The sequence below is a fragment of the Aedes aegypti genome, chromosome 1 (assembly GCF_002204515.2).
Source record: "Aedes aegypti strain LVP_AGWG chromosome 1, AaegL5.0 Primary Assembly, whole genome shotgun sequence".
NCBI classification, from domain to species: domain Eukaryota; kingdom Metazoa; phylum Arthropoda; class Insecta; order Diptera; family Culicidae; genus Aedes; species Aedes aegypti.
Genome location: NC_035107.1, coordinates 245,336,910 through 245,408,998, shown reverse-complemented (window position 1 = coordinate 245,408,998; position 72,089 = coordinate 245,336,910).

Below are 72,089 nucleotides of genomic sequence, written 5' to 3'. Positions count from 1 at the left end.
TATTTACATAAAACAAACTCTTGACTCTAATAAACACGCTATTGTTTACACTATTGTAAAGATTTTAATTTAATTTACCACACACCTGGTCAATACGAGGCCTAAATGTGTTAAAATCTTTAAACGCGTTTTTCTCGATTGCATATTTTGGAACATGGGACAATTATGCGTATAACGGCAGTACATTAATGACCCGATTTTGTCAGCCCCCAATTTTGTCTACCCCCGATTTTGTCTACCCCCGATTTTAGCATCCTTTGTTCCCGATTTTGTCAGCCTAAATTTTTTTTAGACTAAACACTTCTATACTTACAATATTGGGTGCATTAAGTCAAATATGACCTTGGCTACGTCTATACAATCATCTAAAGATCAATTTTTTTTTTAATTTGAAATTTTTAATAATTATACGAGAAACTTATCAGTATTTCCTTGGATTACGGTACATAGAAAATGGAAGTAAAAAAACAATGTTTATATTAACAAAATCATAAAACTAGGTCCTTAAGTTAAAATAAAACTTGAAACCAGTCGAAAAATGTTATCCCGATTTTAGCTCTTTCCCGATTCTGTCAAACCTAAATGCAACATGTGGCTGACAAAATCGGGACATTACTGTATATGTAGGCATAATCGCATAACTGTCCCAAGCACCAATTTCATTATTTTCCCAGAAAAACCTTGCAATTTGTACTTTTATTGCTCATTATATCATAAGAAGTTAATTGCAAACATGTCTCTTCTCACTCGTAGCTGCAAAATTGACTTATAGGTCCCTAATTAAAAAAAATATTTTTTTTCGATATTTCAGCTTTTTATATAAAATTTGAACAAAATCTTGGAAACCACATTTAAGATATATTATTTTAAGAATAAACTTGACGGACTGAGCAGGTTCCGTGGAGCAGTGGAATATGCGTTCGTGGGAAATATTCGGTAACGCGGAAGTCACACGCGAAACAAGAGTTAAATGCGGAAATACAAAAGGAACTTTATCAATACGATTTCGCTTTACAAAGTAGCGAACACGTCTTCACGCGGTAACTTTCAGTTCAGAATGGTTTTTGTTCTACACACCCAACGGATGGGCGCCAGTCTAGAAGTGGAGAGTTTACGTGAGGTTGCGCGATGCGAAGCTAAGTGCATTGCCTCTCCACACTCCTCCTCAAGGCACAGTAGCTTCGGATTTAATCCTGTAGACCAAGCGCTTCACAGAACTGCATGTGCTTGGTCGGACCTAACGGTTTGGTCATCACGTCTGCTGTCATACTTTCTGTCGGACAGTACACGATTTGAACGATCTTCTCGCTGCACAGTTGCTGAACAAACTTCTGCCTAGTATCGATGTGTTTCAATTTACGGCTCGCCTTTTCACACTTGACGAACAACAAGCAGCCCTGATTGTCCTCTTGAATCACCGTCGGCTGCGTTTGCGGTTGGCCAAGATCGCTGAGCAATTTTCTTAACCAGACGGCCTCCTGACAGGCCTCGCTCAAGGCCACGTACTCGGCCTCCATGGACGAGAGAGTGACACATCCCTGTTTGCGGCTTGCCCACGAAATTGCCGAACCACCGAAGAAAAACACCATTCCAGAAGTCGATTGCCGGTCATTTGGGTCACCGGCCCAATCTGCGTCGGTGTCCCCGTTCAACCGCTGATCTGCTTCAGATAATGGAGCGTACGTTTTGCGGCGGTCCAGTCGCGCTGAGTTGGTTTGCAAAACTGCCTGCCAAGAATGGCAGCGGTGTTAGCGATGTCTGGACGAGCTACAAAAGCTAGGTACAGCATGCCTCCTACTAGACTCCGATACTGGGTTGCGTCTTCCAAAGCTTTACTGGTTTCCACGGATTTCAGGTTGCCTAAGTCCATTGGGGATCTCGCACCTTTAGCATCCTTCATTCCGTGACTGTCGATTAACTTTTCAATGTACTGTTGCAAACGAATCGTGAATACTCCTTGCTTACGTTTTACCTCCAATCCTAGGAAGTGGCACACAGGTCCCAGCGACGTTAACTCAAACTCCGCTTTCAAGCTGTCAAATATCTTTGAGATTTCTTTTTCCGACGCTGACGCTAGCAGTAAATCATCGACGTAAACCAATAGGTACGCCTCGCAGTCGCGTCCACGGACATAAAGACAGGGATCAGCCGTAGACGCCTTAAACCCCTTAAACGTGGGAAGTTATCAAGCCTGCTTCCTTGACGGCAGATCGAAAACGGACCAGATCTTTACTGTAGGCAAATCCTCCAAAAATGTTGTGAATACCAGGTCCCAACGCATCACATTTTTATCGATTTCAAGGCGGTATCGACCGCGTAGAGCTCTGGAAAATTATGGACGAAAACAGCTTTCCCAGGAAGCTCATGGGACTAATAAGAGTGTCGATGGACGGTGTGCAAAATTGCGTGAAGATTTCAGGCGAACATTCCAGTTTGTTTGAATCCCGCCGGGGATCACGACAAGGTAGTGGACTTTCGTGCCTGTTGTTTAAAATTGCGCCAGAAGATGTTATGCGGAGAGCCAGGCTTAACAGCCGGGTCCAACTTTTACGAGATCCAGTCAATTTGTTTGCTTCGCGGATGATATGGACATCGTCGGCCGAACATTTGAAAAGGTGGCAGACTTGTACACCCGCCTGAAACGCGAGGCAGCGAAAGTAAGTAGAACTGGTGATGAATGCGACCTTGACAAAGTACATGCTGGTTGGTGGGGCCGGGTGAGCAGTATTACGATAGACGGGGATACTTTCGAGGTGGTCGACGAGTTCGTCTACCTTGGATCCTTGCTGACGGTTAACAATAACGTTAGCCGTGAAATACGGAGGCGCATCATTAGTGCATTAAACTGATCATATACTGAATCCTGAGTTTTTAAACAAATCTGTATTAGATTATGTTTTTATCATATATTACTTGATATTCATCGTAGTACAGACCATGATTCCTAGTGGATCCTACCTAGGATTGAGAATTAAGTATTGAGTAAAACCTGATCTTGGTATAATTGACTATGAGTTAAGAATGTCAGATCATAAAATTATATAAATTCAAATATCCTCAACTACAAGCATTTTCAAGGACGCTTGAGGCTCGCACTAGATGTAAGAATATCTGACTGTTCCTAATAGTAACTAGAATTGATTCGTGAATTTGTCAAAAGATGATAGTAGTAGATTTCATCATAAAAATAGTTCTGTCGTTGAACATTTCAAATATTCTACTTGTAAGTTTACACAAAGTGAAATCAAAGCTGGTTATAACTCTCAAATGGTTGGGAGCACCGAGCTTCCACCTGAATCAATTTCGCTCCAGAGGATAGTAACTCGTTGACGCAAAGACCCACCAATTTCGAATGGAACGCACTGGCGAATGCTTGAGAAGGCTAGATTCCATCTGACAGCCACTTGTTCCAGCGCCGAGCATTCTGACTGCCGCTATCAGCAACAACGACATGACTTTTGCACCCGCACCCCTCCCCGCTTTCAAGTGGCATCTTTTACCGCATCTGACTAGTTGTTGGCTGTCAACGTTTGTGTGGGTTTCTAAGAATCCGCTCGACATAAGAGCACTAAATTTAATGCGACTTGCTGTTCACTATCCTACCTACCATAAAGTGAAACCGAAGAAACACACTCTGAGTGCCTGACAAGTGCATCCTTTTCGGTTCGGATTTCATTCGAGAATTGCAATTTAACACAAGTCATATTTCGTTATGGTTTTGGAACGCAAGAATGCTAGGTAAACCTCTCGAAACGAAACGATTGCGATCATTTAATTACGCATCAATATTATACGGGGCAGCTAGGAAAACGGGAGAGTCGGACCATTAGGGTGTCTCAAAACAACACTTCGTCAGAAATCTTCTGGGCTCAACCTGCAAATAGTAGCTAAGGATGGTATAATCAAATTTTTGCGTATGGGGAAACTTGAAACAAGATTTTTTGGAAAAAGTTCGATATTAGTGACTGATATAAAAAAAATCTAGTTTGGCAAATTTTCGTGACAGCTCAGTTTTCTTATCTTTGGGGATCTGGAGTTCAAACTATCTGGAAAAAATCATTCAATTTCGTATTTAGTTTCATAAGGCAAAGCTATGAATTTCAACCCGATTTCTTGTTGCGAATTTTCATAAGCGGTTCCTATGTATTTCGATAGTCCATTTGCCTGAGTGTAGCATCCTTGCCTACACTGAAACAAGCGTTGCAGTAATGAGAACCAGTAGATGCATTAACCTAAGAATGCTAATGTCGCTGCTGTTCGTGTTACCAACATCTAGTTTGCCACGAACTGACAGCGTGAGTACCGGGCTTCAAAGTGTCAGATAAATTTTCAAAATCAAAACAACAACATGGTATTGAACAAACAATAAAAACCCATAATTTAAGGCAATAATTATTAAAATCAATTTTGTGACAACAACGCCACTAGCGTTCTACTACTAATATTTCTATTTGAGAACCATGAACGTGTTTTTAACCTTTCGGTCGTCGCGCGAATTTTTGTAACGTGAGTAGTCGCGCGTTGTACTTTGTACAACACCCTTGGTTTTGCGAATATCTCAGGAGTCTGACCACTTAGAAAGATGACGTCTTCGGCAAAGTTATTTAGTAGCTCAAGGGCTATCATTATTTTAGCCAAGAAATTCGAAATTTTGCCACTAGGCGGCGCTAGTGAGCATGAAACTTTTGAATCGTAGATCTCAGGATCCTGATCACTTAGAAAGATGGCGTCTTCGGCAAAGTTGTTCGGTAACTTATGGACTATCATTGTTAGAGCTAGTTGATTCAAAATATTGCCACCAGGCAGCGCTAGTGAGTATAAAACATTTGTTTTCTCAAATATCTCAGGGGCCTGAACACTTAGAGTTGTTCAGTAGTTCAAATTATTTCTTTATTTAATCCTTAAAGTTCGAGATTTTGTAAAATGATGATAGTTCCTGAGCTTCTGAACAACTTTGCTGAAGGTGCCTGTCTAAAAAGTCAAGATCCTGCAGTATCCGAAAAACAAAAATTTTATGCTCACTAGCGCCGCCTGGTGGCAAAATATGTTACTTCTTCCATCAAATAATGATAGTCCTTGAGCTACTGAACTACTTTGCCGAAGACACTATCTCTCTAAATGGTCAGGCTCCTGAGATATTTGCAAACAAAAGTTTCATGCACACTAGCGCCGCCTAGTGGCAAAATTTTGAATCAACTAGTTCGAACAATGATAGTCCTTAACTTACTAAATAACTTTGCCGAAGACGCCATCCTTCTAAATGATCAGGATCCTGATATATTTGCAAAACAAAAGTAAAACTTCCATGCTCACTAGTGCCACCTAGCGGTCAAATTCCGAATTAAATGCAGTACCATCAGATAGCGCTTCACATCCAGAACAACTTTTCTAAAGACCTCAAGTTTCTATATTATCTGGATTTTGAGATATACCGATTTCAAACTGTGGTTTACTCGAACCGTATATAGTGCGTTCATTATTTTGCGACTTTCATGTACATTTGTTGATTTTACCGCATTATAAAGGGTCATACTGTAAATAAAAACCGTCCAGTATTATTCTTAAGAAGATTCTTGAGGAATACATTTTGCTTTGGTGTCGATAGATATCTTCGTTGCAAAATGATAGCATATAAATCACAACTGTTGTACAAAGTACAACAGCGTGACAGCCCGAAGGTTAAATTTACTATTCTAACCACGATTGAGATATCATGAACGCTTTTTATTTGCGTTTTGTTCCCTCTCAATCCAACCGCGTCGATAGCCGAGCGGCTAGCGTTCGCGCTTGGCAATCGCCAGATCCTCGGTTCGATTCTGGTCTGCTGCAAGTTTTTAACCATGATATAGTAATTTTTACTATACAAATGGTGCTATGGTAAAATTGAATGCACAAAATATTCTAAATAAATGCGAATTTAGTCTGCACAAATCAAGTGGCGTTGTGTATTTAATTTAACCCTCTGATATAGTATTTTCAACCGCAACGCTGTTCTCAGTGTACCATTTGGAGACAGAATCCCCAAATTTTCGGTTTAAGTGTAAATTTGGGCCACCCTTCTGACGACCATTACCGAACCGGTACCACATGTAGCTAGCAGGAAAAGACAATCGATTGGATTCCAATTGTTATTAAGATCGTCCTGACTGATTGTGTCACATGTTTCCTAATGCTGCTGCTGCTGCTGGGCTATCTTGCTGCTTTGGTTGTCAGCCTGTTCCAGCGAACGAGACGACGAACAAATGAGCTGTTCTACGAAATAGGCTTTACGTCAGGAGCTCCGCAATAATCCTTGCCTGGCTGCCTGGTTGCTATTTAGTCGGGGAAAAGGGCTATCGTTGCGAAGGTTCGTTTTTCAAGTGACTCGTTTGATGCTTAGAACAATATGTGCTTTAGGGTGATCCATTTGTCCAACCCAATACAAAACAGCTTTTTCTGAAAAATCGCTGATAATTTTGAATTATATAAGCGATCTTTTAGGGAAAATATTGAGACTTATATACTTATAGAAGTCCACAAGAGAAATTTATAATCCACCCTAACCTCTATTTCAGGACAGCAAAGTAGATAGGTAGCCTTAACGTGCCCATCCTGGCGTCTATTGAATTGGATCGGAAAGAGCGGCAACTGTAACTGGACAATAATTACCATCCGACAAACTCCAGCCAAAGCCCTTCGATGACCGAGAGGAACTTCATCGTTACGGCAGGTGTTAGTGTGTTCGGCCTGTACCGGATCTGTTCGGTCGGTGTGACCATAAACGAACAATCAGAAAACATTGCTGATGGTAGTTGAAGCGTATGTTGATAAGACATGAAGCATATTAAAAAAATGTGCATAAAATAGGACAGTTACTAATGCCGAGGGAGTATGTTATACATAGAAACACGTTTGACGAAGTCTTAAAACAAGGTTGAATATACGTCTTTTGATCCACAAGCCTAATCTGGCATTACACCAAATATTTTGAAAATATGTTATTGTCCAAAATGCTTATGAAGTAAAATTTGAAAAACAAGTTTTAAGATCTTTCTCGTGATTTCGGAAAATTATTAATGCACTATATGATCTTACCCACGTAACAATTTTAATTTTATGAATTACTTCCAGAGTATTATAAATAAACTACCATAAAGTCATGGTCTGAAGGCTGTTGCCTAGAACGTGCATTGGCGTAGGAACAGGGGGGGCAGGGGGGCCTGGCCCCCTCCAGAGTCATACAAGCCCCCTCCAGAATTTTTGATGTTAATAAAAAAAATAAAAAAAAAACAATTTAACATGAATCAAATTCTTCTGAATCAATGTACATGACTCATGTTATGGACAAAAATCTCTTCAGAAGTAAAGTTATTTTAGAGAAAACCTCGCTTGTCTTACACAGCAACAGCGTGGCGGTTCTGATTTCGGCGAATCACACAACAACCGAAAGCTTAACCGTCCGGCTATCGGTCGATTGGTTATTGTTTGAACTAGCTTCTTGTTGTATGTGATAAGCGCAATTTTTCGCCATCTCCGTTGGACATTTTGGACATTTGATTCACATTTTTTTTCTGAATAGTTCAAATGTTGCTGTTAAGCATGAAACAGCGTATTTGCTGTAAGCTTTTATTAAACCCTGCTCGAAGAGTCTGGTGATGATGATTTTCCTTATGAAAATTCACTAAAGAAATCCTTACATTAACTTTGACTCAAATAATGTCCGAAAAAAATAATTTAAGAACAACTTTACAAAAGTAATTTCTCAGACAATACATAGCGGGAATTCTTGTCAAAAAATAGACTTAACCTGCAAAGAATTTCGGCATGACCAAGTTTTCTTCAAATGAATGGCAGATACTAAACCTGTAGGCGAATTCCGACAAACAATTTCTTTGAAGAGAAGACATTTTCGTCCATTACTCACCAGCAAGGAAATTTTCTTTTCTTCGAAGAAAATACGTGCCGGAATTCGCCTACTGATGTGGAAAAATGTAACAAAATCGACCACCAGCAATAAATTATCTCTTTGATTTTGATTAAACTTTTCAAGTATTTCACATGAATAAATTTATTGCTTAAAATAAAAAATTTTCAAAAAAAACTTATTATTTCATAAATTATTTGATTAATTTTCTAAAGATTTCTAGCAACATTTTTCAAAAAACTTTTGGATATTTATTCATAGAATCTTAGTATAATTAAATTTTTCAAGGAATATTCAAGGGTGACTTCAGAACCTTTACAAATCTCTTGAAAATTAATCAAACAATATTGTCATTCCTTCTATGTCTACTTCTTATAAGCAAATTAATTTCGGAATATGTTCCCGGATTTACCTAAAATATGTTAATTAATCCTACAAAAGTTTCAGTTTTCCCTCGCAAATTCTCCAAAAAATCATTGATTCTGTCAAATCTAATACTAAGATATTTCGCTGGAAGTTCTACTAGAAATCCTACTGTAAATTTCTTCAAATAGTTTTCCCACAAATTGTATTACAAATTCTTCCGCAAAGTTCATCCAAAGTGTTTCTTAAAAAACACAGTTTGCGTAAAAAATGCTCCAGTTTTTTTTCCTTTTTTTGGATTATTCAATAAATAGAATGAAAATTGTTTTCGAGAAATCTCTTACATTCGAACCTTCAGAGGAAATGGGTTGAAAACCCCCAGGAAATCTTTTGCTTCCTAAATTAGCATATCGGTAAAGCTATCTGTATTTTGTGCCATACGAGGGTTAAATTTCTACAGGCTTTTTGACAAAATTCTAGAAAAACCAGAAATCAAGAAAGGATAGATTTTAAGGATAATTTCTAAAGTAGATTCTGATGGAACCTCTTGAGAAATTTGTTTTATTTGTAATTTTGTAAATAAATTGATTAGATTGATCTATTTCCATCTACTTCAGCATTCTGTTGTTTTTCCTTCCTGCACTTTCTATACCCCAAAAAGCGACATTTAAAAAGATCTAAAACAAGGTATATTAGGGGAAAAGCACTAATTTTCGACCTACAAGAATTTTGTGCCAATTTTCGGATTTTCATACAGAGTAGGCCGAAATCGTATGAATGGGTCGAAAAATAGTGCTGAGTCGAAAATTGGTACGCTTCCCCTATAGGAGTTGAAAAAAATACAGAATTCTTATTTGTATGGTTTCTGATTTCTGAAAGTCCATCAACAAATTTTCAAAGAAATGAAAAAGTTTCCACTGAGATTTCAAATAATTAAAATCTCACATTACGAATTTTACCACAATACATCTTCGAAAATGTTCTTAAAAAATATCGGCAATATTTTCGCGTTAAACTTCTACAGTAATAGACCCTTCAAAAAAGCATGTTTCCAATTTCTGAAGGTAGGAAAAATGTTTTTTTTTCTGCATCAATATATTCGCAATAGTATCATGAAACTTCAGAGCTCATATGAAATATTATTTAAGATTTTATTTTCAAATACTTTCAGTAAAAATTCCATCCGTTTTAACACCAGTTATTTTCTATTATAAAAGACGAAGAAAAAAGAACAAGAATTTTTGTAGTAAATCCTGCATGGACCACTTTAGTTTTTCTGTGAGGTACATTGTTAAAAAGTTTCCAAAATTCTACGGTTTAATTCTTGAATTTTACGACAGGAATTTAGTATTTTTCCCGAATTAAATTCAAGCTGCAATTAATTAAAAAAATATTGAGATATTCCTGGAGTAGTTTTTCGAACCAAAAATGAAGAGTGGATAAATGTTAATATATTAAGAATCCTGAGATTACCATTCGGAAAAATGGAGTTATTTCTAGAACCTGAAAGAATACTTGATGGAGCTCCTGGAGATTTTTTTAAAGAAGTTCAAGAATAAAATGCAAAATGCAAATTTTCTTTAAAAAATTCTAAAAAGAATCGATAGTGCGGTAAAAAATCTCTAGCAAATACTTAGACGAATATTTTTTTCCGGAAATTCTAATAATATAATTCTTATATAAATCCCTGAACAAATCACTCGAGAAATCTTTAAGAATTTTTGCGGAAGAGTTTTTGAAAGAACAGTTAAACTATTTCGATAGGAACTTTGTAGGAAAAATAGAATTCTTTGAACATTCCTTAGTTACTACACTTTTTCCTTTAATTTAGGGAAGGGATTATTAGAGTATGTTTAAGAGAAAAAACTACTCATTGAACTTAAACACTTCACTTTTTGCAAAAAATAAAATACTAAAATCACTAGTAAGGCGAGCAAATACCTTGCTCGACACTGAAGAAGTCTGAAAGTCGCACACGAAATAGGCCTATCTGTCAAGATAAGCAACATATTAGAGTTTTAAGGTATTTGCTCGCCTCTCACTAGTAATTTAAATATTTTATTTTTTGCAAGAAGTCAAATGTTAAAGTAGTTTTGATCAGTTGGGGCCCAGATAGCCGAAGCGGTAAACGCGCAGCTATTCAGCATGACCAAGCCGAGGGTCGTGGGTTCGAATCCCACCGGTCGAGGATCTTTTCGGGTTGAAAATTTTCTCGGCTTCCCAGGGCATAGAGTATCTTCGTACCTGCCACACAATATACACATGCAAAAATGGTCATTGACATAGTTAAGCTCTTAGTTAATAACTGTGGAAGTGCTCATAAGAACACTAAGCTGAGGAGTAGGCTCTGTCCCAGTGTGGACGCCAGAAAGAAGAAGAAAATGTTAATGTTCAATCAGTAATTTTTTTCTCTCATTTCTTAGTTGGGCATTTTTGAAAAAAAATATTACAAAACATTTTCTAGACAGTTTTGAAGAATGCGGCATGTTGCTTCTTGATTTTAGAGAAATCCAAAAAAATAATTATGTATTAAAAATGCAGATAGATCTGCGGAGAACTTTTTTGAGAAATTATGAATAACATTTTCCCAATTGATTTTTTTTTTTGATTGGTCATGTAATTATTGTGGATTATTACGAGGATTTCTTGGAGTAACACCAATTATTTTTTTGATGGAAGTCTGGATAATTTTTGCTATTTTTTTTTAATCAATCCTGTAGAGAAACTTTAGGAAAAATTTCATAACAAAAGCTGTAAAAACTGTTGGCGAACTCTCTGAAGAATTTGTTGAATAAATTCTCGCTAGGTGATCTTGAAGACGTTTTAGGTAAGACTCCTAGAGTTTTTTGTACTATTTTTTGGGGAAATCCTCAGTTATTCCTGAAAATCGTATACAAATTTATAATGAACAACACTGGAGGACACTTTAAACTAACATTTGAAATTTATATGTAATAAGTACGTAGAGAACCTTCCAAGAGAAATGATTTGAAGAATTTCTAAAGCATTTTCTGGCGGAAATCTTCATGAGATTTTTAAGAAACTCTAAAGACATTTTTCGAGAAATTTTCTGGTGAGATCAGCAAGTCTGGGAATGCTGTTCCAAATGAATCCCAAGAAGAACACAGTGAGTTCTTGAAGAAATCACTGAAAAGTACGAAAACAATCATGAAGAAATTCCCGTAGGTATTCTCAGAGGAATCTCTTTAAAGCACATGGTTGAACCTAAAAAAAAATCGTGTAAAATGACAAAGAACATTCCTTGTGAGTATTTTTTTTTTTGTTAGAAGCATTTAAGTTTTTTTTGGATGGATTACAAAAAGAATGAGTCTTTTCCGTAGCGAAAATTGAAATTTACAAATATGACTGATGTTCTGAGGAATGAGATGAATTACAAACAAATAAAATTAATACAAATCTGTTAAAACAACGACATTTGTGAGAATCTTAATTATTGCGACCGACATTACTTCTATAAAACAAGTATTTACCAGGCCCCCCTAGTCCCCCTCCAGAAAAAAATCCTAGCTACGCCAATGAGAACGTGTCTAGTTGGCCCAGTCTAAATGAGGCTGTGAAGTGTATTGTTATGTAACACAAATAAAGCAAAATAGTTGGGAGCTTTTCTTTTCAATTATTCTAGATAAGTGATTCCCAAAGTGGGCGAATTCGCCCCCCTGGGGGCGATTTTCAGGCTCAAGGGGGCGAAAATTTGTAAAACAGGATTTGGGGGGCGAAAAATCCATAAAGGGGGCGAAAAAGCTAATACGGGAACATTCGAAAAAATACATACATATGGGTTAACCAATTCCAACTTTAGTAAAGTCCAGGGCTATTTTACCTTAGATTGTTATATTTCTAATCATGGTCATTTTGAAATTATGATAGACACTTGATAATTGTCAAACACAAAATGTTAGTGTTCAGCATTTAGGTATTTTAATATCATGTGAGTTTTAAGAATTTTCACAAGGTCGGAATGATTAGTCACAGATAACATTTAAATCTCACACCATATTTTGGATGTACAAAATATGTGTCTGAGATTTTTTTGCAAATGCCCGATATTTTATATAAGGAATTTGCAATATTTTATATAAGGAAATATTTTGCAAACAAAATCAATGCAGTTCACTTAAATATGACATATTCATGTGAAAAGAAGTGCGTTTGCTTAGAAAACATTGCATTTGGGGGACGGATCTGGAGTAACACACGCCTCTCACGCCGAGGATCTGGGATCAAATCCCATCCCCGAGATACTCACTAAAAATTTTCAGTGATGACTTCCTTCGGAAGGGAAGTAAAGCCGTTGGTCCCGAGATGAACTAGCCCAGGGCTAAAAATCTTGTGAATAAAGATAGAAAAAAAAAAACATTGCATTTGGTTCAATTTTGGAGAGTTTCGACCCCAACTATGCCTATGTATACATTACATTTAAATAACTAAAACTGGGCAGAACTTGTATCGAAGACTGATTCAATAGCCTGTAATGCACGCAAGATATTGTTAAAATTGCTATGCAATGTCCTGTAAATCATTTCTAATAAATGTGGGTTATCGATATTAAAAACATTTTTTTAAATGTGCGTAAAAGTTATTGTATTACGATTCTGAGGATATGCGAGTCGAGGATAAATTATGGTGCACAGCGCTGAATTAAATAATTGAATCACAAATCAGGGGGGCGATTTCAGATAAATACAGGTCTCAGGGGGGCGAAAGTTGAAAAGTTTGGGAAGCACTGTTCTAGATGAATGTCGCTTCATATTGAAAACAGGTCTATGAAAATAAAACGTTTTTGCAAAATATCTTTCACCATAAACAAAACAAAATAAGATTGCAAACACGTTTGTGTTTCACAGTGCTTATTGATTGATACTTACTTGATACTTGATAGGCAACAATTCCTTGCTGTTGAGTTGATTCTACGCCAAATGAAGAAGCCTTCTCCACTGGACTCAGTCTTGGGCCAATCGTTTCCAGTGGCCCTGATCATTAAGCAACCTTAAATCCTTCTCAACTGCAATAAGCCATCTAGTGTGTGGTCTGCCACGAAGGTGACGTCTTCTCCCGGGTTCTCTGTTGAATATAGGTTTAACTCGACGTACCTCCGACATGCAAGCTATATTCCCAGCCCAACGCAGCAAGCTGTATTTTATACGCTTAACAATATCCATTTCTATAGACTTGGTATAATTTGTGCTTCATGCGACGCTGCTGCGGGATTTTAGCCGATTACAAAGTCTATAAAAAGCCCTTTTCGCAGATGCACTATGCCTTTCTACTTCGTGGGAAAAATCATTATCGCTAGTCACTAGAGTTTCAAGTTACATAAATTCTTTGACTACTTCATAAGTACCACCACCTAACATCACCTATGGATCTACGATATCTAGCAACGACCATAAACTTTGTCTTTGTGGTATTAATAATAAGCCAAATTCGCGATGCCTCCCTTTGAAAAAAAAAAAACTTATGACTCTTCCACGGCTTGGCGATCATCTCGATTATGTCAATATCCGTCTATACCAAGGAGCATATACAAACATGTAATGACAGTACCGTTCCTATGCACTCAAGCTCCCTTTACTGCGCCTTCTAACGCTTTGTTGAACAATAGGTTTGGAAGTGCAATGTCCTGCTTCAATCCATCTAAGGTTACGAAGAATGTTGAAACTTCATCCGCAACTCATATACTTGATTTCGATCATTTCAACGACGCATGAATCAGTATAAAGTTTTTTACGCTAGCTTTAAAACCACGAGGGGTGAATTAGATACACAGCTAAAAATACGTTGAAAATTTAGGTTTATTTTCATGCACATATTTGGAGCATCAAAATAAACCTAAATTTCAACGACCAATTCATCATTTTTTAATAGAATTCATTTCAAATTTACACGATCCTGTAATATTCAACCATTTTTAGTTGAAAATTTAATGTATATTCATTTAAATTTAAAGGATACAGTAACATCACACGAATACGATTTATTTTTAGAGTAGACTCCAGTTTACATTAAATTGAAAATTAAAGATTGTTTTCTGTGCATGACATTTCTTGCCTACAAGTCTTTGGCTTGGTCCTAGTAGGCTGTAATTTAAAATTGTTGATTGGGCTCTCAACAATTTTCACTGTTTACATTTGATTGTACATATTATGGTACAGTCGCCCCACAGTTATGGATAGCACACAGAGATGGATTAGAGTTCGATTAAAAGAAGAATATCTTATCTAATAGAGTAGCAATTGCACAGAACACATTTTACCTACGTGAACCATACATCTATACAGAATTGCAATCAATTATAGCATGCTTAAACAAAGTTTTTGCGCCCGTAGGAAATAAAGTGTCAACCACATGCCTAGAAGCATTGATTCATAACTGTGGGGTCTTGAAAACCATACCACAGTAATGGATCAATGATAAGACGATTCTGATTGTTGGGGTTTGTAGGTTCGGGGTCGAGTTAATTACTTTCAACAAATTTCCTACGTTGTGTGATGGTGAATTGTTTAATCCGTAATTCCACTTTCTTTCCTGTTCCGAATTCCAAATTCTTCCAAGCTCCTTAATCTTTTCCGATGTCCTCATAATCTCCATCCACTTGATACCTTTTCTTATATTTCACAAATCAACTCCACTTTAGATACTTCTCAATAAGAACTAGCCACTTTATTCACGTAAGTAGTTTAGAACTTTTTTTTAAAGGGCGAACACGAAATTATTGCGATGCATTCAACAGGGCATAACTTTACTACCATTGGGTTAAAATCAACCAAATTTTGCACACTTTCTCATTGATGTGTATTGTTTACATGCTGTCAAACTCGAAGTCGTGTTTTTCGATTCAACGAAAATGGAGGTGGACCAACGCGAGTCGAGAGAACAAATTCTTTAAAAACACCTGGAATTTCCTGACCTGTCGCACCGGCAGTTGGGAAAAATGTTGAACATTCACCATTCAACCGTTTTCAGAGTGTTGAAGCGGTTCCAGGAGCGGTTGACGTTGGACCACGGCAAAGGAGCTGGAAGAAAACCGGGACCGGAGAACAAAAAGACGGAGGGAAATGTGAAGCGGATGATTAAAGCAAATACCAACGTCTCAAGCCGTGATTTGGCTAAAAAGATCGGCATGTCGCAGAGCCACGTCCAGAATGCAAAGAAGAGAGCTGGACTACATACATACAAGGTACAGAACTTCCCAAACCGCGATGAGCGGCAACAATCAACGGCTACAACTTAGGCACGGAAGCTCTACGAGAAGATGGTGACAAAATATGGCTGCTGTGTGATGGACGACGAACCGTAGGTATGTAAAAGCCAATTTTAACCCACCGTCGGTCGCCCTAGTGTACTGAGTACACGCACTTTGCGAAAACTCGAAAAACACGTTGAAAACCCCTTCAAATTGATCCGGGTGTTGGTCCTATTCCAAGATCTACTCTTCTTCTTGCTTGTAGGAAAGAAATTTTTCGAAAAAATCAACGAAAAGTATTCGAAAACTTCGTGTTTCTAACCTATGTTTTTACGCGTGTACTCAGTACACCAGTGCGACCGCTCGTGTAACTTTTTTTACCGGGCCCGTCACACGAGCGGTCGCATCGTGTACTGAGTACACGCGGAGCATTTTGATTATAAATCTAAAACTAGGCAAGATAGAATATTGATGTCTTCGGCAAATTTCTTCAGTTCAGCGGTACCAAACGGACAGTGGACAAATGAAACTTTGAAAACATCCTCACCCTTCAGTGGCCATCGGAATGTGTCCCGGGGGAACCGGTGAAGTGGACATTTCGCAATTCAACATCTTGAACACAAATATCTCAGGATCTAGATTTCTTAGCAAGATGGTGTCTTCGGCAAAGTTGTTCAGTAGATCAAGGACTAACGTGTGATAGGCTGCTTGTTTCGGAATTCTGCCACCAGTTGGCGCTAGTGAGCATGCAATATTTCAATCACGAATATCTCAGGATCCCGATTTTTTAGAAATATGGTGTTTTCGGCAAAGTTGTTCGATAGTTCAAGGAAAATATAACCCAAATACTGAACTCAAGCGGAAAAAAAAAATCCGAGGTACATTCGATTTGCATAAGGTACCGTGGGGTAAGTGGATACAGAAAAATCATTAGTCAACTTCATTATTACGTACAGCTTACGTTAATAATGTAATTCAAACTTTTTTCTGTGGATAACAAATGAAGGACTAATATACTTCAAATCGTCATTTATTTAGATTTTTCTGATTTTTATGTATTGAGTATGGGGGACTTGAAAATTTGCGCCAAATGATCCACTTGCCTCACCATGGTGGGGTAAGTGGATCACCACTAAAAAAATCTTTTCTCAAAACATATATAGTGTAAACATGTATACTAAGAAAGATATTGCTCTAGCTCTTGTTGTAAGTGCTAGTTATGTTATGTTTTGATACAATAAAAATTGAAAAGTGTCTTCATTTTATCAAAATATTATTAAAAATATTTATACATTTGTTCACACTAATTCAAACAAAAATATAACATTGTAGCTAGAATTATTTGGAGAAAATTCTTTAATATAATCACATAAGTTATAAAGAAGTATTGTAGGATTATTCCTAACGATGTTTTCGATAAACACTTGTAGTTTAAAAATATTAGATACATTTATTTTTGTTTAACAAACTGAAATCTTCTTATTCTATTTTTGAATGTATTTTTATCATCTGTCTAGAACAATTTAAATGGTCAAATATGGTACGATAATATGTTTTCAATTGGAAAATTGGTATATTTTGCTCTTTTGCAAATCAGCTCTAATAAATCACGAAAAGTTTTGTTAGAATTTTTAAATATTCATTCTTTTATATTTTCTTATACCAGAAAGATTAAAATAATTTTTAGGTGGATTAATTCATATTTTCTATAGTCAATTAGACAAATTTAAGCTAGTAATGAGAAACAGTAATAACAAAACAATATTTGCGAGTATTCAAACTTATTCAAATTATCGTAAGCAGTCTGCTAATAAATGGTAATTATACATGATCCACTTTCCCCACCCCATCAAAAAGTGGGGGTAAGTGTACCATGTCAAATATATCTGTATTTATTTATAAAATTCACATGTTTTTCACTGTGATTTATACAATTAGAACTGAAATGATCACCATGCTTTGAAAAAACTAGTAGAATTTGATTTAAGGCAGAGATACAATGAATTTTTGATTGACGGAAAACAATTTTGAAATTAATTGATTTTTGCAGCCAACAAGTTTGCTTGTGTTATTGTTGGTGTAGTATCAGTGTAGTGCATTAGTATTAGTGTGGACGTAAGAACATAACCTAAAACGAAGCAATGCTGCGAAAACATTCAACATATTCAAGTAATTATGCTCAATATAGACAAATGATCCACTTACCCCACTGATACACTTCCCCCACTGTACCTTAATCTGCTGGTTTAGACATAGCGTGTACGATTATACTATATGCCCAGGGATTCAAGGAAATTTCCATTACGAAAAGATCCTGGACCGACCGGGATTCGAACCCAGACACCTTCAGCATGGCTTTGCTTTGTAGCCACGGACTCGAACCACATATTTCTTTTACATTTCATAATATGAAGCAAGCAACGCAAGACAGCTGTTCCTTCCTATGCCTCAAACAGCATGTCATTCGATTCAACTCAGGGGTCATGCACAAATTACGTCACGCTTCAAGGGGGGGAGGGGGTCGAGCCAAGCGTGACAAGCCTTACAAAATTTTCGGAGAACTCATACAAAAAATGTGACAAAGGGGGGGAGGGGGTCGAAAAAGTGGAAATTTAGCGTGACATAATTTGTGTACCATCCCTCATTTGCACAGTCTTGTGATCAAATGCTACACGAGAGAAAGGGTATACATAGATATCATTGCTCCCTCCAGTTGATTTCCCGGTTGTTTTCAGCCTTGTCAAGAACCACGCACAGCACATTTGTTTGCTCCCAATCAGTAGCCACGCCAACAAATGGTCGATTGCATCACACTACAAACTCGCTTTCCCACGTCGAACAATGCGAGAAATCCACATCATGAGACTCCCTGGGGGAAGAACCCGTCAATTTAACTTGCCATCAACACCCATCAGCCGTGTGTCCACCCGCTATCCCTACGAAGGTACCCCATCATCAAAGGAGCAGCAATGTTTCATCCCATGTGGCCAAAAAAAAGGAATCCATCTCGAGAGGAACGACAAAAAATAGCCTGAACCTGTTCGCTTGCGACAACCAGAACGGAACCCGTTGACAGCGACAGATATCTATCTTCGAGATCGTGTGTCGCACAGCAGCACCAGTAGCGTGCCAACGCAATCCGTAGATACCGCCCGCAGCAGGAGTTTTCTTCAGCAGTGATGTCAGATTTTCATATTATTCCGTAGATTCGACTTATATGATTTCGTGATACAAATGTCTAAAAAAAAAGTTTGACCAGGTGCTCTAGGACCTGGAACGCATGGGTCGCTCCCGAGAATGGAGAGAGGCGACCATGCACCGGAATTGTCGAAGTATTGTTGGCGAGGTTTACAAATAAATAAATTGAATAAAAAATCTCATTGATATCCATAGCAAAACATTATTAGATATCTACGGAAATTTCCGTTTATCTGGCACCACTGTTTATCAGAGGCTAACTGGTCGTGCATTACGTCGGTGGTGTGTTGCGTATGCTCAAACTAGCCCGTCAACAGTTGTCATCTTTGGAGGCGTGCACGTGTGTTATGTCCCAGCAGCAGCAGCGTGTCCGTTGTTTTTTCGAAGGAAGAGTTGTCAGGCCAGTAAAAAGCTTACGAGTTGTTGTTTCCGCTCTCTCCGCTCCTTTCCTCTTAGAACAACCTGAACTGACAGGGCCTGATGGAAGGGCCACGGACAGAAGATTTATGCCTCACATGAGGTGAAGAAGAGTTGCGCCTTTTCTCTTCGGAACCATTGTAGGTACCATATTTGCACAAAGCTTCGTCGAAGAGCAATCATCCGGCAGCGAAGAGCTCCACAGTGGGCTCCGGTCCAGTGTTTAGCTCTCATCAATAGTGACCGAGCAAGATAAGCGGAGGTGAAATTCTTTTCCCATTCAGGGCCTCTGGAAATAGAACTGAGTCGCATCGAAAAACGGTCGGTGGCTTGATAAACGTATTGCACTGGAAGAGGCCGCATTTGTTAACATCGAGCACCTATTGAGTGAACAGGACACTTCGAGTGATGAATGTGACTCTTTATTCAGAACGGTTCAAACCGGTAACTCAAGCGTCGGGGTGTTTTAGGAGCTTGTCTGGAGACTTGCAGGGATAATTTATATGGGTGTAAATAATTGCAGCTGAGAGATTATTTATTGCTTCATTCATCAATTTCCGGTGCTGGGAAACATTGGATGAAATACAACTGCTACCGATAACAATCTGCAATGAGCGATCTCTGACAGAAAGTAGGTGTTCCGTCAGCATTAGATTCAGCCGATTTAGCATTTACCGGCTGAGGTGTTCGGTACTGAAGGTTTTCCTCTCCATATAAAAATAAATAAAAAAGTTGCTCTAACGTTACTAAGCTTATAAAATTGTAAAAATAGACTAATTAATATAAAAAACAACACAAGAAATATGTTACACAAAAGCGAAAATCAATTAATACTTATTCCAGCAATGATAAGTAGTGAAAAATCTCAAAAAATAATAAAACAAACAAACTAACAATACATTTGATTTAAAAACTATATACACTGGTGAACTGGCCCAGATTGCCGACAGACGTAACGCCAGAAAGAAGAAGACACCGGTGAACTAGAGGTTGGTTATTTATTTCATTCACTTATTCAATGAAGAAGGTGTAACCAGTGTTGATAGAATCACACTCAAATCTCAATCAATATGCTCTCCCGTGAGAGCAAACTTTGCTTCGCAAATCTCACGCTTGAGATTTCTATGCAAAATCACTCAATCAACTCAAACCGTAAAAAAGATTCAGTCGCAAAACCCGTCAAAAACTCGTGAAACCCGAATGTTGTTGTTTACGTTAGAAAGGATTACTATAATTTAACCAGACTAACAAGAAATTATTACCGTTTGTGAGTTATCTGTGGAAAAACGAGACAATGAGTAAAACAAGTGAGCCAACTCATCCATGATATTTTGACTGCTGAGTTGCGTGATTGACAACTCACGCGTGAAAAATCCCAAGCGTGAGTTATGAGAAATTGAGTTTTTCACAACACTGGGTGTAACAATATGATATACTGTATGAATTCGTGAATTTTGCAACATGCACAAGTTTTCTATCTTTTTTTTTTCAAGAAAGGAATTTTAAAAATTTGGGAAATTTCAAATTGTCATTATTAGACAGAATTTGATTGTTATTCGTGGAATTGTTTCACAAATCCATTCGAATAGAAAAATTGTACCAATTTGAGGAAATATCCCAAAAAAATAAATTTTGGAATGAGCGATTCTCACTGAAACCAGGCCACCATCGGCACCAGCAGCGCAGCTGTGGTATAATGAATTGAGAAATATATCAATAAACTAGCGTGATGCTATTTATCCGCTCTTCTTCTGTGTTGTTCTTTATATGTTTGTCCTTTGTTTTTTTTCTATATGCTTGAGTTTTTCAACAATGAGAATGACTTCGAGAATTATCTTTAAGCGCACCAATTTGCAATAAAATCATTGACAATATTGTTTCAGTAGGTCGAAAATAGATAAACATTATAAAACTCATCTACCGTTAGAAAACTTATTGTCACAGAATTGGCAATCTAAAAGTTCTAAACATATTAAATTTTTCAAAACGACAATCAAACTTTAATTTTGGAAGACTGTAATTCGATTGATTTAATATTGTAGTAGGACGTTATTGCAGCCATATTTCTTATGGACAAGTGCAAGTCACATTTTTCCAAAAGTTTTTAATAAATTTCAATTTTTTGATTTACAAAAAAAAATTCATTATCCACACTTACAAAATCTAAAAATTGTAAAAATTCTCAAAAGGGCAGATTTTTTTCTCCGTAATCTTTAAAAAAAAACAATGAATTTGTATGCTCTGATGGTCGCCAAATTTAGCAAAATGCTGAGGCAACTATACAAAATTTTATATTTGGGGTACGGGACCAATTCAAAGGTTCCAGTATATGTGAAGGTTTGACAAACTATAGACACAATGCCTTCAGTTTGTTTTTAAAAAAGTCTAGTTAGTTTTGTTATTTATCAGCTTATTTTAGTAATAATTCGCAGAAAGTTTTGTTTTTATCAAACTCCCAGAAGATTTTAAGAATTAAAATAGACACAACTTAGAAGAATATAACTGTGAAAACCACTTATATAATAATTTTTCGGCTCTGGGGGGGGGGTTTGACCCCCCTTGGTTCGCCACTGATCGGCACCCATCGTTAGAATTCCAATTTTGTGTTACTGATCGTTAGTATATGCTAACACTAAAGGGTGGTCATTTCGGTTTTCTCAAATTGATAGACCCCTCATACGCCAGATAGCTAAACAGTTTGCAAAAAGCTCATTTTTTATAAGTCTTAGGTGTTTCTTCACGTGATATATCTCATATTTCCCTTGGACAACATAACAAACTTAATGACATCGTACAAAGGAAGGATATAGCTTTCATGAATTTTATTAGAGAAATCGAACGAGAATTGCTCAATAAGATTTGAGAGATATTTTTTAATATGTTCATCGTTTGTTTCTATTTTTGATAAATGGTTACGTGCTTAATTTGAAATAGTATAGTGCTAACAGTATATATACAATATTTCTACATATAAATAATAATTTTGAATGTAAGGGCCAATTCAACACTAGATTTAAAAAAAACTACTCAGAGACAACGGAGAGAGGTGAACCATAAAACTCTCATGGTGTTATCTAATTTCTAAGGACAAATTTTCAACTGGAGAATCTCCTGTTTGCTCTCAAGCCTGAGCACAACATAGCTTTATGAAACCTAGTTGAGTTGAGTTTTGCTGGATATAAATAACAAACAAACTTAATTGCACTAAAATTCGCCGTTTTCGGTACTTTTGTGTGATCTGGACACTTTTTCACCTGAGATGTAAATTGAAGTTTCGGATGTGCCTGAAATTTTTGTATTAAACTCTCGAAAATATTAAGCATTTATGTAACATTTTCAGAGCTGATTGGATTTAGTTATATTTATTAAAGGTCATATTATTAAAAATCGGTATAACAGGTCGCTGGTCGATTTTCATTTCAACAACGTGTGTGCTCGTCAGCAATTCTTTTTGTGGTTTCATTTGCATAGCGAAAAGTGCCATTTTCTGTTAGTTTTCACAGAAAAAAAATGTTAACATTGCACTACTCTTAGTTTTACTCAGCATTTTTTAAGCAACAAGAATGAATAGAGCTTCTTGTTTGTTGTTTTCATACAAAAACTTATAAACTGTTTTCGTATGAAAACAACAAATATAAAATACATTAATCTAGGAAGACAAGAACCCTATGCAGGTAATTGGATTAGTCTACGAGATTTATGAAATGTCAGTCATGGGCATGGATGCAAACTGGTCAATGTGCATTTTTTTTTTTTTCTGTTCGGAACATAAACCACTGCGACCAATATTTGATCTATTGTAGTATATCCCGTGTCCTTTGTGTAGTGCATGTCGTTTTACTTTGTCACTATCGAGAAGTGATAAAGCATTCGGTTTTCTTACAGTTGTAATTCCTAACTTGATCACAGGAAAGGATTCTAACTGAAAGGTTCCTACCCTTCGAAGAGTGTGGAGCATGCACTCTCCACAGGCGCGCCCCTTTATCAGGCAAAATCGGATCCCTTGATAAAGCCAAGAAATTACACCGATATTGTCCATGCATCAGAATCCTAGTCCTTACTTCTTCAAACTAGAGAACAAAATAAATAAAAGATTAGAAAACAAATTGTTGAATTCGACTCATTTTTTTTCCTTGTCTCAAGATCATTCTCGGCAACTGGGAAAACCGAGACTTATCACTTTCAACAAGGTTTAAAATGTAACAAGGACTAAAAGTGTTCCTTTGATTACTATAACATCCTGTTCTCTTCGTTTGAAGCAGTCAGGACTAGGGTTCACTGGTAGATCTTTACCCCATAACGTACCACGAAAAGGTGATCTACCCGCGTTATGGGTCAATGTGCATAGAAAGCTCACTGTTTGAAAGAATACAAACCTGAAAAGCAGGTTATATACCAGAAATGACGAAAAGTCAGATAGATGAAGATCTGGGCCCAGATAGCCGTAGCGGTAAACGCGCAGCTATTCAGCAAGACCAAGCTGAGAGTCGTGGGTTCGAATCCCACCGGTCGAGGATCTTTTCGGGTTGGTTATTTTCTCGACTTCCCAGGGCATAGAATATCTTCGTACCTGCCACACGATATACGCATGCAAAAATGGTCATTGGCATAGTAAGCTCTCAGTTAATAAATGTGGAAGTGCACATAAGAACACTAAGCTGATTAGCAGGCTCTGTCCCAGAGGGGACGTAACGCCAGAAAGAAGAAGAAGAAGATGAAGATGGTTTATGAGTTATAGAACAGAATTTGAATATGTTGTTTGAAGTACACAGTCATGCAACCAATTCAAATGCCAACACTGAACTAAAATAGACTGAGACCCATACCTGTAAACTTTTAGGTCTAGTTCATAATTTACAAGCTTTTAACATTAACTTCTTGCATAACTTTAGTCTAAATCAGCTTCAACAGTTAACCTCACCTTACTTTTCTGATTTATGGGGCATTTAAAATAATGTTACTGTGGCGACGGACCCCTCGTTGCGGCGGCGCGTGTAGAATGCTTCGCTGCAGAACGTTGATGATGGCACCTGTCAATGACGATCACGCCTGCATTTCTGAGACAACAACACCTAATGGAAGTTAATCGTCTAAAAATAAAATCAAATTGTTATAAAAATTCTTCACGTTTGCACTTAAAAAATAGTTTCAGTTGGATTGATAAATTATTTCTTGGATTGGCTTAGCTACTATAGTAAAAGTAAGATGTTTGCTCAAATACTAGCTTAAAAGAATGAATTAATCATATCTTAACCTAAATTTAGCCTAAACATACAACGTACATTAAAAAACCTGTCGACTCATCAGCCGTAACACTAGCGGTTTACCAAAATTGTAAGTGTAGTTACCTTATATTGAAGCTTATAATAATCTAATTGAATTATTATAGCTTAAAGCTAACAGCACCACACAACAGCGTTTGCTCATTGAGTTGAAAATCCAATCGCATACACCCGAACATTTCCTTAAGAATTTTGTCGGAATGATGTACCGGAGTGACGACATGGCGAAGGATCGACTGGAAGCTACGCTGCACAGTTGCCAATCGTGTAATCGTCCGGATGTAGCGGAGTCGGACATGGTAGAATGCAGTATGTGCAAGCTATGAAAGCACTTTGGCTGCGCAGGAGTCGATGAGAGGGTTAAACAACCGGATCAACGATATCATTGCAAGGTATGTCGCAACAAGTTGGGAGTGATCAGCAAGCAGCTGCCGCTTTCCGCAGCAAATCCGCCTGCTAGAAGCACACGGGCGAGCTAAAAAAAGAGCCATGCGAGTGCGACGTCGAGTGTACGTGCGGCAATGCTGCAGGCCCAATGGATCATTAAAATAATCAAAACGGCCGCTATGGAAAGCATAGATTGCGCCACAGTAGTCTTGTGTGTTTGACAGAACAGCAATGCTGTCACAATGTTAAATCTCATATACAGTGGCGCCTTTGTTTTGATGCGGTGAGCACTTGCAAAAACTACCTTCAATGATCCATTGAAGATAGCGGAAGATGAGCTACAGCGCCGTCAACAAGAGTTGCTAGAGCAAGCAGAGATAAAGAAGAAAGAACTGGAGGAATCAGAGCGTCAGTTGGATGAAAAGAAAAGGATCGCAGAAGAAGAAAGAAGCTTGCGTGAACGAAAACTGAAAGAAGAAAAGGAGTTGAAAGCGTTGCAGTCCCAATTGCGAAGAGAATCGATAGAAAGGCAACACGAAATCATTCGTCAGGCAGCGTTGAATAGCAGTAGAGGTTGATCAGTTGCGGATTCCATTCAAAAGGTATCGGAATGGCTGGTGGAGCATACTGGTGCTGGAGGACAAGGAGGAAATCAGTTGGGAGAACATGACAAACACAGTATCGTCGAACCCCACTCTAAAAAGGTTCCTACTAACCTAGCGCTAAATGTGAACCAATTCTATGGTGAAACTCCGCTTCAACAACCACAAGTTCTACCACCTCTGCCCGTACACCATTCAACTCCAATCCACTCTGTTGAAGCACCATTACGTGAAATCCAGGATCACCTGAACCGTTGCTCGATCGACCCCAATCATCAGCCAGCAAGACGGGTAATTTCGGAATCCACAGTACTCACCCAACAACAAATCGCGGCACGACAAGTACTGGGAAAAGAACTACCGGTATTCAGCGGAGATCCCGAAGACTGGCCCATCTTCATTAGTAGTTTCCAGCAATCAACGATCGCTTGCGGTTATACGGACGCAGAGAACCTCATCCGTCTCCAGCGGTGTCTACGGGGCCGAGCTTTAGATACGGTAAAGAGCCGTTTGCTGCTACCATCCGGGGTGCAATCCGTTATACAGAGTCTGCGTACGATTTATGGCCGACCCGAACTGTTAATCCACTCACTCATCGAAAAAATACACCAAGCTGCAGCGCCTAAACACGACCGATTAGACACGTTGATTGATTTTGGCATTTCGGTTCAGAACCTCGTAGATCACCTCGTTGCGGCCGACCAGAGGGACCACCTATCAAATCCGGTTCTACTTCGGGAATTGGTGGAAAAGCTTCAGGGTTCGCTGCGACTTGATTGGGCCGTTCACAAAAGCCGATTTCAGACATCCAATCTAGAGACGTTCGGCAACTTCATGACCGGTTTGTTGACAGCAGCTAGCGAGGTTACATACGACCTACCAGGTTCCAGCAGCTCATACAGGGTGGACAAGCGGAAGCAAAAAGATTCAGTATCGTTCCATACGCACGCCCTCAGTTCGTCCAACCCTCAACCTTCAGTTTCGGCCAAACCAGGTAAGCCTTGTACATCTTGTGGTCGAGACGGTCATCGCGTAGCGTATTGTCCACAGTTCAAGTTAGCCAACGTAGACGAGCGGTGGAAGCTCGTTGAACTGAAGGGGTTGTGCAGAACGTGCCTTAACAACCATGGCAAATGGCCCTGCAGATCGTGGCGAGGTTGTGGAATTGAAGGGTGCCGCCAAAAGCATCACACGCTCCTTCACACGTCTGGAAGCTTTGAAAACATAAGCATTGTAGCAAATCATTTATCGCTTGACGAGTTTCCCGCACCACTCTTCCGAATTTTGCCCGTGGTTCCTTTTGGAAATCAAAGTTCACAGTTGGTGTTCGCATTCGTTGATGAAGGCTCATCATACACGCTTCTGGAGGACTCCATTGCCGACAAAATTGGTGTTTCGGGACCTACGGAACCGCTCACACTTCAGTGGACGAGTAACGTAACGCGAACCGAACAAAAATCGAGAATAGTTCAAGCTGAAATTAGTGCGAAAACCGATTCCACCAAATACAAACTGGTTCACGCCCGGACCGTTAGTAGCTTGGTGCTTCCTTTGCAAACACTGAGGTACCGAGAACTTACCCGAAAGTTCCCCCATCTGCGCGGCCTGTAGAAGAATATGAACTTGTTCAGCCGAAGTTGTTGATTGGGCTGGATAATCTCAGACTAACCGTTCCACTGAAGCTTCGGGAAGGGGGTCAAAACGACCCGATTGGCGCAAAATGCCGCTTAGGGTGGACTATTTACGGATGTGTTCCAGATTGTACAGTTATCAAATCTGTAGTAAATTTTCACGTTGCGGCGGCATCGAACCATGACACCGAGATGAACGAGCAAATGCGCGACTATTTATCGTTGGAGAATGCTGGTGTCAATTCTCTAATCGTGATCCTCGAGTCTGAAGAGGAGAAGCGTGCGAATCGAATTCTGCTAGAAACGACACGGCGAACTGAAGACGAATCCCGGTTCGAAACTGGGCTGCTGTGGAAGATGGATAACCCGAACTTTCCTGACAGCTACCCCGTGGCGGTACGACGGCTCGAATCACTAGAGCGAAGATTCCAGATGAATCCAGTGTTGGCTGAAAATGTCAAAAATCAGATTGTGGACTACGAGCGTGAAGGCTACGCTCACAAAGCCACCCCTATCGAGTTAAGGACTGTTCATTTTACAAAGTGGACACTTTGGACATGCAATATCTTTTTAATTTATCAATGAAATCGAAATCGGTTTTCTGTACATCGTTCGACTAATATTGTACAATGCTGTGGTAATAAAAAAGTTACCAAAATAATATGATCTCACACTAATAAGGCACAACGTTTAGAACGGTCGATTTTTGTAGGTTATTAAAATCAAGGATTATTAAAAATCGGCAGGGAAATTCGACAATTTATATTTTTTATTTTCAAAAAATGGTTGTACTTAGAAAGCATCATCAATTAGAAGCTTGCTAAAAAATATCAAGTTATTTTTGGAGAAGCAATTTTGCAGATATCATAAAATCATTTTTTATCAATTTTTTTAAAAGAAAAATATCTTAAATTTAAATGGAACTGATATGAGTAGAATTTTAAGGTTTAAAGTACGTCCAGACGGAAGTAATAATATAGTATTTATAATAAAAATAACTCACGCCTACATAGAGTTGCTGATTTAGTCCCCACGTCATATTTTAAGCACAATAGGAAAACAATTAATTTATTTTCAGAAGACCACTCAAAGCACAATGACAATCATCAAGATTGGGAACACTGCTTGAATTAAATAAAATTTATTTTGCATGTATTATTTTCAGAATGTGTTATTCTGAGACTACCTATCAAAATATTTTGAAAAAAACGCTTACAGTTTGCTCTAGATCGATAAACATGCGTAGGGGGAGATCCCCCAGTACCGGACACTTAAACCACTAAATTCATAATTCGAAAAATATTGCTTTTATGTGCTCGTGTTACTCATTTATGACAAATATTATCATTTTTGTAGTGTACAAAAATAAATTCGAAAATTTAAATATGAATTTTGACATTGGATTTTGATGATGTATTTTAGTACCAAAATGATCGATCTTGAAAGGTGGCACCCAATACCGGACACGATCTGGAAATGCCTCGAATTCTGTAAATTTGAGCATCATTGAATGTTTTTACTATAGGAATATTAAATAATTGCCAATTCAATGCATTTGCAACATTTACAAGAACAATTTGAGTTTTTCTTAATTTGCAAGACGTCCATCAAAGACTTCTTTCATATATGATGAAAAATAGCACATTTTACGATGTTGTTCTGATTGTTCATTCTTCTTAATTTTATTTTATTATTATGTTTGATGCCATGATCGACAAAAACCATGAAAAATGAATGTATTTAGAAACACTGGTGCAATAATTACAAAGATATCATAAAGCAAATCAAGCTGTCCGAAACTGGGGGACAGAAGGTGCTTAACAAAAATTGTAATTTGTCCATATTTTGTTCATTTATGGTACAAAATATACTGCTAATATCAAATTAGGATTATGTTCGATCATGCTTGCGTGATCCATAGTATTTTTTCATATTCAAGATAATTACTAAATAGGCTCAAAATTAAGGCGATACCTCAATTTTTTTTAAGATTTTCAAACTTTTCAACTTTTTAAAAAAGGCATACATATTTCTAGGATATGTTATTCTACGCAAACATTAGCCTCCATTATAGCTTTCTTTTCTTCTAATACACCATCTTGATTGCACCATGATTTCTCAATTTTTCGACTTTGTCCGGTATTGGGTGCTGTCCGGTACTGGGGGATCTCCCCCTATATAATTTTAAAAGTATGGGATTTTTCAATAAAACGACCATAAAGAGTAAATTTGGTACCCAAGAATGCGGTTAAAACTCAAGATTTTGCTTTTTTTTTATACATATATAGTTTCTTTAGTAATCTAAACCAGTTTTGAACACGCTTATTACTTTACTTTTTTGCTGGTATTAAAAAGATGGTGTATCAGCAAATTTGACCATAAGGAATAGATCACTAAGTCAGGAACTGATGGAATATTATTGATGTTTTTAAAAGCTCTACCTTAAGTTGAATAGTAAAGGATACCAACATAACATTTGTTCATTAAATTTAGGATTTTTTTCATGCGAAAAATAATGCTTAAACTTGACGAACAGTTTTTCTTAGGAGTTTTTGCAAAAATTATTTAGTTCTTCAACCGAAAGCATTTTGTAAGTTTCTGTATTTTCATAACATTGTAGAATAATAGTTGAACGATACACAGAAAACCGTTTACGATTTCATCAATAAATAAAAAAGATATAGCATAAACAAGGTGTCCACTTTATAAAATGAACAGTCCTTAACTTCAGTGGAAGCAAGTCGCGTTTGGTATCTGCTCTTGGAGCCGTAACCAGCCCAAAGAAACCGAATAAAGTCAGGCTTATTTGGGATGCGGCTGCCAAAGTGGGCGAGACTTCGTTCAACTCGAAACTACTGAAGGGATCAGATCTTCTTATTCCACTGCCGAAAGTCCTATGTCAGTTCCGTCAGTTCCCCATCGCTGTCAGTGGTGATCTGATGGAAATGTTCCACCAGATAAAAATCCGGTTCCCTGACTGCCAATCGCAACGGTTCGTGTTTCGAGAAAAACCCACAGACTGCCCTCAAGTCTACGTCATGGACGTGGCCACGTTTGGGTCGACATGTTCTTGAAAATGAAAAATCGAAACGCCCACGAATTCTCAGCCGACTATCCCCGTGCTGCCGAAGCTATCGTCAAAAGGCTGGATAGCTTCAGAACCATCGACGAGGCGGTAGAAACCGTGAATGAAGTTAGAATGGTACATGCTGAAGGTGGATTTACGTTGCGGCAGTTCCTGTCCAACTCACGTGAGTTCCTGAACGCTATCGGAGAAATAGCAGAAGAGGAAAGTAAAAACCTATCACTTGAAAGGGGAGAGAAGCTTGAATCGGTCTTGGGGATGAAATGGCTGCCTAGGGAAGACGTTTTCACTTATTCCTTAGTGCTGAGAGAGGATGTTGTTGTTATTCCTGACGATTTGTACGCCCGATGGTTGCAGTGGACGAGTCTATTCCCGGAGCTAAATCAACTTCACATCCCAAGATGTTACTTCCGATCCGCTATCCCCCTAAACCCCGACTACCTACAAATCCACGTCTTCTGCGACTCTAGTGAAGCAGCATATTCCTGTGTAGCCTACTTGCGTCTGGAGATAAATGGAGTAGTAGGAGCTGCACTAATTGGTTCAAAAACGAAAGTAGCCCCGTTGAAGAGAATATCCATCCCTAGACTCGAACTAAAAGCCACCGTTCTTGGGTCTCGTCTGCTGGAAACACTTCAATCTTATCATAATCTACCACATTCTCGAAGAGTCCTTTGGAGCGATTCGAGTACCGTTATCTCCTGGATTCGTTCGGACCATCGCCGATACAATAAGATTGTCGCCTTTCGCATTGGTGAAATTCTGACGATAACCTATCCCGCGGAATGGAGATGGGTGCCCACTAAATCAAACGTCGCTGATCAAGCCACAAAGTGGAATAATGGGCCACAACTATCGGTGGATAACCCTTGGTTTCGTGGACCGAGTTTTTTGCGTGCACCAGAAGTTTCCTGACCAGTACAGTGTCCAATTACAACCACGAAGGAGGAACTTCGTTCAAATGTCATCCTGTGCCATCTCAAGCCGCGGTTGGATATCCCAATCGTTCTTTCTCGATTCAACTCGTGGTTGAAACTCCAGAGGGATTCCACGGAGGCATGCACAGTTTTTCAGTTCCATCTAAATCGTCATTTTCCGATATCAAATCTTCAAGTTGAGTCACGACTAACTTTTCAAAAGGGTGTATGTGAAAATGGTTCAAAAATATTCAAAAAGCTGCACAGCATAAACGGTTCGTTCGATTGTTAGACAACTAAAGAAACAAAGTTAGACAACTAAATAAAGATTCAAAAAAAAAAATAGACACAGTAAAAAAAAATTTTTTTTGCTTTAAAAAACATCATTTTTGTCACAAAAACTCAAATATCTCAAAACCCTATCGGAATACCAACGTAATTTTTTGAGGGAAAACGGTCCATTATATTAGCTATCTACCATAAAAATTGATGGTAAGCCAATAAACAAAAAAGTTATGACATTTCAAATATTTCACAAATTTGACACTTAGTGAAATTTTTTTTTTTAATTGTTATTTTTTTTTAGGACCGCAGTTTGTTGCTGAATTTTTTGTTAAGGGTACCACATGAGGTTAACAAGTTGTTTTCATGATATTTTATTTAATTATTCATAACTATTATAGCATCTATCAGAAAGTTAGACGCGATCCAGTGTTGTGATCTAAAGTCTTGATAGTGTCATATTTTTTATTGTACGTAACTGAAGAAAAATTCTCTCAATAGTGTTGAAACCTTTTGATAAAAGAAACCTATAAGAAATCTAATATTGAAGACAAAAGCTACAAAAAAAGTTTTCTATACAGGTATACGACTAGTTTACCTGCAAAAAGTTTACCTCGTAGAGAACAAGGCGGGTCTATACCCAGGTGATCTAGTATACGTAAAGCAGGTCGGTTTTCTCCACAAAGTTAAAATCTGATTACACCTGGGTATAGACCCGCATGGTAGAAAATAGACTTTGTTTATCATATTTGGGAGAAAGCGAGTAACTTCAACAACATCAAAAACATGATAGGTACATACCATGAACATACTCACGAAAAAGCTAAAAATATACTACCATTATGGTTATAAAAGATTTAATTGTAAAAATTTTCTTCAGTCAAGCAAACGACACCAAACTAGTCAGTAAAAACTTAAAAGTGATTTTGTTTATTAAAATCTAACGAGCAACATGAGTAGTCGCTTTCTCAACTGTTGCAGGTCGTTTGCAGAAAAAAAGTGTTCGAAAGAGCTACGAAATCTCACCGAAAGCACCATCGATAAACTGAAAGCGGCTGGTTATGCTCCAATGTCTACATTGAATACAAATTTACGCATTTGTACGTCCTGCCGTTTAAACGTTGACAAACGGGCAATCTGTACATCATCGGTGGATCAGGTTGCAGGAAGTTCGAAAACAACAACAACTGAGGAATTACTAGATGCACCGACAACAACTGAGGAGTTACCAGAAGTACCAAGTGCAGATATTCTTGCCACGGTACCATCAGCGACATCTGTTTCAACAAATCAATCAGAAGATGAGTGCATCCAGAAGGTCAACATCGAACGCTTCAACGAAGGGATAGCTGGAATAAAATTGACTTCGATTAAATGGACGAAGATGGGTTACGTCAATTATCCCGAGAAAAAATACCGTGAAATCAACGAAGCTGTACGAAGAAACCGCTTCAAATTAGGACCTGAGGATGTGGAAAATACAGACTACGATGAGGTAATTATGAATATGAAGGAAAGGTTCTCGAATCTAGCCACGACAAGGAAAGAAAAATTATTGATTTTGTCGATGCTGCCAAGCTCGTGGTCTATTCAAGACGCCATTGATGAGTTCAAAACCAATAGAAATACAGCAAAAGAGGCAAAACAATTCAAAAATAACTGTCTTGCAACCAAAAATGCTAGGTCGAGTACTTCATTAACAGATGAGACAAAAGAAAAAATAATTCAATATTTTGAAGACGATGAAGTAAGTAGAGCTATGCCTGGCCAAAAAGATTATGTATCTGTAAAAAAAGATGGAAAGCGTCAAGCAATCCAAAAACGATTAATGATGACTACTTTGGAAGAAGCGTATACACGCTTCAAGGAAATTAACGAAAATATTAAGGTAGGTTTTTCCTCATTTGCAAGCCTTCGTCCAAGGCAATGCAAGCTTCTATCCAATTCAGGAACACATAATGTTTGTGTGTGCACAACACACGAAAATATTAACCTAATCTTACATAGTTTGAAAAGAATCAATTTATCAAAGGATATTAAAATGATAACTGGTAGTCTTTTGTGTGAAAATACAACATCAAATTGCTATCTACGATCTTGTTCGGATTGTCCAGATTCTTCATCATTGGAAAATACTTTATTCGCTGAGTTTGCAGAAAATTATATGGATCAGTTATCATTTGAGCAATGGGTGACCACGGATAGGTGTGACCTAGAAACTATTGTAAAACCTGTAGATGAGTTTGTGTCATTTTTTTGCTTGAAATTAGAAAGTTTAATTCCTCACGACTTTATTAAAACAGAGCAATCCCGCTTTTTAAAAAATACGAAAAATACATTACAAGATGGTGAATTTTTAGTCATTTGTGATATTTTTGAAAACTATAGCTTTGTATTGCAAGATGAAGTGCAGTCCCATCACTGGAACGTACAACAAGCTACAATTCATCCATTCGTTATTTATTTCAATGGAAGTACGCAAATTGAACATTTTAGTTTTATTGTAATTTCCGAAGATTTAAGATACGACTCAGTATCTGTAAATGTGTTCATTGCCAAAATGATTAACTTTTTACGCGTTGACAAAGATAAAGAAATCAGAAAGATATATTTCATGTCTGATGGAGCAGCATCGCAGTACAAAAACCGTAAGAATTTTTCGAGCCTATGTCAATTTAAATCAAAGTACGGAATTGATGCAGAATGGCATTTCTTTGCTACGTCACATGGCAAAGGTCCTTGTGATGCTATTGGAGGAACCATAAAGCGCATGGCCACAAGAGCAAGTTTAGCCAAAGAACGAGAGCATCCAATTAAAACTGCAAAAGAACTATTTGATTGGGAGAATCGCAGAAAAGAAGAAGATTTAACAAAATTATCATTTTGTTTTACTACTACTGAAGAGTACGAATTAACGGCATCAGAGCTCAGCGAGCAATATAATAACGCGAAAACGATCCAAGGAACCCAAAAATTTCACTGTTTCATTCCATTGTCAGAAAATAAAATTAAAGCAAAACTATACTCGAACTGTACTGATAATGATGCAAAAGTGTTCGATATTGTAAAAAAATTGAATAACAATAAATAAATAAATAAGTATTAATAAAATGTTTTCATGATCTCATAACGCATACCCAAATCCAAAACTTTTAAAGTTTATATATAACATTTAGAAACTCATCGATCATACTCTAAAAAAAAATATCCTGGTAAAAAAAATGTTTTTTTCGTGAAATCTGTTAATTCATTTAAATTTATACATATATACATAGAGTAAGGTGGGGCAAAAGTTCGACCTTAGTGGTGTAATCAAAGTTTCCAGGAAAACAATAGCAGTTAAAACAAAACAAATACCGTACAGTGAACCATCAAGATATTGGCTATAATTTTGCTGAACAAACTTGTGTCAAAATATTTACCCATTTTTAGTTATAACAGTTTCAAAATTGATTGTCTTATTCGAACTTTTGCCCCACCGGTGGGGCAAGAGTTCGAATCTAGTGTGGGGCAAAAGTTCGCTGGCTAAAACACAAAATATCGATCCTTCTATGACATACATACTTTACACCAGCCGTAAACTTAAGTTTGACGAAATATACACACTAAATTTTCATCGAAAAATTGCCCAAAACCGGGTTAATTGTGATATACTCAAAAATAGCAGTTTTTCGCAAAACTAAGTGGAAATGTAAAATTTTGGTGACAATTTTCACACGATCAGACAAATTTAACTAAATTTGAAGATAACATGTGGATTTTAGGCAATTTGCAAATTTTTCCGTGAGTTTATACATGGGTCGAACTTTTGCCCCGCTGATTCGAACTTTTGCCCCACTATGGGCCAAAAATTGTTTTCAAGCATTTATGCAAAAACTAATACACTTCAAAGCAACCTTATGATAGGCCTAGAAACGCCCTTACATAAAATATTGAAAAAGATTTTATCTTCAATTGGTTCAATGCAACGAAAGTTTGACCAAAAATTACAATATTCACGTCGAAAAACAACAAATAGCCATAACTTTTCCAAATCTCAATAGATTTTTATGATATTTGGATTGAAAGTCTCTTACTTGAATAGCTTTCGAACCACCATGACATTTATAAGATTTGTTTTAAATTGAGCTAGAAATCTTAAAAAGAAACTCTTACCCCACTCGAACTTTTGCCCCACTTTACTCTATACATATAATATTTATACATATAATATACATAATACTAATGAATACATGAAAACGACTTGTTTAATTCACACAAGGCCCTTAACAATAAAATCAGCAACAAACTGCGGTTCCCGTAATAATTTACACCGAAAAAAAAAAAATTTTTTTCTACTAAATGTGAAAATTGTGACATGTTTGAAATGTCATAACTTTTTTGTTTATTGGTTTACCATCACCAAATTTTTATGGTAGATAGCTAATATAATGGACCGTTTTCCCTCAAAAAATTACGTTGGTACTCCAATAGGGTTTTGAGATATTTGAGTTTTTGTTTCAAAAATTATGCTTTTAATGCAAAAAAATTTTTTTTTTTTACTGTGTGTATTTTTTTGGAATCTTTATTTAGTTGTTTAACTTTGTTTCTTTAGTTGTCTAACAATCGAACGAACCGTTTATGCTGTGCAGCTTTTTGAATATTTTTGAACCATTTTCACATACACCCTTTTGAAAAGTTAGTCGTGACTCAACTTGAAGATTTGATATCGGAAAATGACGATTTAGATGGAACTGTAAAACTGTGCAAAGTTTAAGCTCAATAGAAAAAAATGAATTAAAAAATTTACCAAATTTTGGTGCTGTTGCTTGGAATCACTCTCCAGCGAACGTTGGCATTCGTGTTCCGCTATCTGGGCAACTGCCACCAAAAAATGAAAAAGGAAAGTCTACAACAGGGAGTCCTCACCCAAGAGGAACTGAAGCAAGCAGAAGAACTGTTATGGAAAATCGCTCAGAAGGAAGCCTTTACCGAAGAAATATCCATTCTGGTACAGACATAGGGATCGCCGGACAATCGCCACCGTATCGTTCACAAATCAAGCCCCAAATTATGGCCGTTTATGGATGATAGAGGGATTCTGAGAATGCGCGGTGAAATTGGTGCAGCTATTTACGCACCAAATGAGGCAAGATTTCCAGTGATTTTGCCAAGGAATCATTCAATAACGTTTCTAGTTGTAGATTGGTTTCATCGTCGATACAATCACGCTAATAGAGAGACTATCGTCAATGAAATCAGGCAAAAATTTGAAATCCCGAAGCTGAGATCGTTGGTTGAGAAGGTCACTAAGCAATGCATCTGGTGTCGCATCGTTAAAACCACTCCGCGACCACCAGCCATGGCCTCGCTACCAGAAATACGCCTCACACCCTTCGTTCGTGCATTCACTTTCGTCGGTCTTGATTACTTCGGACCAGTCTTTGTAAGTATTGGTAGAAGCCTCGCCAAGAGGTGGGTCGCCGTTTTCACTTGCCTTACGATTAGGGCAGTGCATTTGGAAGTATGTAGTACACTCTCTAAACACAGAATCTTGCATCATGGCTGTGCGTCGTTTCGTAGCCCGTCGTGGCCCTCCAAAGGAATTCTACACGGACAACGGTACCTGTTTCCAAAGTGCAAGTCGGGAGTTGAAAGAAGAAATCAATTTCTGGCGGAAGGAGGAATTCTGGCGTCGATGGATTAAAGAATACCTGCCGGTGATCAGACGTAGATGCAAATGGTTCGATGAAACCAAGGATCTCGCTGTAGGTGATCTTGTGATGGTGGTCAGCGGATCGGCAAGGAACCAATGGTTACGGGGCCGAATAGAGCAAGTATTCCCCGGCAAGGACGGGAGAGTCTTCTTCTTTCTGGCGTTACGTCCCAACTGGGACAAAGCCTGCTTCTCAGATTAGTGTTCTTATGAGCACTTCCACAGTTATTAACTGAGAGCTTTCTTTGCCGATTGACTTTGCACGATTGAGGACGGGAGAGTACGCCAAGCATTAGTCCGTACAGCAACGGGAGTTCTTCGAAGTACCAACGACGGTATGTAAAAAAGTCACCGTGGGACAAAGTTGTGAAAGAGATTAAATGCTGTCTTATGACAGTTTTTTTTTAATTCAGATTTTTTGCACTAGGTTATAGGGATTCTAGTGTAGATTCTGAGAATTCAGAATCGATCCTGGGATTCCAGTATGAAGCCTATTCAGTGCGGATCATGAAAATCCAGTGTGGATCCTAGAATCCTAGTAAGGACCCTGGAACTCCAATGTGTTAGGGGGCCAGATAGCCGTAGCGCTAAACGCGCAGCTATTCAGCATGACCATGCTGAGGGTCGTGGGTTCGAATCCCGCTGGTCGAGGATCTTTTCGTAAAGGAAATTTTCTCGATTCCCAGGGCAATGAGTATCTTCGTACCTGCCACACGATATACACATGCAAAAATGGGCTCTACCCCATTTGGCATAAAGCCATTTGGCATAATGCCGTTTGGCATAATGCCATTTGGCATAATGGCCATTTGACATAACTGCCATTTGGAATAACGGCCATTTGGCATAATTTAAAAAACATTCTATTTTTCTTTAACATTTCACAACGTTCAATACTTGCAACGTTTGTCTAAGTAAGTAAAGTAAAGGGGAGAATATTGAACATGATTTTTAGTCCAAAGAAGTTATTGTGAAGTACAAGGAAACACTTTAAGAGCGACTCGTTGTTTATTTTATAAGTTGATTACGGGGACACTCAAAATAGAGCTATTCTGCCCATAAAGGCATAACTGTCCCATATGGAAATAGTAGGCATTGAGAAAATTGCGCTCGAAGTTTGAGTTTTGTATTCTCATACAAATGTTCATAATTTTCTAGTACATTTCTGCATGCCATATTTATTTAGCACCACCGTACAGATAACTCATTCTGCTTCTAGGCATCAGCAAAAAATATAATCTTGAACACAACTCACGTTTTGCAATTGTTTTTCGGGTTGAAAGTTCATATAGAGACTGTTATGCTTTTATTTTTCAATATGGGACTGCACCAGCTTCATATTTTTCCGCAACTTTTCCTAACAAAGTGTGTTAATTTTTATATGCATAGTAAAGTACGTATAAAAACATGAATGTTGCGACGAAAAAAGGTGATGGTTCGGAAATCCATATGGGACAGTTATGCTTTTATGGGCATTGAATAAAGTCAAAAAGTGTGCATTTGTGTCTGATAATAAAAACATCAGCAACGTAAAGTCACATCTAGGGTTGAGCTTATCGCTGAAGAAGTATGATGTTGATGGAAATCCAACCATATAGGATAATTGAAATTAGTATATTATCATAAGTAATTGAGTGTAGTAAAACACCAAACCGGATCGTTGCGTACAATTTGACCAAATGGGAGAGTGAGCTTAAACTATGCATATCCACGTGCGCCTGTGTACTTGATTGGAATACTTTGAATATAACGTATACGTTAAACACCTATAGGAGAAGTTGGAGTGGTAGAATTAAGTATCCTGTCTTCGCATTTTCAAAATGAAAAATTACGCTTTGGTGCACAGTTATTAATTTTGATTAGTACCTAAATTTCATCTTCTTTCAACATGAGCTGTTCTTTTCAGTTTGTAGTTGAGCGAATCTTATTTTTTATACCGTGTTGCATCGAATTGCTAGAAGCTTCGAAAGTCGGGCAGATGCCTCTTTCACTGTGTTTTTAGACTTAATTCCGACTTTATTCGTAGCGTCGAAGGTGGAGTAGTGGTATGTGCGATTGAGTGAAAGGCAGTCAGTCGGGTATCAATTCCCGTCGGGTATCAATTCCCGTCGGGGATTTTCTGAGACATGAAATCGCTGATCACGTCTCACTTGGAAGGGAAGTAGAGCCGTTGGTTCCGGCGCATGTTTTGATGGGTCCCAGGTGTGTGTGGCTGTCTCTCTGGGCGTCCGGATTTTATGACTTCGATCCTAGACTCATCCGACGTTAAACAAACAACTGACGCCAAACGGTGATTGTTCATCAGAAAAAAGGAAGAGGAGTTTTTTCGTCTAGAGTTCATAATTGCGACGTCTACTACATTCTCCATGCATAAAACTAACCAAAAATTTTTTTTGGGTGAATTAAGGCCGGTGGTCGGGATTCGAAGCGTTCGAAGCAGTACGAATCAACACGTTATCAAGGCAATCCGATGTAAATAAATATCAATCTTGGCGTGGTGTGATTCGTTCCACTGCAAACTAAAAAGAACAGCTTATGTTTGAAAGAAGGTAGAATTTCTAATAAAGTAATTTGCCGTTTGTTGAATTCTTAAAATGCTTGCTAATTGTAGAACACGTCACAATGAACAACAACAATAGGCAAAAAATTTATCCGTTCAACAATAGTCGAATCACCCTACTGAATTATTACCTATGTATCAATGATTTTTGATGAAACTTGAGGCAAAGCAACTCTCTAGAGATTTTCCTTCTTTGAAACATTGGCTGTTCTTCATATTTAATTTTTGCACCATCATAAATAAAAATCAATATAATTTTGAGGCCAGACGGTTTCATATAACGGTGTTTCCAGCTACGAAAAAACGTGGTACCCTAATCAAAGTCAAAAATCGAGCGACAGCATTATTACAAATAACTGAAGGCAGACGTTCAGAGGGCATTACAAGATTGATTAAAGTGAGCTCACTTTATGATACCAAATTTTATACTTCTCATATTACTTCTTCATGAGCAATAATTCACTGCTACAAGGGTGACTTGGGAGGTGCCAGTTAGAAGAGATTCAATCCTGTTGTGTAAAGTCGAAGATGACATACGATGGATTTATCAAGTTCAAAGTTGAGAAAAATAATTTGTGAGAATGTTTTCTTCTAATTATGCCAAATGACCATTATGCCAAATGGCGTTATGCCAAATGGCATTATGCCAAATGGCATTATGCCAAATGGCATTATGCCAAATGGGGTAGAGCCGCAAAAATGGTCAATCGGCAAAGAAAGCTCTCAGTTAATAACTGTGGAAGTGCTCATAAGAACACTAATCTGAGAAGCAGGCTTTGTCCCAGTTGGGATGTAACGCCAGAAAGAAGAAGAAGAACTCCAATGTGGATCCTGGTATTTTAGTATGGATAATAGGATTTCAGCGTGGATCATAGGATTGTAATGGGGACCTCAAAATTTCAGTTTGAAACTTGGGATGACAATGTGGATCCTAGCAATCAAGTGTGGAGGTTGTAGGACATTTCCCAGAATGACATTCCCCAGAACGCCATTCCCCAGAATGACGTTCCCCAGAATCCCATTCCCCAGAATGAGACATTCCCCAGAAATCCATTCCCCAGAATGGGACATTCCCCAGAAAACCATTCCCCAGAATAGGACATTCCCCAGAATTGTTTTAATACATTTTAAATAGCGGAAAGAAATTAATTTGTTTTTTTTTAGTCTTTTGTCGTTAAAAAAATGGACTTATCGAACTGATTTGAATTCCTAGACGCTATGAATTCCGGACATCGACATCAATTCACCCAAAATGTAATTATGCATCATTATGCATCTCAAGCGAATACAAGTTGAGTCCATAAAAAAACCTTTTAAGTGTTTGCTTGTCTCAGGCAAACCGTCTAAGAAGCCGCCCACAAATTATTTGGTCATATATGGGGTGAGATGGTTTTGGCCAAAGATTACGGCCCAAATGATCAGCGAGAATGAAGTGGTCTTGAAAATATTAAATAAATGACTACGTGATTCATGGTCCCGACCAAAATCTTAGAGAGAAAATACTGTTTAAAAGCTGTTTAACATGATTGTGTTACTTTTCCCCGAATGCCAGGTCTCAGAATGACCCGTTTCACCGAAAGCCATTTCCCCGAATGACCTGTTGCCTCGAAAAGCGATGCAGTGTAAACAGGTACAAGAATATACTAGGGACTGGGTTCTGAACTAGCAAGATTTATAAGCAATCAAAAGGAGGAGATTATAAGATCATTACCAAAAATGCCAACATCGGTTAAACTCGGAGGAATCACCATTCCAGTAAAGAAGGATGCATCAGATGACCGGTTCGTTCATCACCTTGAAGCACAAAAAGTTATGGCTATTATGAGAGCTAAAAACTTTTCGGGGAATTGGGCTATTAGGGAAACGGAGTATTTGGTGAACTGGCGTTAGGGGAACCGACATTCTTGGAAAAGTAGCAAAACTGTTTAAGATAAACTGCTCTTAAACATGTATGTTATACTATGTTTTATGATCAAACTTTACCCAAGCTATTCGAAAAATTATTTGTTTTGTATTCATAGTTATTCTGCCTTCTTTTGAAATTGGCTGTTCTTTCTAATTGTATTTTAGGTGACTTGTATTACTGTAATGTTCTTTATATTAACGAAATAAATTGATGGAATTTGTTTTTTTGCTTTCATAACACATTCTCCCTTCTTTTGAACATTGGTTGTTCTTCCTAGGTTTATTGTGCTCGTAATTATGAAGAATAATGAAATATAAATACACTAGAGAATTTCCTTTGTCTTTGATAACTCCTTTTTACAGCAAACTACTTTAACGAATTAGAGTATGGATGCGGAGCAGCATCTTTCAACTCTAAGGTGGGGTATTTCGAGCTTGAAGATTCTCATTTACTTAATAAAAAACTGCAACGAACAAGAAGTTTTGTCGTTAAAAAAAAAACAAAAATTTGAGCTACGGATTTTAACAGCCCAAAAATTTCCTATGATTTTTTTCTGGGGAATGTCCCATTCTGGGGAATGGTTTTCTGGGGAATGTCCTATTCTGGGGAATGGAATTCTGGGGAATGTCCCATTCTGGGGAATGGCGTTCTGGGGAACGTCATTCTGGGGAATGGGTTTCTGGGAAATGTCGTACAATCGAGCCAAGAACTCTAGTCTAGTGTGTATCCTGATATTTCAGTATCGATCATTTAAATACATTGTAGATCCTTGGATTGTAGTATGGATCGTAGAGTTTCAGCAAAGATCCTGGGATTGTGATGAGGATCGTAGTGTGACAATGTGGATCTTGGTATTCTAGTGTAGATTTTTGGAATCCAGTGCAGAAATTGGGCAAACAGTGGGGCTATTAGGATTACAGTGTGGATCCTGAGCTTCCAGCCTGGATTCTGGTATTTCAGTGTGGATCCGTTGGTAACAAGGTGAATCTTAGGATTCAAAAATTGATCTTGGAATTTCAGTGTGGATCTTGAGATTACAGTACGGATCTTGCGATTCTAGCCGGGACTTTGGTATTTCAATGTGGATCATTTAATGTAAATCTTGGGATAAAAGTCTGGATCTTGGGACTTCGTTGTGGATTCTGGGATTCCCGTATAGATCTTGGGAATTCAATGTGGGGCTTGGATTTCCAGTGTCGTTCCTGGAATTCTTGTTGAGATCCAGGGATTTTAGGATTTCAGTGTGGATCTTGGGATTGTAATGTGAATAGCAGGGTTTTAGTGGATTATAGCAAAGATACTAGGTTTCCAGTCTGGTTTCTTAGATTATTGTGTAGATTCTGGGATTCCAGCGAGGATCCTGGGCTTTCAGTGTGGATCCTGGTATTCCAGTGTGGACTCTAAGTTTGTAACGTGGATCGCGCAATTTCAGTGTGAATCCTCGGTTTTCAGTTGGGTCCTAGGATTCAAGTATGGATCCACATATTCAAGTGTGGATTTTGGGATTCCAGTGAGGATCCTCGTATCCCAGTGTAAATCCTGGAATTTCAGTATTGATTCTGGGATTTAAATGTGAATGTTGAGATTCCAGTGTGATCGTTGGGATTCCAGTGTGGATTCTGGTATTTCAGTGTGGATACTGGAACTCCAATGTTGATCCTAGATTTCAGTATGGATCCTATAGGAAGCCAATGTGGAATATAGGATTCCAGTGCGAATGCTGGTTTTCTAGTGTGGATTTTTGAGTTCCAGTGTGGATCGTGGTGTGACATTTTATGATCCAGTTTAGATTTTAAGATTGTAACGAAGATCTTGGGATTACAGTGTGAATCCTGGGATCCCAGTATGCATCCTTGGATTTCATTATGGATCCTGAGTTTTCAGTGTGTGTTCTTGGATTGCAGTGCGAATACTGGGATTCCAATTTGGATCCCGAGAAATCATGGCAGATCCTGGGACTCCAGTGTGGATCCTGGGATTTTAATATTGATGCTTTGATTCCAATGTAAATCCTTGGATTTCAGAGTTCAACCTGGGATTCCAGTGTAAATTTGGGGTTCCAGAATGGATTCTGGGAATTCTATATAGATCCCAGGATTACAATGTGGATCCTGGTGTTTCAGTCTGGATCTTAAAGATTCAATGTGGATCCTGGAACTGTAGTGTGGATTATAGTGTGTCAGTGTGGATCTTGGGATTCCAATGTGGATAATGAGATTTCAGTGTGAATCCTAATATTCCAGTATTTTAGTATGGAACCTTAGATTTAGGCGAGGATCTTGAGATTGCACTGTGAATCTTGGATTTTCAATGAGGATCTTGCAAATTCAGTGTGGATCCTGGGTGGGTCCTAGTTTTTCGGAGTTTCAGTATTGATATTGGGATACCAGTAGAGATTTTGTGTTTCCTGAGTGGATTTTGGGATTACAGTGTGGATGCTGTTATTCCAGTGGGGATTCTGGAATTCCAGTGAGAATGATTAAATGAGATGGGCTTTCAATGGCAATAATGCGGGAATCCTGTAAGAAATGTTGAAATTTTGTTACAGTTGAGTTACATTTTGAGAGGATTTGGAGGAAACCCTGTGAGAGTTATATGCCCAGGATTATGTATTCCTGAGAGAATTCTGTGGAAATACTTTGGGAATCATGTAAAAATCCTTACTTTCTGTGATTTAAGTGCAAAACCTTTAGGAATTCTGTGGAAATTGTGAAAAAATACTACGAGAAGTTTGAAAATCCTTTGCGAAACCCGTGTGATTTCTATTAGCATCCTGGGGAAAGTCCAAAGGAAATTCTGTGGGAATTCGGTTAACATTCTTTGAGAATCCTATAGGATGTTGTTGGATTCATATTGGAATTATGTGCGAAACCTTCAAGAGTTTTGAGGGAATATATGAAAATACTTTGGAAATCCCGCTGAATCCTCAGTGGGTTTCAATATGACAAAATACTACCATATTTGTGGATATTTTAGGAGTATGTACTCCGTACCATTTAATACTAAGGAGCCTGGAATGAAATAAAAGAGGAGAATTCGACTATTGCTCTTGTGTACGTATGCATGTGTTTTGCATGTATATGTATATGCTGGTATATGTTTCACAAGCATGTTACATTTCATCACCATTTTGTGATTTAGTTTTCATAATTTTCAAACAAAACTTGTTATGGCATTTGGTAGTATAGCAATAAGCGTGTGTGTAAGTAGTTGGGGAGATATTGACAAAAGATTGTTATTTTTTATGATTTTCTTGCTCCACCTGAGTGATAATGGAGTACTTCATGAAGTCAATACCATCAGCGTCGTAACGTCGTCATTCGTCTCTTATGTCGGAATTACCATCTTTTAACCATCTTACATCTTCACATCATTGTGAGATCTTACAGAGCTTCTGCTTTATTGAACGATATGGAATTAAATAATTCATTTAAACTTAATGCGCCATTCAAAAGTTGCCAGAGATTAATGGGTTTTACCAACTGATAAAAGTGATGACTATCAACTATTCATATAATATAATTAATCAAGAAGAGTGATAAGTGATTTACCTAAATTCCTAAGTTTTGATACGTTTTGACAAAAATTCAACACCAATAAAGTAACACAGCCTCTTTTGGCTTTTTTTACTCGTAAAGTCAATATTAAATTTCCGCTAAAATGTGACAATCATTGAATATTGCTGTATTGATTGCAGACATACATTCTTGGGTGAAAAGATAAATATTGCACAAACGTATTCACAGTAATAAAAACTTCAAACATTGAAAAACCAAGCTTAATATTTGCCCTCGCTTATTGTGTTCGTTTAACAACACCATTGATTAGAGTGCTAGGAGTTTAGCATATTCACACTTTGTTGTGAGAAATTCAAACAAGCGAAAGTCGGAAATTTGTTTAGAGCGGATAATCAGGGGCCCACATAACCGTAGCGGTAAACGTGCAGCCATTCTGCAAAACCAAGCAAAGGGTCGTGGATTTGAATACCACCGGTCGAAAAACTTTTCTTAAAGGAAAAGTATCTTTGTGTTTGCCACAATGCAAAGTATGCAAAAATGGTCAATTGGCAAAGTAAGCTCTCAGTTAATAACTGTGGAAGTGCTCATAAGAACACGAACGTAACGCCAGAAAGAAGGAAAAGAAGGACTCCAATCAGCAACTAGCTAGAAATTCATTCTGCACCTAAGATAGCATAAAAATGTCAAGCGGTGCTTGTTGCCGCAATGTTTATTCGCTAAAGAAACAAAGACAAACTCAAAAGTAAACCAACAAAACAGATTGACATTCTAATTTATGACGTGTAGGTGACTGTCTGGCCAAGCAGGGCGATGGCGAAGCAGTGTCGGGCTCGCTCTGTCCAGTTCCGAAGATGGTTTTTGATGGTTTGAAGCATGTGAAATACAAATTGAATGGTGTGGTTCGGTGCCTCGACGATGTTTTCAAAAATATATTTGGTATTTGGACTATTTTGATTTGAAATATTCAGCAACTAAGAACTAAGCTTGGAAATGTAATGCACGGTATGTCCCAGATTTTCCCAATGTTCGGCGTTCTAGATTTTTCCCAATGTTCTACATCTACATTGAAAGCTATTAGAAAGAGGCGGCACAATGTGACCTGGCAAGGTGCCAGTATTAAAGGTTGTGAATGTAGTTGTTGATCTAGTGGTTTTCTGAAGGTTCACTGAAGTTCTGGAGAGGCTTCAATAACATTCCAAAAATTTACTAGTGGTTCGGTTTCCCACGGTTTTCCAGGGGGTTTTAGGGGTCTTGAAGTTTTGCTGACCTTCTTTATGGACAGTATAAGTAGTTTAAGAGCAATTGCCAAGTTTTTACGCAACAGCCTTCCCAGGGAAACTGGCCTATTTAGTGATTCTTAGATGGTTCTCAAAGCTTTAAGAGGTTTTCCAGGATGCTCAAAGGGGTTTTCAGAACCTTTCAAATAGCTCCATTGAACTCAAAAACGATTTTTGAAAGAGCAATGGATTTTTGAAGTGAGCCTAAAAGATGTCAAGGATTTTCATGGGGATCTAAAAATTCCCAGAGATGGTCAAAAGCTCCCGAAGCCTTTTGAGAGTTTCCTAGGGGTTTCAAGGAGTACCCAGCTTGTTACAAGATGTATCCAGAGGTTCACGAAGGGGCTTTCAGATAAAGTGTTAAAGAGTTGTATAGGTTCTCAATTGGATCTACTTCTTCTCTTTCTTATATTTCATATCAAGTTCTTCTTCTTCTATCTCATTGTTTTGGCATTAATTCTCACTAGAACAGAGATGTGATGATAAGTGAAAAGTTTGTTGAAAAAATGTACTAGAGGGGTAAAAGAAGTTTCCGAAGACTACCAAGAGTCACTAGAAAGTGAATCAAAAGAAGTTTTCATAGATTTCAGTTACCTATTCCCTAAAGCTATTTTGTTGCGCACCTGGTTATCAGGCTCACTCGAAGGTGTATGACCAAAGCAGCGTGAGAACGGCGGTGGCACCAAGGAAACCAAGTGTGGAGAACGCTGCCCATGAGTTTTCAGATGATGATTCCAGACATTCTCAAGGTCTTGCCGGTAGCAAGGAGTTTGCAAGGGTTTTTAGGAGTTTTCAAATGTTTCTGGTTGATTTTCAAAAGCAACAAAGCGATTAACAGAGTTGTCTAGAAGCATTGACGCACTTACAACGGGTTCCAAGAATACCTCGAGCAATGAAATAAAATAAAAAAATGCTCAAGCAGCACAGTTGGCTTCTACTCAAGAATAAAAATATATTTTAAAACTTATCAGAGTTGTCAATTGTTGAAAATATGGCTCACAATTTTACTGAATAGCAACTAGGTACCGTTTTGTCTCAAATTCTGAACATGACTCATAGTTTAAACAATGGACTTTTTATAGTGATTTTTAAGAGAATCGCTCAAATTTCTTCGCAGGATGATCAGTTCTTCTATGGCATAATTCCACTGTTCGGAGTCATATTCGGAACTTGAGACAAGATGGTAGGTATATTGCAACTGGATTGCAAATGGATTGAAACAAATAAACGTCTAGCTGTCAAACAGGTACCGTGCTACATCAATTCCCGGACGCATTAGAAGGGATAATTGTTTAAAGTTCAATTTAAGGATGTTTGCTGAGGATTTCAATGAAGTATTAATAAATAATATAATAGTAAAAATCACAATTATGCTATGAAAATCATCCAAATAAATAGGCATGCCTTGTTCATATATCCGGACACCTAAAGCAAATCTTTGTCAGGACAGTTTAGAATCGTATACAATTGGTTTATATCCCTCATCTAATTAATTAAAACATTTATGAGATTTTAATGCTTGTTCATGATTTTTTACTTAAAAATATGTATATAAACGCATAGTTTACCTCAAGTGCAGCCCAGATATATCCAACCAGCCGCTAGTGTTTCTAACTACAACACAAATTTGTAGTTTTTTCTGCTTAAAAGGTATTCTGAACACTAAACACTCCAACCTCTTTTTACGATCGTTATTTTAACGACGGTTCTTTTCACAACCACTTTTTTACGACCAAAATTCTGATTAAAAACCGTTTCCATAAATAATCAATACCTTAAAAAGTAATCAAAATAGTGGGTCATGGTGTTTAGCAAAACTTTTCAATAGATTTAGGGCTAACATGTGAAGCCATTGAAATGCGGAATTCTGCCAGTGGGCGGCGCAGTGGGCATTGAACTTTTGTTTTTCTGATATCTCAGGATCCTGACTAATCATGATCTTATAATACTATCTCGTGATCCTTACCACTTAGAAAGATGGCGTCTTCGTAAAAATTGTTCACCCAAGAGATTAGAGATATTTGGCAAAAAAAAAAATGCTCACCAGTGGCATCGGGGGCAAAATATTAAATTGCATGGCTCTAACAATGATATCCCTTGACTTGTTGAACTAGTTTGTCAAAAGCGTCATTTTTCTAAACAGTCAAGAACCAAAGATATTTGTAAAATAAAAGTTTTATGCTCACTTGCGCCACCTGATGGCAAAATCTCGAACCTCTTGACTAGAATAATCAATTTTTCCGAAGACGCCATTTTCTAAGTGGTCAGGAACGGATATCTGGTGGCGGATTTTCATTTAAGCAGTGTTGCCAGCTACGACAACATTTTGGATCCTTCATGAAAACCTTGATTACAGTTGATGATCCTATGTTGCTTAGCATTCTATTCCGCTGAAGTTTTATAATTTTGATTTTATCTCAATTCTTCTTTAACAGTGTTGCCAGCCACATGAACATTAGTTCGTCGATCAACTGTATGGCATGCAGCACTTCCTTAAACTTTGGTGAACGTTCGTTTTATTGGTATCTGCATAAAACACCCCCATATAATTGGCTCTTTCGATAACAATGGAGCAGTGTTGCCATCTATTATCAGTATATGAAAACCTTAATGGCCATTTTGAAAAAGTCTCAATATATGCTTCATCACTGCCGAATATCTCGGGTCAGTATTTCCACATCTAGACGTTGCTATTTTCAAAATCATAATTATAACCCTGATTTTTTTACGACCGGATCTTTTTCATTAATTATTTACTGCCGTGAATCGCTATAGTCAGTCCTATCTGCAATTTCGTCGAAATCGAGTTGAATTCCGTTTTCAACATATCCTTCAATACTCTTTTATATGCATTAATAATATAATGAGATTTGTTCAAAACAAAAAATAGGAAAAAAAACACCAAGTCAAATTGTTCCGTAGCCCATTTCTTCAATGCCTACTTTTTACAGATGGGACTGACATGCAATTCACGTCAGTTTGGATGTATTTGATTTTACATCCAGCAGATTCAATACAACTCAATCTTCTCATGTAAATTTGGTAATAAACTACTACTCTCAGAGCAACTTTTGACAAAATCTAGAGGAAAATGTATAGAGAAATAATCAAAGACAATGCCAGAGATTTCTACTTCATAAAAAACTTCTTATGTTAGTATGACTCCTCGTGTCAAAGCTATTTTCGTTGGAATCAAGTACATTTGAGGGTTTATATGCAAATATCAAAAATTTATAAGATTTTAGCATTTTTGAAACGCTTACAAACAATCTGCTCTACGATCACTATTTGATGTAGTTTTAAATAGTATTTTAGTAGGCCCTAGCTCATGAACCTGAGCACCCAGAATGTTCGTGTCTTCAGCAAAGTTGTTCAGAAGCTTAAAAGCAATGTGAGGCAGCACTGATTGGTTAGCAATTTTGCCGCTACGTGGCGCTAGTGTGCATGTAATTTGGTCATATTCTAGGAGGCTCTAGCTCATGAACCTGACCACCTAGAACGTTCGTGTCTTCAGCAAAATTGTTCAGAAGCTTGAAAGTAATGTGGTATCAGGTTTCAAGTATCAGAAGGCCAGCTCCAGAGGCACGTTCCCCGTCATTTGGGAGATTTGTGCTATCCCCATATTTGAGCCTATGTCATCATCTACCGATGGAAGCGGAAAGGGAAGGGAAAGATGGGAGGAAAAAGGAGTGGAGTCCCTTGAAGAGGGCAAATCGCATAAGCGAAATAAGTGCATGTAGCTCCATACTACAATGGGTTCGAACAGCGCCCCTAAAAGGGCACTGCAAAACGCATGAGCATAAAGAGAGCCTATAGCTCATTACCACAGCGGGTTAAGAATAACAGAAGGTTCTGAAGATCAGTTTCACTTAATATGTAAACTTTTGGGAGCTCGCAATCTGAGCCAGCTGTTCCCTCTCTCTCAGGTGTGCAGGTAGATTTGGTCATATTTTAGCGGGCTCTAGCTTATGATCCTGACTACCTAGAATGTTCGTATCTTCAGCAATGCACATTGGACCGAATCGACAATTTAGCCGGAAAAAAGTGTTATCTCTGTTCTCGCCGATTTTAGACGTTCGATGTCTTCAGAGAAGTTATTCGTAATTGAGTTTTGCATCATTTAAGGAAAAAGTTAAATAGGGTGGCCCATACTTAAGCTAAAATTTTGACTCAAACTTTTTTGTTTGATTAAATTTGTGGCTGCGCTCTTCTGCAAACTTTTAGAAAATGTTATTTTGAACAACTTTGTCGAAGACACTTTTGATCTAACTCTTCATTTAAGCTAAGTAAATTGATTTTGAAAGTTTTAACATAGGGTAAACCCAAAAAATCAGTAATTTTGATCTAACTTTTTTGTTTTCAGTTTTACGTGAATGTGGTCTTCAGAAAAGTTGCAGAGAAAGTAAAGATACACATTTTTGCTGAACATCGCAAGTTTGTTATTTATGTGATTTTGAAGTTATAAGCAAATTTAAGTAAAAAACTATGAAGTCTTAAGATGCCCATGACTCATGGAGTTGGTTCGATAAAATTTTTCTTCAAGTGGCATTCGAAAGGCCATACAATAGGCAACTTTTGCTGTAAAAACTGTGAGAACGTATTTTTTGTAAATTGAGAAAATTCACTTCAAAAATACACTTAAAAAACTCGAAGTTCGCTTGTAACTCACAAGATTTTAAAGTTAACGGCGTGCTATCTTCAGCAAAGTTGAAGAATTTCATTAGATCTACAACTTTCCCATACACCAATTTTTAGAGAAATGTGAAACAAAATATGTAGAAATGATGATACGATTCAGATGTAGGTCACCTTATATTTATTACTACAAAACGTTCAGTTAGTATATCAGCAGTCGCTTTCATATTCTTGCTGTTGTAATCTTTGTATGGTATTATGATTTTATAATTTTTTTTATCAGTACTCAGTGGTATAATTCACGTATAATTCAACATGTAAAATGATGCCAACGCAATATAAGAAACTGTTTCGTCATTGTGACTGCTATTATTGTGACTGAATACATAAAATAGTGTCCTGGGATACAGAACTGTGGAAATGGTGGAATAATCTAACATTATTGAAGAAGACAAGGTAATCAAAAAGTGTGCAGGTTTGGAAAATTATTGATAGAATAAACGTACAATTATATTGCTACTACTTGAATAATTTTGTATTAACTAATAGTAAAATGTAGTATAAGTTCAACATATTTTTGTTTCACATTTCTCTTAAAATTGGTGTATGGGAAAGTTATAGATCTAGTTTAATTCTACAACTTTGCTGAATACAGCACGCCGTTAACTTTAAAATCTTGTGAGTTACAAGCGAATTTCGAGTTTTTTAAGTATATTTTTGAAGTGAATTATCTCAATTTACATAAAATACGATCTCACAGTTTTTGCAGCAAAAGTTGCCTATTGTATGGCCTTCCGATCGCCACTTAAAGAAAAATTTTATCGAACCAACTCCATAAGTTATGGGCATCTTAAGATTTCATAGTTTTTTACTTAAATTTGCTTATAACTTCAAAATCACAAGAATTACAAACTTGCGATGTTCAGCAAAAATGTGTATCTTTACTTCCTCTGCAACTCTTCTGAAGACCACATTCACGTAAAACTGAAAACAAAAAAGTAAGATCAAAATTACTGATTTTTTGGGTCCACCCTATGTTAAAACTTTCAAAATCAATTTACTTAGCTTAAATGAAGAGTTAGATCAAAAGTGTCTTCGACAAAGTTGTTCAAAATAACATTTTCTAAAAGTTTGCAGAAGAGCGCAGCCACAAATTTAATCAAACAAAAAAGTTTGAGTCAAAATTTTACCTTAAATATGGGCTACCCTATTAAACTTTTTCCTTAAAAGATGCAAAACTAAATTACGAATAACTTCTCTGAAGACATCGAACGTCTAAAATCGGCGAGAACAGAGATAACACTTTTTTCCGGCTAAATTGTCGATTCGGTCCAATGTGCAATGTTGTTAGGAAGCGAGAAATAACGAAATTTTCAAATTGAATTTTTTTTTTGAAGAATGATATTTTAGAAATACCTATTTTCTTAGACAAAATTCAAAACATTGTGGAATATAATATAATAGTTTGTTTGCTATGTATTCAAAAAAAAAAATCAAAATTTGTCAAAATAGGCTATATTTAGTGCCTTAAGAAATCGTACACAGTTATAATTTAAATTTATTTCCAACATGCAGTTCAAATTTCAGACCCATCATTTCGCTAGAGCAGAACCACCGACGTCAAACTTGATCATTTCGTAGTAAAATGGACCTTTGTGTTCTTTATTCTTCCTAGTGCTGTATTTCACTAATGTGTATTTGCAACTGGAGTGGTGAGTGAAACAGCGCGAGAAGTGATAGGTACTGCTCGAAGACGCCCCAGAAGCGGATGGTTCGACGAGGAGTGCCAGAGGGTAACGGATGAGAAGAACGTGGCCAGACGTCGGATGTTAGTGTCTGGTACCAGGCTGAACAGAGAGCGGTACAGGGAAGCAAGATCAGTCGAAAAGCGAATCCATCGCAGGAAGAAAAAAGAGTTTGATGAGAACGTGATAGCCGAGGCGCAAAACTGTATGGAACAGAACGATATGCGACGATTCTATGAAACTGTCAATGGCGTGCGGAGAAAGTCAGCGCCGTCTCCCGTCATGTGCAACGACCGTGAAGGTAATTTGCTGACAGATAAAACGATGGTGGCTGCCAGGTGGAAAGAGCACTTCGAAACGTTACTGAATGGAGGGAACGATAGAGCATCGGAGAACAGAATGAACATCGACAACGACGGTCAAGCTGTGGAGCCTCCATCTCTAGATGAGGTTAAGAAGGCGATTAAAAAGCTGAAGAACAACAAGGGTGCTGGGAAGGATGAGCTCCCGGCCGAACTTCTCAAGCACGGTAGTGAGCAGCTGCCTAGAATAATTCACCATATACTACTAAGGATATAAAGAATAAAGAATGAAGATATGGGAGGAAGAAGAACTGCCTGCTAGCTGGATGGATGGCCTCATTTGCCCTCTCTTCAAAAAAGGGCATAGATTGGAGTGCGCCAATTACCGAGGAATAACACTCCTCAATTCGGCGTACAAAATAATGTCACGTATTCTGTTCAACAGATTGAGACCGCTTGAAGAGTCCTTCGTCGGCGAATACCAAGCTGGTTTTCGTGAGGGCCGATCGACGTCGCATCAAATGTTTACCCTGCGACAGATCCTCGATAAATTCCGGGAGTACAACTTGCAGACTCATCATCTGTTCATTGATTTCAAGGCGGCGTACGATTCAGTTAAAAGAAACGAGTTGTGGGAAATACCCAGACAACCAGAATGTACGCATAACGAAATCACCTTTTGCGTTATGCGATGTTTATATGCGCAAAGTTTCACGTATAAGATGTTGCGAAAAGGCCTTATACGTACAAAAGTGGAGGCGATATACGTGCATATTTTATATGATGAAAAATAACATGCAATGCGAGTGTGTAAATTTTATTGCGAACTAGTCTGTACTCTTATGCGACTTAATTTGTGATAACAATGTTGATTTGACAGCTGCTACGGATTGACCCGACTTACTTTGTACGAGTATACGGAACGAAACGAAATGTACGTATGAACTCATAAAACAGCGTTTTATGCGAGGAAACTCATCGGTCGATCGATAGCATCCACCATTTAATGCGGGTGTGATGAAATTTGTGTAACTAAACGACTTTGTTCGTTAACTGTTATGCGACTTCTGGTTGTCTGGGTAATGATGGAACATGGCTTTCCGACGAAGCTGATTAGACTGATTCGTGCAACGTTGGAAGGATCGTAATGTTGCGGATGAGATTTCCACATCCTTCGTAACCTTAGACGGATTGAAGCAGGGCGATGCACTTTCAAACCTATTGTTCAACATAGCATTAGAAGAAGCAATAAGGAGAGCTTGCGTGCATATGAATGGCACTATTATCATACGTTCGTATATGCTCCTTGGTTTTGCGGACGATATCGACATAATCGGGATTGATCGCCGAGCCGTGGAAGAGGCATACGTGCCTTTTAAAAGGGAGACAACGCGAATTGGGCTCATTATCAATACCACGAAGACAAAGTACATGGTCGCTGGTAGACATCGTGGGCCCATAGGTGATGTTGGTAGTGAGGTGGTGATAGGTGGTGATATATTTGAAGTAGTTGAAGAATTTGTGTACCTTGGAACTCTAGTGACTTGCGATAATGATGTTACCCGCGAGGTTAAAAGGCGTATTGCAGCTGCGAGTCGGTCTTTTTACGGACTTCGTAACCAGCTAAAGTCCCGCAGCTTACAGACGAAGACCAAACTCGCGTTGTACAAGACTCTAATTCTTCCGGTAGCTCTGTACGGCCACGAATCTTGGACGTTGAAAGAGGTCGACCGAAGAGCTTTTGGGGTCTTTGAACGTAAAGTGCTGCGAACAATACTCGGCGGTAAATTGGACAATGGCATCTGGCGGCGTCGCATGAATCACGAGTTATACCAAGTCTATAATGAAATGGATATTGTTAAGCGTATTGAACACGGCAGGCTGCGGTGGGCTGGGCATGTAGCTCGCATGTCGGAGGAACGTCAAGCTAAACAAATATTCAGCAGGGAACCAGGGAGAGGCCGTCGCCTCCGTGGAAGGCCGCACACCAGATGGCTTATTGCAGTTGAGGAGGATTTAAGGTCGCTTAACGTTCAGGGCGACTGGAAGCGATTGGCCCAGGACCGGGTCCAATGGAGAAGGCTTCTTCATTCGGCGTAGATTCAACGCAATAGCAAGGAATTGTTGCCCATCAAGTATCAAGTAAGTAAGTATTTGCAACTAAACATTTAAATGCTTCATATCGTCGTACTGAATACTCACAAGTGTTTATATTCAGCAAAGCTCGTCTAAAGTGATAAAAACTTGTATGTTTGTCATACCCCATTTCGGTGTTATTTCAAATGAGGTTTCTAAAGATTTACTTTCATTTATATATTTCTTCAATGTATTTTTGACAGTTTTGATTCGTCCCATAAAAGTTCGATCGGGTTCAAATCGGGCGATTGAGCTGGTCAAATCATATTGATAAGTTTTCCTTTCTTCTCTGATTCATTTAAATAACCTCGGCATTGCTTCGACGCATGCGTTGGGTCGTTATCCTGCTGCAAAATTGATCGCTTACCGACCAGCTTCAATCCATTTGGAATTGCATTATGCTTCAAAATATCCGGCTGTCTTTATTCAGAATACCTTCGATTTTGATGAGATATCCTTCTTATTTCCAGCGAAAGATCCCCATTGCAAAAGTGTGGTGCTTCTAATTCCTCTCACGTTTTTCTAACACCTTGCTGAGAACTTTCTTAGTGATCTTGATCATACAATATTATTTAATCAAAAAAAATAAAAAATAAAAATATATAAGAATTTCGAATCAAACAGTGCTGCGTTCAATTGCTCTAAACAACTAAATAATAAATATAGAAATGTTTCTAACCAATCAGTGCTGCCTCACATTGCTGTTAAGCTTCTGAACAACTTTGCTGAAAACACGAACATTCTAGGTGGTCAGGCTCATGAGCTAGAGCCTGCTAGAATATGTTCAAATTAAATGCACACTAGCGCCACGTAGCGGCAAAATTGCTAACCAATCAGTGCTGCCTCATATTACTTTTAAGCTTCTGAACAACTTTGCTGAAGACACGAACATTCTAGGTGGTCAGGTTCATGAGCTAGAGCCTGCTAGAATATGACCAAATTACATGCACACTAGCGCCACGTAGCGGCAAAATAGCGCATTAAACATTTCAGCTGATGAACGCCGTAGGGCTTCTGAACAACTTTGCTGAAGACCGCAGCTTTCTAGAAAGAAAGGTTTCCAAGATATTGCGTCATTAGTGTAATCGTTTACGGGTGATGCTAAACTTTTTGGGGGGTTCTGCAATATTCAACTGAGGTGTTGCAATACTAGATGATGCGATTCCATACTTATGGCGGATAGTGTAAGGAAAGTGTACCAGTTATGGCTATAGTGGTTCTCTATTTCGCCATATGACAAATTTAGCAAACTGCCCAATTTTAAAACTCTTTGAATGTTTTAGCATCAAGTTATAATTGATATCTCACTACTTAAACACGCAAAAAGATTAAAAATTTTAAAACAATTGAATTATCACGTATGGCGAAATAGGGAACCACTATGGCCATAACTGGTACACCTACCCTATATCCATACAGAAAAAATCTGTTGGCAATCTATCAACTGCAGTCGATAGTTAGGATACCAGTACTTGTTTTAAAAATATATGATGATAATTTGAATTAATGTTCAATTTATCTCTCTAACTCTTACCCCGTTTTAAATGAAATTCGGTTTCACCTGAACTGGCAATGCACTATAGTGCTATGCATACAATACAGAGTATTAATGTATGTTGTAAACTTGATGCTTTCACTACACTTCCCTACTTTTTAATACGGAGATACGCGTTCTGGACGACAACTTCGGATATCGCAACTTCATAAAAAACTATTGTAAAATCAAATCATATATTTTCTAGCAAACACGACCGAACGATTGCTATCACTGTTCCAGACTCACTCTATCGTCACCAGCATTCGCCCTGCTGGATTCGGCGTTGATTGTGTTGTAGTGTGTATCTGGGGGAGCACCTAGGGATGCCTAAGGTATAATCCCCACATGTATGTATGTATGTAAGGGTAACCACTCATTGTTGCATGGCACAGCCGTTAGACAGTAGACTGTCCGTTTTATATGATGTTATCCAGTTGATTGTTTCAGTTCTTTGTTATTATTTAAGGTTTACCTAAGGCATTCCCAAAATATAACCCAGATACTGGTCACCGATCTACCGGTCATTTCATCATATTAAGGGATGTCTCAATGAGTGGGGTTTAAGGACCATCCCTCTATCTACAATATGTTAGTGATAAAGAGTTGGCAATTCCACTCTCCTCATCCTCAATATATTATAGTTACGATTGGTGCTATTGATAATGTATTGTAATTAATTCACTTACCATTAGATACAATACAATACATACAGAGTATTATTATCCCCAAACGCACGTGAATCACAAGCTCATTCTGCTCTCCCAAAAATTCCATCATTTTATTGGTTTTTTTGCACGGTACTTGTTTGTAATCAGTCACTATTTGATCAAGTCAATCCCCGCGAGTGACACTACATCATTTCACGAAGATTTGGCCCCGAAAAGTGTTGATTGTCCCCTGGAGTTCCAGTCATATTCTCCTGCTTTTGATGATTGATGCCACGTGATTGGAGCCGCCTCGCTAGTTGCCCAAGATTGCCGATTTCCATTGCCGCCTGAGTCGCCCGATACCCAACAATATAAATTAAAATTCTTTGGAACAGCATGCATAAATATTCAAGTTTTCTTCGGAAAAACTATCAAAGTTACCCCGTTTTAAGGTACTTATTTGATATTTGGAGCATTTTGGATTTTTTTACAAAACTGATATATCGGATAATGGAATTTATCCATTTGGAATACGTTACTCGATTTAGTTCACGAAATGTAATTATCTGACGCATCTCACTAGCAACTTCTGACCGGTTAAATTTCATACAAATCATTTCATGCAAATCAGAAATACACTACTTCCTCAATCCCCAGCAATACTGCTGCCAGTGCCTACCGATACTGTTTGCTTTTAATTACAAAACCCCAGTCAGACGTCAGCCGTTATTAAAACTTTCAAGTTTCGTGTTTCCTAATTTCATAAATTAACTTTAATCAACAGTTTCCCGCTCGGCTTTTCGGCGTAGAATATACACATTCGTTACACTTGCAACCCACTTGCATTTGAGATTCCCCCTGATTCTAGGGATTTTCCTCGAATATCCGATGCACCGAGCCATACGAGCGAGCGCTTGCAAATGTGTGGATGTGCCAAAAATAACAAACAACATCTCTGTAAACAATTTTCACATTTGGCACTGATCCAAAACATTGCTTCTGCTGTTGGATGGGTGGAAGTTTCGTTGCTGATATCAACTCCGCATCGACTAGCTGGGCACGCTTTCTCTCTGTCTCTCTCACTTGCTGTCTCTCACACTCCATATACCTACGTTGGAAATGGAAGCTCTGAGTGCTCAGTTTTCCGTACGAGCGATCCGCAGTCAGGAAATCTAGGGAAATCCTGTTACCCCCAGGCGAGGAGTTGCATCAAGGGAACAAACAGCTCGTTAAGTCAATTACAATTAAAAGCTGTAGATTCAGACTGAAATTCAACGCACTGCTCGAATCGGGAGTGAAAGGGGAGAGTAGGCTGTTGATGTTTTTTGGGGACGTTGAGAAATTCAATGTTCTTCACAGCGATCAGAATAGCCAATATATTTGAGTGGAAACTGTTGCCAAGTTTAACGACATTGAAATTCCGAAAAAACTGCAGCTGATAAGCAGAATTCAGATCATTGTTGTTATAACCTTGCGGTTTGTGCGAAAATAAACTTTTATTACATTTTTTTTAAACTTTAGCAAAGAATTCAAATGTTTAATTTCAGTAAGGACTTTGGGTCTCTCATTTTAAAATTCAAATCAATGTTACTTTTGATTGTAATAACTCAGCAACTTGAAATTTTCTGACAATTATTCTCATGTGGAAAATTTCATTATGGTGTAAACAAAATATTTGAATGACCCTTAGGGATGCTTCCATAAAAAAGTTACAAATAACTTAGGGTCGGTTTGAACCAAAAATTTAAGTTGTACTTATCAGTGTGTTAATCAATTTCAATTCCTCATAAAAGGCAGGCTCTTCTGGAGGGTTTTTAAAACTAGTCAAGTAGTTTTAAAAACCTTCCGGAAGATCTGGAGGTGTGAGGCTACCGGGAACCTACTACATTTGAGAAAAGTCCCTCTAGAGACCTATATTTTGGTAGCCTGTAATTTCGTAACCACATAGAAAATATGAACCGTCCTTCTAATGGTTGGATAAGCATTCACGTAGACTATGACTAGGAATACTCAAATGATGTCTGCATTCATACCCGGTTACGGAAACTCGGAACATCCGAAAAGTAAGTTTCTATCGTAGTTTTGTACATGTAATTCACATCGGTATTATTCGGTTGATGGATATTTTTGTATGATATTGCATTCAATAATGAGCCAGTTACTGGAGCACATTTCCTGAAAATTTTGGTTCAGTACGGTCCATGAGTAACCAGTTCCTGGAATCCCGGACAATTCGATAACATTTCTCAGATTTATGCCCTAAAACTAAACACTTAAATGGCGTCTAAATCTTTAGTTTAGATGTATTTCACCAACAAAAAAAAATTAATGGTTATTCAGGTCCTTTTTGAGCACCGGAAAACCAGTTTTGTGGGACCACTCAGTTTCAGCACCAAAACTAGGCATGCAACGGCTCAATCTTTATGATTTTGAATACGTGCCTCTGGAGCCGACTTTCTGATCTTGGTATTGCTGTGCAATGAACTGGCAGATGAAAGGCACCCGTCATCGTCATAAAACAGCACCCCGTTGAATCCTCTTTAATCGTTAAACCATCGGGCGAGTCGGATGCGTACAGCAGAACGCAGGGTGGCTGATATCTTCTGGAATGCTACGAAGCTCTGCAAATGTCATACCATCAGTAGCGTAGCTACGTGGGTGCGATGGGTGCCAGGCCCTGGGGCCTTGGAGGTTTGGTTGATATTTCCCATAGCAGTAGATGTTCAGTTTTTAGCTAACGAAAATCAGATTTGGAGGGGCCCTAGTAGCATCCAGTTATATTGATACCTAGCGTTGATTTCAACCTCATACACTCAGGCAAATGGACTATCGAAATACACAGGAAACACTTATGAAAAATTGCCACAATAAATCGGGTTGAAATTGATAGCTTTGTCTTATGAAACCAAAATTAGACAAAAATAATGAATTTCCTGTTTTTCACCATATTTTAAACCAAGCGGGTCTCCAAATCTTTCAAATTAATGTTTGTGTTCCAAATATTACTAAGTGACTATTCCATTGGTTTACAGATTCATCACGGAAAAGCTTCAGGAATTGTATTAGTGATTAGTCTAGAGCCTTTTTTCAGGAGTACATACAAACCTCCTCCAGGGATCCATCCAGAAATTATTATAAAGAGGCCTTTAGTGTTACTCGATTTGAAAGTCTATAAATGATGTCTCAAGTTATGCTAAGAGAAATTTCTTCAGAATTTTCTTCAGGAAATCGTTCACCTGTCCAACAATGTGATTACTCCATCCCTGGAATTCTAACATGATTTCTCAGAAAGTTTCTTTCAGTTCTACCGATTTTTTCAGTAACTACAATTTTAGAGCAATAACTTAAAAAATATTCCTACTAGAACACTTCCGAGAAATTATAAATAGGTTTATTCTAGGGTTAAAAACATGGTGTAGACAATTCTTCTAGAAATCAAACATGTTATTTTTTCGGTATTTCTTTGTGGCATTTTAGAACCACCCCTTCGGGAATTACCCCACAGATTATGACAGGAATTGTTTTATACCAGGGATTATTCCACAAAATTGAAAAGGAATTCTTCCAAAAATTCTACAATCGGGAGTTAATCTTCAGCATTTTTGAGTGGTTTTAAACCTTTCTTAAATACTTTTTGATGTAAATTCTCTATCGATTCTTCATTTTAAAGTTCATTCAAACCCTAGACCACAAAATGCTACAGCAATCATTCCTGAAATCTCTTTAAAAGCTTTCATCTATTTTACCCGAATCAGTGATATCTCTTGAACTTTGTTTAGAAATATCTTCCGGATTTCTTTTTCAGAAATCACCTGTAATTATTTCTGAAAAGTATCCTTCTTCTTCTTTCTGGCATTACGTCCCCACTGGGACAGAGCCTGCTTCTCAGATTAGTGTTCCTATGAGCACTTCCACAGTTATTAACTGAGAGCTTACTGTGCCAATGACCATTTTTGCATGCGTATATCGTGTGGCAGGTACGAAGATACTCTATGCCCTGGGAAGTCGAGAAAATTTCCAACCCGAAAAGATCCTCGACCGGTGGGATTCGAACCCACGACCCTCAGCTTGGTCTTGCTGAATAGCTGCGCGTTTACCGCTACGGCTATCTGGGCCCCTCTAACAAAAGTATCCTTAGAATCTCCTTAGAGGCGTTCTTTAGGAAATTCTGGATGATATTTTTTAAGGATTTTTCAGATAATTTCTAGTGGCAATAGGGGATTTTTTTTTATTTCCGTACAAAGTTGGCCGAAGGGTCTCAGATTTTCATGAAACTTTTTCCACAGGCAGGGCTCATCAATATATGAATAAAAAATATTGAGAAAAATTCAGGGTCGCTTATTTTCCCGGAAAACTCAGTTGGATTTTTTTTGTTTTCCTCTGACACTACTTACTTTGAAAAATCATAACTCAAGAACGAAACATCTTAGAAACAATATATTTTTTAATGAAAATGAAATCAAATTTTCTCAGGAATAAAAAAAATTTTCACTGGAAAAAGTTTTCCACAAAATTTTCCACCGTTGAGTAAATTCGTAAAGAAAAGCCGGAAAAACTATGCTCCAATTAGTGGAAAACTTTCAAAAATATATTTTTGAGAAGGTAATTTTATAAGCTTTAATCGCTGAAATTTTTGAAGTGTACTTTTTTTCGTTTTTGTGCTATGGCCAATTTGGTAAAAAATGACCATTTAAGCCTTTTCTTTGAAAACTCATATTTCAATCAAAGCATCGGAAAAACAAAGATTTTTTATCAAAGCAATTGCTAATTTTCTAAAACATCTGAAAAAAAGATATGGGATTGGTCTTATTGAAGTATAAGTCGGAATGGATAATATTTTTCATGAAAAATTACACCGCTAAGAAAAACTGAGAAAAAAAACCGTTTCTGCTTCAATTTTTCATTACACTGAAAAGGGATTCTTTCTTCTCTATGGAACAAATAAGATTATTATATTTTTTTTTATTTATTCAATTATTCAGTATATAACTTACATTTTCATCTTAATATTATCTATTTTTTCAACTGGGAAGATTGTCTTTGGTTGCTAACACCAGAAGATTTTCGTTTCTTTGTATTATTTAGAACAAAGCATGCTGTATTTTCTTGGTTTTCATGTGCATCTGAGAATTCACTAGCAAAAATGCTTCGTTCATCTTTTGGTATAAATAAATGATATTTTTTGTTCCAGGAATGTTCCAGGTTAGAAAATCTTTCCTGAAGAAATTTTTCAGCCTCTGAATAGTCATTTTCAGTTGCATAGATAAATTCACAATTTTTTTAAATTGGTCTTTCACCTTTTGCGACATAGCCCAGTCGAAAAATTGTTTGGCGTTATTAATTTCTACTGACTTTCTAATACTAGCATCTCTAGCCATTCGCTTAATGTAAAATTTCAAAAATTTATGCAACCATGAAAATGATTTTAAAATTAAAGCAGAATGGCACTTTTTCCCAACCTCACATGGAAAAGGTCCTTGTGTTGCTATCGGTGGTAACATGAGGCAAATGGCTAGAGATGCTAGTATTAGCTTTAAACAAACACCTGCAATTTATGTTAATGAAATCATTAGGTGCATATAGTAACCAGTGCTGTAAACATTCGACACTTTGCGTGACGTGCGTCAATTGAATGTCGTCTGACACGATGACGTTTGAACAAATCCTAAGTTTTGCATACAATTCACACATATCGGATCAAAAACAATATAAAAAGTTTAATCTTGCTTGTTATGTCCAATGTGACACACATACAGTGAGAGCAGCGCCTATTACGAAAAATGACAGAAACAAACAATATCGTAACGTTTCCCAGCTAAGCTATCAAGGTCAGAGCCATTGAATTGACATTTTTCTTTCCGACATTCGTTTGATCGCTCGTGTTGTGAATGTTTAAGGGAAGCGACACCGAATGTCAGCAAAAACGTGTCGACTACCGTGATTGCTTACAACACTAATAGTAACCCACTGAAAGATTTTTATTTCTGATCAGTCACTTTATAATCACGTTTTTAGGCACGAGGACTCTCAGTTCATATTATAAGATACTTAGCCGCCACTAGCCCTGTTGACTAGTCACATGTTAGCCTAGCGATGCACATCCCTATTACTAAGGGTCCCCGATTTTGACTCCACACTGGGCCCGGAAAACCCTAGCTACGCCACTGTATACCATAGATTTCAAGTAGCATACCTTGTCATTTTGAAATCACAGCAATTTGTGTATAACAAACTCAAAGAAAAAGGCAAAGCTAATGGAATGCAATATTTAACAGCTTTGTAACGAAAAAAAGCGTATGAGGTGGAGCCAATATGCAACAACAGAAGTAAATTATTACTAGTCGCATTTGAATTGCAGTCATTCTTATTGCTAATACATGTCGTTAAAGTTTATTTTAGCTCTACGGCAAAGATAAAACGATGCCAAATTTAGAATTTCTAAGGGCACAAATCTGGGGATCCAAATGAACATTAAAGCTGAAATTTTGATCGACAGGTCACTCGCTGAAGATGACCAAGTGAACAGATTTTCAGTTCAGAACGATGATGAGTTCTTTAGATTTGTGCTCCGAAAATTCAAATTTAGGCCTCGACGCAAAAGCAAAACAAAATGAAGAAGGCGACATAGACCGTCATTGGAATTTGTATGCGTCATTATTAATCGTTGCAAAATTATCTCACAATTTCAAAGTAATGTAAATCAGTTTCAACATACTTTATTCGTGTAAGCGTACATAATGATACTTATTATAGAACTATAAATGACGGCTGCCAAAACAAATGATTGCCAAATGGTCCCTTCATAAATATTTTCATGCAAACGTTATTGCTTTTTTCAACACCATTCATGTTTAATCGTGATCTCCCTCAAAGTTTGCATTTTTCCAAAGCTTATATCCAAATGGCTCGCAAGCATCCAACAAAGTCTTTCTAGATGCACACCTATTTTTCGATGAAGTCCTTGTCAAACTTGATTTTGACAGCTCATGTCCTGTGTATAATTTCAAAAGGAAGGCATTAATAGATCGCACCAAAATTTTCCAAGAACTCTTATGACATTAGGGTGTCTTAAAAAATAAAAGTGCCAAAAAGATGACTTACTCACCTCTCAAATGATAGATAATAGTGTCAGAAGCAAGAAAATCGAAAAAAAAAAGATTTTTTGGCAAAATTTCGTTAATTTTCTCATTTGTAATTATTTTGAAGGATTATTTATTTATTTATTAGGCTTTTCATCAATTATCTTGATACAACCTCGCCAACAATATTTCGCCAATTCACTCGGTTCATGGCCGCTTCTCTCCATCCTCGACTGCGACCCACGCTCTCCAGATCCTGGTGCACCTGGTCAATCCACCTAGCTCGCTGCGCTCCACGCCTCACGTCCTAACTGCCACGGTATACGTTCGGAAGACGTTCTGGTCGACAAATGGTTAATATTTACGCATTGTAATCATGCGCTGCTGATCAGAACAAACTCACCAAATTCCTTTTTCAAAACACCTCTACAATCCGTCGCTCCTCTAACAATGAACAATTGCGTAAGCCGTATTTTAACTCTGCCCATCAAAATGCACGCGCCATCCACCCAATCTAATTTTCACCGGCCAAATTGAAAAAACGCAGGACGAGGTAAACGTGACACAAAATTCAAATTGCAGCCCACCGCGCGCACGGCTCGCTGCGATTTCTAACTCTTATTAGTATTATTTCCATCATTACATTTATTTCTCATCTGGAGAAATAAAATTAAGCTGATTTTGCCAACAACATATCGCATTTCATTTGCCGTAGCAGTTCATAATTTTACAGGTGAGTTGATTTCACCATACTCACCTACTCGGGTTTGAAAATTCAAAATTTTTCGGGTTCGGGTCGTGTTTGGAGGCTTAAGAATTATCGGGTTCGGGTTTGAAAAACGTCGGGTATAGTCGGGTTTAGATCGGGTTTGGTCAAAATTGTGAACAGAGTAACAACATGAAAGTTTCCCTTTGCATCAGAAACGATGAATTTACGTTTTACGTCTATAATCACGGATTCAAATTTTACTTCACATGTTGGTGTTGCAATGCATCTTGCTTCAAAAATGGAATTAGTTTAAGTTTCGAGAGCATTGTCATTATCAAGTTTTGTTTGCAAAGAAATGCTATCCATGAATTTTTCATATGTACAACAATCCGCTCGAAAATAATTGAAAGTGAAGCTGATTGGATTGAGAATTGCTCCATAGGATGTTTGGAACGTAACAGCGACATGATCAGAAACAAAATCAGCGTGAGTAACCAGTTGACTACGAAGGTGACTAGAATCGGTTAAGATCAAATCAATCGTAGAAGGGTTTCTAGAAGGGGAAAAACATGTACGGCTATCAGGGTATTGAATTGAGACATATCCTGAAGAGCACTCATCAAATAAAATTCTGCCGTTGAAATTGCTTTGCAAATTATTCCATGAGCGATGTTTTGCATTAAAGCCACCGATGACAAATTTGTTTGACTTATTGCGAGTCCATTTACACAGATCACTTTGTAGCAAATACAAATGCATTGATGATTCAACCAGGAGTTCAACTTCAAAAATCTAACAGAGACTACATTGCAAATGTAAATATTATTGAAAGGAAATTAGCAAGAAATGTTTCAGTAAGATATTACCAGACTTCCCATCAAGAATTCCCTATCCTCATTCTTGTACCAATTTTATTATTTTCACTTTGTACACTTGTTTCTAATTAAAAGGCTTTTTGATACGCAGCTTCTTTTTCGACTACCAGCATCCACTTTATCCCCGAAATCCCCGATTCGGTTTACCATCGGTGGCAAAAGCAGAAACTTTACATATGTTATGACACACCGAAATCCGAGGCGCCAACAAGTAGTATAACCGAGGAAAACTATTTCCCCGGCACTCGTCGTCGTCATCGTCCTCGTAGGTTGTTGACTGACTGCTACTACATTACTAATACAGTATACAGTAGGACATATGCGGCGGGTTGTGCTTCAAGCTTTCAGCCGTTTCGCAGTTGGGGGTGCGAATTGGATGCGGAAACGGATACACACAAATCACATCGCCTTCGTCGTCCTCGTAGTCGTCAACGGCATTAAGAAGAAGACCCAGAGCGAGAAAGGATTTGGCAGGATACGTAACGAACGCAACTACAGGGAGATGCCAAACTCCCACTCCTTGTGAGGACTGTATCAAAAAATAATTGGCAACATTCAAAACGCTGGTTTTACAAACTTTATTCATCTTTTCGTTTCCAATAATTGAAAATTATTAGAAAGGAATTAATGATTACTTTGAATTATTAATGATGATATTATAAGAATATTATAATTTTGATCTTGAACATAGAGATGAATCCAAGATAAAACTATGTCTAACAGTTAACAAAATACATATAGCAGTTATCACTGAAACATCACTTATTTGAAACATGGATCCAAACTCATAAGAGATCTTTTTTTTTGTTTATCTTAATGATCGACTGGAGAGCGGTTCCACGCCAAATCGGTAAACGATGAAACTCGACTACCTTGGATTCAAATGGAATTTTGCACATAGTTTCGATATAATAGAATAAGTTTTTTCCACTGGTGGAGAGACCATTTAAAATCAAGAGTAACTTCTGACAAGGGCGTAAGTATTTTTAGCATCACCATTCAAAAAAAATGTACCTCGGAAACCGTTTATTATAGAGAAAAAGTGTCTGAGGAGGGATGGTAGACAATCAAATAGGCTTTGTAGAAAAAATATACACTGAAAAAAAATACTTTTATTTTCATGAAAAAATCGAAATTAAACCTTTAAACACAAATTGCAAAAAACAGGTATGTTCGATTTTTTTCAAATTTTTTCTGTAAAATTTCAATGTAAAACCAGATGTTTTAAGCACAGTTTCAACATGGTGCAGTCTAAAATAAAAAAGTTTTTCCAAGAGCAACTTTTGGTGCATTTTTGAATATTCAATTTCTGGCCGTAGAAAAAGACGTTTTGATGCTGTAATATGATTCTTCATCCAAAAACAATTCAAAATGCTGATAACAATGATCTTCCTAAAACTAGCCGTTTTCTAGATATTTAGGATTCAATTATATTAATATCATAAAACTTAAGAAAATACGCCCGTTTCATAAGTTACTCCAGATGCTCCACCAACAATGTTACGTTTATCTATTTCCACATTAATATCCCATGTTTTAAGGGCAGTTTCAACATGGTGCAATTTAAAATAAAAAAGTTTTCTAAGGGCAACTTTTGGTGTATTTCTGAAAATTCAATTTTTGGTTATAGAAAAGGCGTTTTGATGCTGCAATATGATTCTTTATCCAAAAACAATTCAAAATTCTAATATCAATGATCTTCCTATAAGTAACCGCTTCAAGATATTTGGGATTGAATTATATTATTACCATAAAGCTTAAGAAAATACGCCCGTTTCTTGCATTAACCCAGATGCTCCATCAACAATGTTACGTTAATCTCTTACCACATTATTGAGTATTTCGTTCACCACTGGACTGCGCAGTCAGTTTTCATAAGTGCGAGAATGTAAATAAAAGTGCGATCCTGCATCAAACCTTGTTGGTGTCTTCAGCGCACTTATTCTACGATTTATAATGAATGAGTGCGCTGAAGACATCAACAAGATTGGACGCAGAATCGCACTTCTATTTTCCTTCCCTCACTTATAAAAACTAACTGCGGAGTCCAGTGGTGAATGAAATGCGCAATAATATCTCATCAACTTTATCTTTGACACTTACACAAATAAAATATTAAAATTATGTACAATAATCGTGAGAATAAATAAATAAGGTTAAAAAGTTTAAAGGCGTTTTTCCTTCTTCCCCTCCTTAACATCATTCATATTATCATCTTCCATCGTAATACCACAGACAAACAGAAGTAACACCTAGAACATTTTTCACAAAATTCTCTCGACCACAAATACTACCACCATCTAGTGAGCTTATTGAACGAAATAACTTTTTGTGCCACATGTCCAACAGGTGGCGGTAGTGTGAAATGTCAAACACGAAGGAAAGCGACGCGCACGAATCTGGTTGTGAACTTAACAACTGTTGTATTTTAAACTGATCGTTAAATTCGCGGGCGATAGAAATTTATCCAGTGTTACGTCTGTTTGTCTGTGGTAATACTTATATTAATTCTCAACAATATTCCAACAATCATCCTGTATCTTTCGAACAGTTCATCCAACCGTCTAAATGTCAAAGAAAAAATAGATGGGATATTAATGTGGGAAGAGATTGTTGTTGATGGAGCATCTGGAATAATGTAAGAAACGGGCGTTTTTTCTTAAGTTTTATGATATTAATATAATTCAATCCCAAATATCTTGAAGCGGTAACTTATAGGAAGATCATTGATGTTAGAATTTTGAATTGTTTTTGGATAAAAAATCATATTGCAGCATCAAAACGCCTTTTCTAAAACCAAAAATTGAATTTTCAGAAATACACCAAAAGTTGCCCTTAGAAAATTTTTTTTTTTATTTTGAATTGCACCATGTTGAAACTGCCCTTAAAACATGGGATATCAATGTGGAAGTCAAAGCAGCCATTAACGACGCTGCCGAAAGCGTTGTCGGATATGTGGAACGGAGCTCAAGAAACGATTGGTTCGACGAGGAGTGCCAAGAGGTTTTAGAGGAGAAGAATGCAGCGCGGGCTGCAATGCTGCAGCATGGTACGCGGCAAAACGTGGAACGATACAGACTGAAGCGGAAACAGCAAACCCGCCTATTCCAGGACAAAAAGCGCCGCCTGGAAGAGGTGGAATGCCAAGAGATGGAGTTGCTGTACCGTTCTCGAGAAACGCGGAAGTTCTATCAGAAGCTCAACACATCCCGCAAAGGCTTCGTGCCGCGAGCTGAGATGTGCCGGGATAAGGATGGGAGCATCTTGACGGACGGACGCGAGGTGATCGAAAGGTGGAAGCAGCACTACGATGAACACCTGAATGGCGCAGAGAACACAGGCACAGAAGGTCAGGACAGCGAAGGCGATGGCTACGTCAGCACAGCGGACAGCGGAAATCAACCAGCTCCCACGATGGGGGAAGTTAAGGATGCCATTCAACAGCTCAAGAACAACAAAGCCGCTGGCAAGGATGGTATCGGAGCCGAACTCATCAAGATGGGCCCGGACAGGTTGGCCGCTTGTCTGCATCGGCTGATAGTCAGAATCTGGGAAACGGAACAGCTACCGGAGGAGTGGAAGCAAGGCGTTATATGCCCTATCTACAAAAAGGGCGACAAACTGGAGTGTGAAAATTATCGTGCAATCACCATCCTAAACGCCGCCTATAAAGTGCTATCCCAGATTCTCTTCCGTCGTCTATCACCTAAAGCAAACGAGTTCGTGGGAAGTTATCAAGCAGGTTTCATCGACGGCCGCTCGACAACGGACCAGATCTTTTCCGTGCGGCAAATCCTCCAGAAATGCCGTGAGTACCAGGTCCCTACGCACCATTTGTTCATCGATTTTAAGGCGGCATACGATAGTATCGACCGCATAGAGCTATGGAAAATCATGGACGAGAACAGCTTTCCCGGGAAGCTCACAAGATTGATCAGAGCAACGATGGACGGTGTGCAAAACTGCGTGAAGATCTCGGGCGAACACTCCAGTTCGTTCGAGTCTCGGCGGGGACTACGACAGGGCGACGGACTTTCGTGCCTGTTGTTCAATATTGCGCTTGAAGGTGTCATGCGGAGAGCCGGACTTAACAGTCGAGGCACGATTTTCACGAGATCCGGACAATTTGTTTGCTTCGCGGACGACATGGATATTATTGGGAGAAAATTTGAAACGGTGGCAGATTTGTTCACCCGCCAGAAACGCGAAGCAACAAGAGTCGGGCTAATGGTGAATGCGTCGAAAACAAAGTACATGCTGGTTGGCGGAACTGAGCGCGACAGGACCCGCCTAGGAAGCAGTGTTACGATAGACGGGGATACCTTCGAGGTGGTGGACGAGTTCGTCTACCTCGGATCCTTGTTGACGGCTGACAACAATGTTAGTCGGGAAATACGAAGGCGCATCATCAGCGGAAGTCGTGCCTACTATGGGCTCCAGAAGAAACTGCGGTCAAGAAAGATTCACCCCCGCACCAAATGCACGATGTACAAAACGCTCATAAGACCGGTAGTCCTCTATGGGCATGAGGCGTGGACTATGCTCGAGGAGGACTTGCAAGCTCTTGGGGTTTTCGAACGCCGAGTGCTAAGGACGATCTTCGGCGGCGTGCAGGAGAACGGCGTGTGGCGGCGAAGGATGAACCACGAGCTCGCTCAACTCTACGGCGAACCCAGTATCGTGAAGGTAGCTAAAGCTGGAAGGATACGCTGGGCAGGGCATGTTGCAAGAATGCCGGACAACAACCCTGTAAAGATGGTGTTCGCCACGAATCCGGTCGGAACAAGAAGGCGTGGGGCGCAGCGAGCTAGGTGGATTGACCAGGTACACCAGGACCTGGAGAGCGTGGGTCACAGTCGAGGATGGAGAGAAGCGGCCATGAACCGAGGGAATTGGCGAAATATTGTTGGCGAGGCTTTATCAAGATAATTGATGTAAAGCTAAATAAGTAAGTATCAATGTGGAAAGAGATAAACGTAACATTGTTGGTGGAGCATCTGGAGTAACTTATGAAACGGGCGTATTTTCTTAAGTTTTATGATATTAATATAATTGAATCCTAAATATCTAGAAAACGGCTAGTTTTAGGAAGATCATTGTTATCAGCATTTTGAATTGTTTTTGGATGAAGAATCATATTACAGCATCAAAACGTCTTTTCTACGGCCAGAAATTCAATTTTCAGAAATGCACCAAAAGTTACTCTTGGAAAAACTTTTTTATTTTAGATTGCACCATGTTGAAACTGTGCTTAAAACATCTGGTTTTACATTGAAATTTTACAGAAAAAAATTGAAAAAAATCGAAGATACCTAATTTTTGCAATTTGTGTTTTAAGGTTAAATTTCGATTTTCTCATGAAAATAAAAGTATTTTTTGACGTTGGATAACGTCTTACGGCAACATATGGGGGTACAATTCAGAAAAAACGAAAAATTGAGCATGTAACGAAAAATGGTCAGGTTTTGACCGCTAATAACTCAGTCATTTATCGATAGATTTTCAATATTTATCCATGAATCGATTGGAAATTTATCTACGCGTCGATTCAAATGGAGGACACTATTGATTATTAGCAACAAACTATTGAAATATCGTAAAACGTTGACCCCTTTCTTATCTAACCAATCACGTTCAAGCACATTTTTCGGTTCCGCTTCCCACTATAAAAGCGCACCGCACCCTGCTTCTTCCCTCATTCTTCTTTTTGCCGTCAGACTGTGAACACGGTCGGCGAGCAAATTTCGAGAGTCATTCGCGTCCTCAGTTCAGTTTTCAATAGGACGCGAATATAACACGCATTAGAACCGAAGAACCACGCATTTCGGAGCCGCAGCAACTGAAGCCGCTCATTTGAGTGCACCAGCCAGCATAATCGTTTTCGGCCAGAAATCGTCGCTACCAGCCAGTGCTCCGCTGTCATTGCCATGCGGGAGGCTAGCGCGGTCATTCTGGTTCATTAGATCGAGCGGCACAGCCGTCACCGTCCGTGTAATATTCCCTAATTTGTACGAGATGGTTGAAGAAAATCGACAAAGCCGCTTGTTGAAGCGCACATCGTCATCCGCACCGCAAATCTCATCGGGCGATGCAGATTGAAACTAGTGCACCGTCAAAATGTGTCCGTGTTACGCAAATTCAACAACTCAATCGGCCCTTTTGAGAGCCAACAAATGTGTTTTAAAGAGTTATTTGTA